Source organism: Podarcis melisellensis (genome assembly GCF_964234715.1).
Source record: "Podarcis melisellensis genome assembly, chromosome: 2".
In the NCBI taxonomy this organism is placed as follows: Eukaryota; Metazoa; Chordata; class Lepidosauria; order Squamata; family Lacertidae; genus Podarcis; species Podarcis melisellensis.
The window spans coordinates 1,691,573-1,763,132 of NC_138529.1; the positions used below are offsets into that span (position 1 = coordinate 1,691,573).

The 71,560-nt window shown below is 45.7% G+C and overlaps 2 protein-coding genes across 2 annotated transcripts in view; both read right to left on the reverse strand.

Moving 5' to 3' along the window:
* Positions 1-25,225: 25,225 nt before the first annotated feature.
* Positions 25,226-59,306, reverse strand: COLGALT1 (collagen beta(1-O)galactosyltransferase 1). The gene is made up of 12 exons (XM_081898131.1): positions 58,947-59,306; positions 55,819-55,929; positions 54,632-54,749; positions 47,623-47,757; positions 46,310-46,514; positions 43,046-43,165; positions 32,892-32,968; positions 32,056-32,162; positions 31,207-31,339; positions 28,712-28,839; positions 27,940-28,146; positions 25,226-25,991 (listed from the first exon to the last, which is right to left on the reverse strand). Exons 1-12 carry the CDS (start codon positions 59,183-59,185, stop codon positions 25,724-25,726), a joined length of 1,848 nt encoding a protein of 615 aa, XP_081754257.1. The 5' UTR covers positions 59,186-59,306; the 3' UTR covers positions 25,226-25,723.
* Positions 59,307-66,137: 6,831 nt separating this feature from the next.
* PGLS (6-phosphogluconolactonase) overlaps positions 66,138-71,560 on the reverse strand; it is a 9,778-nt gene continuing 4,355 nt past the window's right edge. Inside the window, exons 4-5 of the mRNA XM_081898184.1 lie at positions 68,090-68,230; positions 66,138-66,646 (exon numbers count right to left, since the gene is read on the reverse strand). Coding sequence (XP_081754310.1) covers positions 66,509-66,646; positions 68,090-68,230 — 279 coding nt within the window. The 3' untranslated portion in view covers positions 66,138-66,508. The remainder of the gene's footprint in view (positions 66,647-68,089; positions 68,231-71,560) is intronic.

The window sequence follows — 71,560 nt, forward strand, 5'->3', positions numbered from 1 at the left end:
GGAACCTCTGATCGTCCTGGTCCCAAATCCTTCCTGTCAGTTTGGCTAACTCTGCAAAACTCATCATTTTCATCTGCCACTCCGCAATAGTGGGAATTTCTTGCAGGTTCCAATTTTGGGCGAGCATGTTTCTTGCTGCTGCTGTGGCATACATAAAGAGTCTTTGTTCCGCTTTCTTAATTTCCTTCCCCATCAAACCCAACAAAAAGGCTTCTGGTTTTTTGGGAAAGGTATATTTAAATATTTTCTTAAGTTCATTGTAAATTAACTCCCAAAAGTACAGTGGTGCCTCCCAAGACGAAATTAATTCGTTCCGCAAGTCTTTTCGTCTTGCGAGTTTTTCGTCTTGCGAAGCACGGTTTCCCATAGGAATGCATTAAAAATCAATTAATGCGTTCCTATGGAAACCGCCTTCAGACCAGGTCCGGGGACAGTCTGTCCCCCGACCTCTTCTGAAGGCCGGCGGGGGGCGAAAGTCTTTGCTTTCCCCCCCCCCCGCCTGCCTTCCTGGGAGAGCGGAGAAATGCAGCAGGACCTCTTCCGAAGGCGGGCGGGGGGCAAAAGTCTTTGTCCCCCCCTGCCTGCCTTCCCGGGGGCTTTTAAATTGCCCTGGGACTGTCCCGGAGTGATTTAAAAGCCTCCAGACAGCTTTTGAAGGCAGGCGGGGGGGAGCAAAGACTTTTGCCCCCCGCCGGCCTTCAGAAGAGGTCCAGGACCTCTTCTGAAGGCAGGCGGGGGGCAAAAGTCTTTGCTCCCCCCTGCCTGCCTGCCTTCAAAAGCCCTCCGGGACAGCGGAGAAACGCACTGCGGGAAGGCAGGCGGGGGGAGCAAAGACTTCATACCATGAATCTGTAGCCTCCATATGTATGACAGATCATATTTGTCCGTCATATCAAAAAAAAACCTTTGGAAGTCTGTCAACATTCTGATATTTTTGTTTCTTGTGACTTATCCATAAATGTTGAAACTACTCCATTCAGGTCCCCCATTAAAATTAATTTGTAATCCAAATAGTCATTAAGTTTTAAATCCAAGTTCTTTAAAAAATCCACTTTTCCATCATTTGGTGCATAAATTCCCAATAAAAGAAATTTGTCGCCTTATGCTGTAATTTTAACAGCAATGTATCTCCCTCGTCCTTAAACAACAACTTGGGATTCCATTTTTCTTTAACATAAAAAACCACACCTCTTTTTTTTTTACCTTGTCCAATGAAATAAATTCCTGTCCAAGTTTTTTGTTCTGTAAAATTTTTCTATGAAATCTAATAACGTGTTTCTTGTAAACAAATTATATCCAAATTATGTCTTGCTATGATAAACTTGGTTCCTTTTTTCTGAGAATTCAAGCCATTTACATTCCAGGAGTAAATTTTTATGGACATCCTGATTTTTTAGGGGCCTACTGCCCCTGCCCCCAATGAAGAGGGACTTTCCAAGCCAAGCTCCTTTGCGTTTTTTCTCTTTCTCTCCAACAGTTCTAATTCTTGAATTCTCTCTCTTGAAATTTAAGAGAGGGACCCTCTGGGAACTCCCACCTGAAAAAGACACTTTCCCCCCCTTAAAGCAGTCACCAAATCTGTTTAATTATTTCTCAAAGCCAAGATATCTGGGAACCTCTTTGAATAAAATTACCCCCTTCCCATCTATCTTTAAGCTTTTTTTATAGTGATGTCCTAAAATAATATCTCTTTGATCTTTTGTTTTAAAGATCACCATACAGTCATGTGTGATTTTGGAGTCCTTTTTTTGGTCCAAATCTATATGCCTTGTCAACCCACAAATTTAATTCTTCTTTTGAGAGATCCCAATAGGCTGCAAATTCGTCAATAAGCCAGCCCTTTAAATTATCCTGCTCCTTCTGGGGTGCTCCTCTCAATCTCAAATGGGTCTCCCTCTCTTTCATTTGAAGAAACGCGATTGAATTCTCAGGTTCCTGCTGAATTGTTTCCAATTGTGACAGTATTGCTTCATGTGCAGTTACATCTGTCTTAACCACTTTCAAATCTTGCTTTAATTCAACAAAGTCATTTTTTAAATCCTGAATAGTTTTGATTACCTCTTACTTCTGCTTTGATCTCCTGAAGAAGTTGCATCACAGACTCCTGAAATGTTGGTGACCTAGAGTCCCTTCTTGCTTTAATTTTTGCTTTCTCTGGTCTTTCTGCCTTTTCTCCTTTGTCTCCCCCATCCATGCTTTTTTATTTTTTATTTTCCCAGGGTCAACCTCAGTCACAAGGGGGAGATAGTGAAGCAAACAAATTCTCTTCCCAGCTTCTCCAAAAGTCCCCACAACAAAATAGCAGTCTCTCCTTTCCTCAATCTTTTGTTCTGTTAATCCTTTCTTTTTACTCCTCTAAGTTCCCAAGAGTTTAGTTTTAAAGTTATAATTTAATAATGATTTTTAGAGTTCTGGCTGCTGGAATTACTTTGTTTTTCCCAAAGGGGAAAACAAAAGTTGAAAGTATCCGATTCCTTTATGACGTCACAATAGAGTCTAGCCTTCCCCCACCGGGTGGTCCGCTTCCACAAAGAAGATACAACAGTTCAAACATTCTTCTGCAGGGAAATTAATTTTTAGTCTTTTTACCCCCTTCCCCCTACTAGAAGGGGGGGTCTAAGTTTACTTGAAAGTTTTCTAAAAGCAAAGAGTTTAAGGTTGCGGCTTTTGGTTACATTAGCTGCTTTCATTTTTCATTCAGCGGAAGGGATTGACCTCCTTCCAAATTGACAGAGCCACTTCCAAGCTTGGGAAGAGGTGGGGTTGCGGGCCCACCCCCTCCCACACCCGCGGGGGCTGGCCTTTAGCCCCCTTGAGAACGAGGGAATCCCCAGGCATGCCTGCGACCCTGCCCGCCAATCGGCGGGCTGGGGAGGCATGGCCAAGCCCATTTAAGGCCAGGTGCACCCGGAGACTTCCCTCTCCTGTTCCAGCTGCCCGGTTTTCCCATCCCACCCACCCTTTAGGATTAGCTAGCTTTGACCTTGCTATGGACTCCAGTTGGTTGCCGCAAGGGGCCTGGTAGGAATTTTTCCACTTAGTGCACTTCCAGCCATTTGGTTTTTTTGCCTACCTCGTAGCAAACGTTACAACTTCCTCGGTATTGGCGGTTAGGCATTGGTAGGGGTAATTGTTATGCAAATGAAGGGGGAAGGAAACACCATCACCTTCCACCAATGGAAAAGGGTAGTCCGGTAAAGGACTCCAGGGGGCGTTGCCTTGTCCGAAACCTAGGGAGGTGAGGGCCTCCGGCATGCCCCCGAACAGTGACACCCGTGGGATCCTAGTTGGCGTACTTCAACAGGACTCCCACGGCTGGTGGATAACCCTTCCCGGTCTCCATGCCGGGTAGTTTATTGGCCTAAGGCCAATACCTTCTAATTCCTGTAATCAATAAAGTTGTGGCCTTTTATGCCCATTAACCTTAAATAATGTGTCCAGTGTTTTCATTTCACATGGAGGGAGGGGCCTTGCCACGCAAATCAAATCTGTATCCTTTTACTCATGAGTTTCGAATCAAATTTTCCTTGGAGCTTTTGGCCACTCACGATTGCCGGACTCAGAGCTTTGTGCATTGAAGGAAGCAAGTCAATTCCCAAGTGCCACTGTCTCCAACCCCGCTTACCGGGGAGCGGGGGAGCCGTTCCAGGCACCCACAGGAACACCAGGTCCTCAGAATGCTCAATCTGAGGGTTTTTCGGGGTACCGCAGCGCTCTAGCGGTTCTCCCCTGCCTTCATAGCACCAGCGCTCCTGTCCGCCATGATCGGGCGAGCCAACCGGAAGTCTCCTAAATTCAAGAATAATTTTATTGTAATTAAGCGGTTTTAAAATTTGGAAATAAGATGATAATTTGCTGGACAAAATTTTTTAATGATGTAAATGGGAGTGGGAGGCGTGAGGAAGTTCAAAGAGGATATGAAATTTTGTTAAACAAAGTAATATTGTATACTGTTATTGGATGTTTTCTTTTTTTTTCTGTAAAAACCCTAATAAATATTTTTTTTTAAAAAAAAGGAAGTCTCCTAAATTCAAAGAGGCAGATGGAGACTTTTATCACAAGTGGTGGACCTGTGATAATGTTAATCCAGTTTTATTAAATCTCTGATAAAACCATAGTCCAATGCTTAACTGCATTCCATTCCTAGTAATAATTTTTATTATTTACAATGATTTTTTAGGTAAATTACATATTTTCCCAATTCTTTATTGAAATTTTGGTCTTCCTGATTCCTAATTCTTCCGGTCAGTTTTGTCATTTATGCATAGTCCATTGGTTTAATCTGCCATTCTTCTTTGGTAGGGACTGTGCTTTCTTTCCATCTCTGAGCTAATAGTTTCTGGGCAGCAGTAGTCGCATATATGAAAAGTCTCTTCTGGTCACTTGGAATTTTGACACCTACAATTCCTAAAAGAAAAGCTTCTGGTTTCTTAGAAAAGGTTATTTTAAACATTTTTTTCCAATTCATTGTATATTATCTCCCAAAATTATTTTACTACTTTACAAGTCCACCACATATGATGGAAGGTGCCCTCTTTTTCCTTACATTTCCAGCATGTATTTGATCTTGCTTTATACATTTTAGCTAATTTGCTAGGGGTTAAATACCAGCAGTACATAATTTTCATATAATTTTCTTTCAAAGTACAGTGGTACCTTAATTCGTTCCGGAGGTCCGTTCTTAACCTGAAGCTGTTCTTAACCTGAAGCACCACTTTAGCTAGTGGCAGCCTCCCGCTGCCGCCATGCCACCGGAGCACAATTTCTGTTCTCCTCCTGAAGCAAAGTTCTTAACCTGAGGTACTATTTCTGGGTTAGCAGAGTCTGTAACCTGAAGCATCTGTAACCCGAGGTACCACTGTATAGCATGTTGTAAACTTTAAGTCTCATAACCTCTCTCATGTTGCTAATTGTATGTTATATCCCTAACCCAGTGTATCATTACTGATTTGACCTTTCATATGCCATTCTAACAATAATACATTTTTGAAAGTAATTTAGTCTTGTTTTCTAACAGCTCATTAAAGAAACCTTTCTTTTGGTCCATCTTAAATATATCATTGAGTTGATGGTATTGTAATTAATCAGTTAGTAATCCCCTTATATCTTCAAACCTTTTTAATTTCAACTCATGATATACTTCTATTAATACTGTAGTTCTTTATAAGATACCCAGTCATTTCTCATTGTTTGTTTTTAAGAGATATCACCTCCAGTGGAGAGAGCCACCATGGTGTTTTTTGTTCTAATAAATATTTATATTTTTCCCATACTTCATAAACCACTTTCCTTACTCCATGGTTTAGGAAAGCTCTGTGTACTTTAACCTTCGCATACCACAGATACCGTATGTGTGCCAGCCATATCTATTGTCATGACCTTCAAGATCTAAACCATCAGAATTTTTAAATGATATTCATTCCTTTAGCCAGCAAAACATGATGCCTCGTAATATGGTCTTAAGTCCAGCAGGTCTAAATTGGTCTAAATTGACTGGCAGAGGCTCTCCAGGGTTCCAGGCAGGAGCCGTACCTGAAGATGCCAGGGATTGAACCTGGGATGTTTTGCATGCAAAAAAGGCCTTCTTTCTCTTGTCACAGGATTGCATTTGCCCAGGCACAAATAGAGATGGGTATAGACTGAGTAGACATTTAGGCTGAGTATAATTAAAGGGTTGTCTCTACATTATCTTTCCTTCAGAACATGACCATTGCGAACTTAAATTAAAAGCTAATAAATGGCTAAGCCTGCTCTTACTCATCAGATGCTTCATGGCTTTCTTCACATCCTTGTTCCTCAAGATGTAGATCAATGGATTGAACATGGGGATGACAAGTGTATAAAACATGGAGACCAATTTGTCTTGGTCTTGAGATCCATCCTTGGTCCAGGTCTGGGCATACATGAATATGGCAGTGCTGTAGAAGAGACCAAGTGTGGTGAGGTGGGAAGTGCAAGTAGACAAGGCTTTTTGCTGCCATTGGCTGGAATGGACCCTGAGGACATTCCAAAGGAGCTGGAAGTCACTGCTAGTCTGGATGATGGAGCCCATTAGGCTGCATGCATAAAGCTCCCAGGCTAGGAACTAGTCGTACGCCATGGCTGCCAGGAGGAAACACTCTGCAGTCACCAGTGTGGAGAAGCAGAACATCTGAGCAGCACAAGCTGACAGGGAGATGGAAGCTCTGCCACACTGCAGCTGGACGTCCAGGGCCTTGTGTGCAATGACTGAGGAATAGTAAAGATCTAGAAGAGAGAGGTTACTGAGGAGGAAATATGTGGGGTATGTAGACACTGATCCATTCCGATCAAGGTGACCATCCAGGGATTGCCTAACACTGTGAACACATAGAGAAGGAAGATACCAGAGAAGAGTGGGCCTAGTTTAGGGTTCTCAGTAAAGCCCAGGAGGATGAATGTTTTCACTATGGTCACATTATGATCCTCTGTAGAGTCAGGGCTGGTGGATCTGTGGATGAAACCACAGACATGGGTGCATTGCAATGGACACACACACTCAAGGTTAGAAGTAGGTGCCAGAAAAACAAGACATAAACTATGGATTTAAAAAGACCTTGCAGAGGAGGAGATGGGAGGAAAGCAGCCAATGTTCCTTGACTTAATAAATACATTTTAATGTAAGCTTGTGCAAAATTTATCACCGAGGCGAGAATGCATGCAAACAAATAAAAATGCAAAACCAGAGGCCCAATCCCTTCCCCCATCCTTGGATGCAGCTTTCCAGCAAAAGGGAGTCCGTATATAGATGCTCAATTAAAGCCTCTTCCATTAGGACCCCATGGTTGGCCCTGAGGTGCCATTTTGCATCATCTATACTCTTAATGCGAAGCCTATGTTTCTTTGAGGATCAGGCATAACTTAGTGGAAGGGCAGAAGGTCCCAGGTTCAACCCCCAGCACCTCCAGGTACAGCTGGCAAAGACCCCTCTCAGAAACCCATGGCAGCCGTTGCCCCTCAGTAGACCATATTGAGCTGGATGGACCAAGCTGAAGGCATTCTTCAATTCATCAAGGGATTACTCCTTGCCTTTCTCAGGGCAGCAAGCATCCTGAGAACAATTGTAATTCACAATTGTAATTCATAAGAGCCTCACACTTTGCAGCAATAACACATGACATCAAGCTTGCAGTGACTGAGAGAGAGAGGTTTCAGAAGGAGACAGGATTAACATTGGTTAAGAAAGTGAAATACCTGGGGGTTAATATGACTGCCAAGAATGTGAACTTATTCAAAGATAATTATGAAAAATGTTGGATGGAAGTGAAAAAGGATTTCGAAATATGGTCAAATTTGAAGCTTTCACTGCTAGGCCGTATTGCTGTGATAAAAATGAATGTATTGCCAAGAATGTTGTTTTTGTTCCAAACACTGCAAATTTTGGATAAAATGGACTGTTTCAAGAAGTGGCAGAGAGATATTTCTAGATTCGTCTGGCAGAGCAAGAAGCCCAGAATAAAATTTAAAATACTTACTGATGCAAAAGAAAGAGGTGGATTTGCCCTGCCAGACTTTAAACTTTACTACGAATCAGCCGCATTTTGCTGGCTGAGAGAATGGCTGCTTCTTGAAAACACAGACATTTTGGACTTAGAAGGTTTCAATAATGTATTTGGGTTGCATGCATATTTGTGGTATGATAAGGTCAAAGCACATAAAGCGTTTAAAAACCATATTGTCAGGAAAGCATTGTTTAATGTCTGGACAAGATATAAGGACCTACTTGAAAATAAAACCCCAAGGTGGTTGTCACCGATGGAAGCGAAGGCTCAGAAAAAGCTCAATATGGCCGAAATATTGGGAGATTTTGGAACAAGAGGGAGGTAAATTAAAATTGCAGAGCTTTGAAAAACTAAAAAACAAAGTGTGAGATTGGCTTCATTATTATCAAATAATGGAGGCATACAATTTGGACAAGAAAATTGGCTTCCAGGTGGAAAAATCAAAATTGGAAACAGAACTGTTAGATCCCAAAACTAAGACCCTGTCAAGGATGTATAACCTGCTGCTGAAATGGAATACTCAGGATGAAACGGTGAAATCTGCTATGATTAAATGGGCACAAGATGTTGGACACAATATTATGTTGGCTGACTGGGAACAGTTATGGATCACAGGTATGAAGTTTACAGCATGTAATGCCTTAAGAGAGAATATTATGAAAATGATATACAGGTGGTACATGACACCAGTCAAGCTTGCAAAAATATATCACTTGCCTGATAATAAATGCTGGAAATGTAAAGAGACTGAAGGTACATTCTTTCACCTTTGGTGGACGTGCCCAAGGATTAGGCTTTCTGGGAGATGATCTACAATGAAATGAAAAAGGTATTTAAATATACCTTTTTGAAGAAACCAGAGGCCTTTCTCCTGGGCATGGTCGGCCAATTGGTGTTAAAGAAGGATAGAATTTTTTTTATGTATGCTACAGCAGCAGCAAGAATACTCATCACAAAGTATTGGAAGACACAAGATCTACCCACCCGGGAAGAATGGCAGATGAAGGTGATGGATTACATGCAATTGGGGGAAAGGACTGGCAGAATCCGAGGCCATTGTAGAAACATTGTAAAATTAAGGAATGTTAGAAGGATGCTGGAATGAAGTTATGTGGTCTTAGCAGTAATGTTGTAAAAATGGATTGTTAACAGGTAAGAATGTAAAGTTACAATATATTAAGATAAATTATTAAGATTAAAAACAAAGATGGAAAGGATTTGCTGAATTAACTAACTGAACTGGAATACAAAAAAGGGAGGTGTGAGGAGGTCAAGGAAACAAGCAAATGAAAGATAAGATATGGAAAAATTGATTTGTTTTTTATTGTTTCTATTTTTCTGTATTTTGTATTTTTTGTTTTATTCTTTTTTATTTTTGTAATTTTGTTGAAACTTCAATAAATATTATTTTTTTAAAAATAGAAGCCTCTGAAATAGAGGACACTCAGAACATTAGAAACTGCTGTGCAGATGTGGTTAAAACAGACAATTAAAACAATGTACAACACTAAATTTAGCAACAATGTACAACAATAAACTGTCCCAGGGAGTTGACTCAGAATCACCCATGGATCCGTGTTTGGGGCTTTCCATGCCGGACTATTTTGAGTTGGGCGATGGTCTGCGCCTACAGATCTGTACATAGAATCTGGCGACCATCTAGGTCATCTTCTGATCTTTGCCTAACAGCAAAAGGTCAAATTTTTGCTTTCGCGGGAGGTTGGCGAGCCTCACCAGTAGGGGATCCAAGATCTTACTACGTGCCTCTTCATAAAATTGACATGTAAAGAACAAGTGTTCTTGGCTTCCTATCTCTCCCAATGGGCAGGTGCAAAGTCTCTGAGCATACGGGACCCTTCTAAAGGCTCCATCCAGGACCAGCGAGGGAAGAGCCAAGCTTCTGGTGAGTGTAAAGGCCCTTCTTGCATCCCTAGATACGAGAAAGAAGAGATATACTGCCAGTATATCTCTCTCGATTTCTCCAATTCTAAAGTCGGGGCACCTTGCACAGTCCTGCTGACTCTCGGTGTCTAATATTATTTGCCTGACCGTAGCTTTTGCCTGGCCCAAGCCCCGACTTAGAAGGGCTTGAGGGGCAAAACCCAGTTTCTGGAGGGTGTTCAGGACTGCAGTCTGCCTTCCCAACTGGAATTGGTCACAGAGGATCAGTGGGGCTATCCCTCGGGGGGAGCAGGTTCAATGTCAGCCATTTGTTGATTGATGTTAGGCAGATGCTAGCCTCCACTCTCATCATCCCCGTTTCCAATCTAACCCATGCGTTTGAGACACATCTGGGGACTTGGAGGAGAGCTCTAAGAAATCTAGATTGAACTCTCTCAAGTGGGGAGAAAGCAGAGGAAGGCGGGCCCAAAAAGGAGCCATAGAGGAGTTGTGCCAAAGTTTTGGCCTTGTATAATTTTAGAGCTGCGGGGATGAAGAAGCCCCCTTGTGCTCTGAAGAATTTGAGGATACAATTTGCGTTTTCCCCCGCTGAACTCCCGATGGAGTTTATTTGTGGTTTGTTGGTTCCTGAGGCCTGTACCACCATTCCTAGATACTTGTAGTTTGTGACTTGTTCTAATTTATGGCCTTGGAGTTCCCAGCTTCTAAGCTTTGGTTTTTTCCCAAAGGCAAGTATCTAGGTCTTTTGATAGTTGATTTTGAGACATTCAGATTCACAGTATGTTGCGAGCTTTCTTAGTGCTCTTTTGAGTCCAATGGGGGTTCTAGATAGAATTACCGCATCATCGGCATATAGCAGGACTGAAATATGCTGATTTGCAAGCTTCGGCGGGTGGAGCTCTGAGTCATTGAGTGCAGATACTAAGTTATTTAGATAGAAATTAAATAGTAGAGGGGCCAATAGGCACCCTTGCCTGACTCCTTTGAAGGTTTTAATAGGGTCTGTTAGGTGTCCTAGGCGGCTGCACCTGACTCTAAGAGCCGTGTTTGCATGCAGTGCCTGAATTAAGAGCAGGAGCCTTCTATCTATATTGGTACCCTGTAGTCTGTCCCAGAGTCTGGTTCTGGAGACTGTATCAAAAGCTGCTTTTAGATCGACAAAGGCAGCATATAGTGAGGCCTGCCCTCCAGATTTGTATTTGTCAATGAGATGTTGTAGCGTTAGGCAGTGATCTGTCGTGGACCTTCCGGGTCTAAAGCCTGCTTGTTCTATTGCCAGAATATCTTCATTCTCTAGCCATTCTGTAAACTTATTAAGGAGGTGCTTTGAGTAGAGTTTACTAATCACACTTAATAAGCTAATCGGCCTATAATTCATTGGGTCCCCTCTGTTGCCCTTTTTATAGATTGGGACTATTATGGCTGTTCCCCATTCCCTTGGGATGCAGCCAGTGTCATCTATGTATGTGCAGAGGGTGGCTAAGAAAGGTGCCCACCAATCCGCCTGTGCTTTTATCATTTTTGGCGTAATGCCGTCTGAGCCTGGGGCTTTGGCTGTTTTCAGTTGGTTTATATATGCTTTCACTTCAGTTACTGAAACAGACGGCCATTTAGCCAGTTCTATATTATAATTCCGTAGTGGAGGTTCAGCGTCCTCAAATATTGGAAGAATGAGACCCACAGGCTAGGGGGAATTTGTGAGGTTAAGGGGGAAATAGCTTTATGGGTGCCAGAAGTTACCAGTTTCTAGAATAGTGTCTGATCTTTTGCTTTTGCCGCACTAATTAATTCTAGCCAACATTTTCTGGTATAGGCATTCTTTTGGTGGCGTATTAGGTCTTTATACTCTTTTTTTAGGGCATGGACGGCAAGATAGGCTTGGTGTCTGACAGAATTTTCGGCTGTCAGGGCGGCTTTGTAAGTATTTTGCAGGGCTTTCTTTGCCTCAGAGCAGGTGTGATCAAACCAGGGTTTGTTTGATGTTATTGGTTTACTTGGAAACCGGGTCCTCAGGCCTAGGATTATTCCCAAAGCCAGTTAAAATTGTACGTTTTTCAGAGGTTACAATCTTCTTCAGTTTGGGGTCAAGTGCAGGGGTCCATTTGACTCGGCAACCAGGTCGCTCTAATGCAGTGATCTCTGCAGGGTATACTGTTCTCAGGAAGGGTGGCTCGTTTAACGGAGACACCTGGAGGTGCAAAGGGAAATGGTCCCCCTCTATGAATGGGAGCACTTTTAAATTCACTCTTTTTGTTAGCAATTCACTGTCCGCCAACATATAATCAATTGTGCTGGATCTTACCCCAGACATGAATGTATATTCCCCAGGGATGTCGCCCCTGATGCGACCATTTAGGATATGAAGACTATCTGCCTAGAGAATTTGAGGAGGCAGGCTCCAGCAAAATTTGAATGTTGATCCTTTGACTGCCTCGGTAGTTGCAAGGCCTCCATGCCAAAGTCATCAGGGTACCCTATTTTTGGCCTGTATTTGATATCTAAACTGGGGTCGTCAGGACCTAACCTTGCGTTTAGGTCGCCCACCAACAGGACCTTTGCTCCCGGATAGTCTGTTAGCAGTAACCTGACATAAGAGTCCAGTCTATTCCAGATGCCCTCAATATCGGGGGGGGGGGTTGGTTTTTGTTTGTTTGTTTGTTTTGTTTTTGCTTTTTGGGGGGATATAAGCGTTGATAATTAGTAAACTGCAGTTTCCCCAGGATATGAGTAGGGCCATTGCTAGATGCTCTAGGGGGGACAGTTTCTTACAGGTGGCGTTTAGGCAGAGTGAGATTAGGATACATAACCCTCGCTTGAGCCTCCTTGGTCCTCTGCCTGCAACTGCTCTCACTGCATATGTATAGTATCCTTCCAGTGATGGATTTTCAGCCGCCCACGTCTCCTGGAGAGCAATAATATTAAAAGTTTTGACGGTAGAAGGGAATGTCTGTAGAATGAATGGGAGAGGCATCTGGACCAGCCGGCAACATTCCAGGACATGATGTTTAGGGCAGTAGTTGATTCTTGGGTTTTTAGATTCCAGGCACTCATAGCTGTTTTCTGCCGCTGATTCCTTGGGTCCTTTGAGTTTGGCTTGATTGAGCCGCGATGCGGAGGAATGGGGGAGCCTTTTGAGGGAAAGACTAATTTGGGGGTATTAATTTGTCTGTCCAGGCAGTCACCCGCTAAGACCTTATTTCATTCCTCTGCATGAATAGCTTCTAGGATTCCCCGGCAGTCCATGATGATTGAGCCAATTCCCGGCGCTGGCACTACTAGTTCGACTTGTTGCGATTTGGACTGGGCTGTTGGTGGGGGTGTAGGAAGGCCCATTTCTTCTGGAGACAGATATCGACAAGTTGTCCATTCCTCGTTGGTTAAAGGCTTTGATTTACAATTAAATTCCATGGGAGGAGGCGGGGCTAGAGGTGGAAGGGAGTTCCTTATGGTCGATAGTCTTTCAATTAGTGCATCCTGGGAAAGTAGAATCTGCTCGAGGTGGGTTGTTAGGAGTTGTTCATCCTTTGAGGAGAAAACCTTTTCTAGATTATTTGGTGAGGGCGGGGTTTTGTACAGCCTGCCAGATTGTTTAAGATTGCCAGCCTCTGGGTAGAGCAGCTTACCGTTTCCGGCACTGTTGGATTCTGCAGTGCTGGTTTGGGTTTTTGGTCTGGCTGGCCTATGTGCTCCTAGAAGTGGTAAAGGGTCTTCGATGTTTTCAAAGAAACGGTGCACAAGCAAGCCAGCTCTCAGGAAATTGTCTTTATTAGAAAGGGTCTGCTTAGTTGAGAGCCCGTCCTTAAAAGTCACTATAGCCCTATTTTGGGCCGTATCATGAGGGACAAATTTTACCTTGATGATATTTTCTGCTGTCACGAGGCCCCTGGTGACTATTCCGATTTTTTCGGGAATATTTACTTTTCTTTGAGCATATGATGGATGACATCTGTTTGTGGGAAGTATTGTGAAGGCAAATTTGTGTTTGTTTAGCGTTAGCTTCCAACAAGTCTGTGTTGTTTCATCTTGATCCTTTTTTGTTATATTAGGGTACACAGGATTTATTTGCGATGTCAAGAGAAGGGTTGGTTGCTTGGGAGCTGAAATTTCCTTTGGTTTTCCTATTTCCCCACTAGAGGGCGGTGTGTGATCTGCTGGGGCGTGGGGCTTTTCCTCAGAGTGCTTTATTGGAATGCATGAGTTTGTGATTTTCTTTTGGGTTGTAGAAGCAGAGTTCTTTGTTGTTATATTCTCCAGCACCCTAAAGAGCTTCTGGAAATTCATTTTTTTAGTCCGGCAGGTCGGCGCTCCTTTTTGGCCTCTCAATTTGATGTTTTTGGTCTTCTTCATTTTTTGTGTTGAGCATTTTCTCTTTAAGGTCGGTTTCTTGGGAGCAAGGGACCCTCCCTCCTGCACTGAATTGTTTCTGTTTGTTTTTTTGTAATCAAGTCCTGGCTTGGTTTCACCTCCATTAGTCCTAGTCCCAGATGTCATGTGAGGGAAAGCGACCTCATGGTTCTTAATCAATTCAGTTAGGGTGGTAAGCAGGTTCAAGCTTTCTGAAAGGAAATTTTTAATTGGCTCAAGTTCTTTGCTTATCTGTGTGAAATGAGTTTTGAGTAACTCTTCAAACATCCCTGACAAGTAGAAGATAAAGTTGTCCGGGTACTGTAACCTTAAGCTGTTTGGCCATTTGTCTGTCTCAATCGGTTCAGTCGGGGAAGGGCACCTTAAATTCTCTCCTGATAGGGAGGAGAGGGGAGGCTCATTTAACATGGCTTCTGGGTTTTCCAGGAATAGCTCCTGTTCTAAACTTGCTTCAGGTCCCTCTTTGGCTAGCTCAGCTTGTTTTAGTTCTGTTGCCAGGTCCACTCCCTCACCTCCAACGTTAGTTTTTTCCTCCCTTCTAATCCAGGTGTGGTCAATAGACCACTCATGAGAATGGAGATTTCCTGGATTATTTGCTTCATCAGCCTTGGGATGGAAATAGGTTGAAATTTGGGCCTGTTTTTTCTTTGGGGGAGTTGTTGCAGGTTGTAAAGGTGAAATCCCCAGTTCTTTGCAACATTGTCTTGTAAGTACCATCTTCGTACTCGGAGATAAATAGGGCTATTTTATCCAGCCCACAGCTTTATGGGCTTTTCAATGGAGGCAGTTCAAAGTTTATTTAAGTAGCTTTGGGGGGGTTAAAAGTTCACCCGACAGCTCCCAGTCTTTTACTGAGTCTTTTTACTGTTGTGGGTCCACACCATTTGGTAAGCAGAGCTATGTTGCCTCTAAAGACAGAGGTTCTGTTCTTAGGTGTGGGTATTAGCCATTACAGATCTTCTCCAGCAATGCACTGCAACATTTTGAGTATCTTCCTTGAGGTGTCTTCTAAACTGATTACCAACCAGCTGTCATTATATGCTGTAATGGGTGGTATTCATCAGTGGAGTCCTCGCGCAAGGTCTTTTTATCCCCCTCCTCCCCAAAGTGTCTTCTGCACCCAAAATTGGCGGGGGGGGGGACAGCTTGCAGGGGGAGCAGAGGGCAGATCATTCTGTCTGACATGCTGAAATGCTTGTGCTGACAGAACAATCAACTTTGCACAGCACTGAATTATCTCCAGTATCTCTCAGACTTGCTATGATGGTGAGTTCCTAATGCCACATTTAATCATTCATATTCAGTTCTACTGTGGATGGGGTTCTAAAATACTTTATACTTTGTACTCTGTTTAATAGTCCGTTGACCCTAGTAAATACTTGATTGATTGAACTTCTCTAATCTAACACTTCCTTCCACCATCACACAGTGCCATGATTGCAGTTTGTAGGATGTATTCTTGGCAACATCCTGTTCATTGGGCAAACAGGTTGGCATATGTGTGCCTCGGGAGACAATGGAGGAGTGCGCCTTTGGCAATGAAGTCAAGCCTTGAAGTGTTACAGTGCCTGCTGTGGCTGTAGAGACCGTTACGGGAAAGAAACATATTTTGTTGCAGCTGGGGCAGATGAAGGCAGCTGGTTTTGCTGCTACAGATGCCCCATGGTGTTTCTTCTCTCTGCGCCCCCCCCCCCAGTGGTCATTCTTCCACTGTTGTGAATATACAACCTGACTGTCTCTAGGAACTGTGGACATTGGCAAGGGATTCCCACATGGCAGTCTTCATGTCTTACTTGCAGACATCTTTGTAAGACAGAGTTGGTCTGCCAATGGGCCTGGTGCCTGAAGCCAGCTCCCTATAGAGCAGATCCTTGAGTGAACACACTAACTGTTTTCAGTGAAGCCAAATAATCATGCAACAATGTTGGTGTCCAATAGCCACGGGTAGGCTCCAGATTTTAGTGTGTTCCTGAGAAAGAGGCCCTTGGAGGCTGCCTCCCCAAGCAGTCCCACCTCCATGTCCATGTCATCACTGTCACTCTGCTTTTATGCCCACTTGACACCCGATTGGCACCGTTATCCAGGGAGAAGGAAGGTGAAAAGGCAGCCAAAGCAAATAGGAGCAAGAGCAGGGCCAGGAGGCTGTGCAGTTAGCCCCCTGCTGGACCATGGGCCTTTAAAGTGCCAGACGCTACTAAGTCCTGATGTTGACCCTACCAGTTCCTCACCCATGGCACCACTATCTGAGGTGGTTTTATGTGAAGTGTCCCTTAGTAAAAGACATCAGGGAGCTGTGGCTTTAGAGCAGGGATGGAGAACCAGATGTTGTTGGTTTACAACTCCCATCAGCTCCAGCCAGAATAGCCCATGGTGATGCGAGTTGTAGTCCAGCAACATCTGGAGGGCCACAGGTTCCCCATTCCTGCCAATGTGTTGCTCTCCAGATGTTTTGGACCACAACTCCCATCTGCCCCAACCACTGTGGTCATCGGCTGGAGGGCAGTACATTGACTGCTCTTGGTTTATTCAGTCATAACTCTCCAACCAGCTCCATCAGAAAGCAGTAGAGTGTGGAAGTTTCTTGCACTTCATAACAAAAATAATTGCCTATCTAGGGTATTGCCGTTTGCAAAGTTTGCTAATGAGAAGTTGCTTTAAAAAATATACTTTGCACAACAGCATATAGGGGCCTTATTAAAAGTCTGCAAAAGTTTATAATGCAGTGGGGACAGGGAGGAACCTATTTGCCAACTTATTTGTAGACTCCCTTACTGCAACGGAAGCTCGCGGGAGAGAGATGTGTTTTGGAAATAGGCAGCCAAGCCCCACAGGACACTAGAGAGGAGGCTAATTTAATGAGCTGGAAGAGTCACAATCCAAGAAACTTTTCTTTTTAGTAACAAAGATCTCTCATTTGCATTGACAAGAATGCAATTGCAAATAAACGAAACCAGTTCTCAAATTGGCACCCCAATCTGAAGTATCAAATTTCACTGATCTGCAGGTTAATAGGTTCCCAAAGAGCAACCACCTCCGGTTACTACTAACTCTATTAAACTGTAAAATTTTATTTGGTCCAGTATATATATATATATATATATATATATATATATATATATATATATATATATATGCAGGTTTTGGTGTCCTCGGGTGTCTTCCCGTGTAAAAGTTGGGGTGTCTAGGCGACGTTTATTATATATTAATAGGGAGTCTAATGCTGATATATTTGGAAAACACTGAGAATTAATTTCTTTCATGGGAAGCAATCCCAATGGTTAATTCCCTTCCCCATTCCACACAGAGAGTTCATTTTATTTGTATTTTTTTAAGAAACCCCACTGCCCTCTGGGTGTATGTCTAATTGTAAGACATGAGAGGAGCATGATGGAAAGGAAGCAGCAGTCACTGGTAATCTTATTGTCTTGCCTTCTTCCTACTACAGATAGGTAGCAGTGTTCTTCCTACTGTTAGTCATAGAATCATAGAATCATAGAGTTGGAAGAGACCACAAGGGCCATCGAGTCCAACCCCCTGCCAAGCAGAAAACACCATCAGAGCACTCCTGACATATGGTTGTCAAGCCTCTGCTTAAAGACCTCCAAAGAAGGAGACTCCACCACACTCCTTGGCAGCAAATTCCACTGTCGAACAGCTCTTACTGTCAGGAAGTTCTTCCTAATGTTTAGGTGGAATCTTCTTTCTTGTAGTTTGGATCCATTGCTCCGTGTCCGCTTCTCTGGAGCAGCAGAAAACAACCTTTCTCCCTCCTCTATGTGACATCCTTTTATATATTTGAACATGGCTATCATATCACCCCTTAACCTCCTCTTCTCCAGGCTAAACATGCCCAGCTCCCTTAGCCATTCCTCATAAGGCATCGTTTCCAGGCCTTTGACCATTTTGGTTGCCCTCCTCTGGACACGTTCCAGTTTGCCAGTGTCCTTCTTGAACTGTGGTGCCCAGAACGGGACACAGTACTCCAGGTGAGGTCTGACCAGAGCAGAAGACAGTGGCACTATTACTTCCCTTGATCTAGATGCTATACTCCTATTGATGCAGCCCAGAATTGCATTGGCTTTTTTAGCTGCCGCGTCACACTGTTGGCTCATGTCAAGTTTGTGGTCAACCAAGACTCCTAGATCCTTTTCACATGTACTGCTCTCAAGCCAGGTGCCACCCATCTTGTATTTGTGCCTCTCATTTTTTTTGCCCAAGTGCAATACTTTACATTTCTCCCTGTTAAAATTCATCTTGTTTGTTTTGGCCCAGTTCTCTAATCTGTCAAGCTCGTTTTGAAGTGTGATCCTGTCCTCTGGGGTGCTAGCCACCCCTCCCAGTTTGGTGTCATCTGCAAATTTGATCAGGATGCCCTTGAGTCCATCATCCAGATCGTTGATAAAGATGTTGAATAAGACCGGGCCCAAGACAGAACCCTGTGGCACCCCACTAGTCACTCTTCTCCAGGATGAAGAGGAATCATTGATGAGCACCCTTTGGGTTCGGTCAGTCAGCCAATTACAAATCCACTGAGTGGTAGCATAGTCAAGACCACATTTTACCAGCTTCTTTACAAGAATATCATGGGGCACGTTGTCAAAAGCCTTGCTGAAATCAAGGTATGAAGCAGCTGTTTCTTTATCATTTCCATCATGCTTTCTCCTTTGTTACAGTTAATCATAAATGAGCCAAGTCTTGGCCCCCCATAATGAAGCCCTTGCTCCAGGACTATACTAGAAAGCTATTACACATCATGGGATGTGGGTGGCGCTGTGGGTTAAATCACAGAGCCCAGGGCATGCTGATCAGAAGGTCGGCGGTTCGAATCCCTGCAACGGGGTGAGCTCCCGTTGCTCGGTCCCAACTCCTGCCAACCTAGCAGTTTGAAGCACGCCAAAGTACAAGTAGATAAATAGGTACCGCTCTGGCGGGAAGGTAAATGGCATTTCCGTGTGCTGCTCTGGTTCACCAGAAGAGGCTTAGTCATGCTGGCCACATGACCCGGAAGCTGTACGCTGGCTTCCTCAGCCAATAAAACAAGATGAGTGCCGCAACCCCAGAGTCGGTCACGACTGGACCTAATGGTCAGGGGTCCCTTTACCTTTACTTCTATTGTCTCACTTCATTCAGGAGGGATGGTGGGGCAGTGAGGAATTATGCTCCAGTGTCCAAGGAGGAGAAACTCAAGCATCTCCTGCCCCTCTGCCACCATTTACCATGATAATAGTTTGGATTTGATATCCTGCTTTATCACTATCCTAAGGAGTCTCAAAGCGGCTAACATTCTTTCCCTTTCTCCCCCACAACAAACTCTCTGTGAGGTAAGTGAGGCTGAGAGACTTCAGAGAAGTGTGACTAGCCCAAGGTCACCCAGCAGCTGCATGTGTAGGAGCGGGGAAGTGAACCCGGTTCACCAGATTATGAATCTACCGCTCTTAACCACTACAGCACACTGCCTCTAATGAGCTGTTGGCATCAGGACACATAATACTGATAGCAAAATCCTTGAAAGGATAAATACAAATCTGCCTCTCACCATTCTATAATCCTTCTCCATTATTATTATAAACATTTAACTACAATACTAAGAATGATAGAACTTCTTTCTTCTTTGGTGATCACTCATAGCCGAATAAGATTGTCTTCCATAAACACGGTTTTAACAGTGAGTCCGTGAGTGACTGTGGAGGCCAATTCTGGATCCACACGTCCTTCCACAGTGGGGACATTGGTTTCCAGGTGGGAGTTGATCAGGGTGAGGGTTTGCCAAGCGTGCCTTCCACTTGTGTCCTGAGTTTGAGCGTCTTCAAAGTTTGAGTGTCATGACACCTTTGGTAAAGGCTGTTCTTCAACTGGGGCGCTCGCAAGCCAATGTTTCCCAGTTGTCAGTTTTAGATTTTTTTAGATTTCCCTTGAGACAGTCTTTAAACCTCTTTTGTTGACCACCAGCATGACGCTTTCCATTTTTAAGTTCAGAATAGAGTAGTTGCTTTGGAAGACGATCATCAGGCATGACCAGTCCAGCAAAGTTGATGTTGAAGAATCATTGCTTCAACACTGGTGATCTTTGCTTCTTCCAGTACACTGATATTAGTTCATCTGTCTTCCCAAGTGATGTGTAAAATTTTTCGGAGACACCGTTGATGGAATCTTTCAAGGAGTTGGAGATGGCATTTATATGTGGTCCACGTTTCACAAGCATATAGTAAGGTTGGCAGTACAATAGCTTTGTAAACAAGCATTTTGGTTTCCCTGTGAATCCCTCAAACACTCTGCACTTCAATTGGGAGAAAGCTGCACTTGCACAGCTCAGGTGATGTTGGATTTCGGCATCAAAGTTGGCCCTTGTGGAAAGATAACTGCCCAGGTAGGAGAAGTGATCTACATTTTCCAACGTTACACCATTGAGTTGGATTTGTGGTGCTGCAGAGGGGTTGTTTTGTACTTGTTGGTGCAGCACTTTGGTTTTTTGGATGTTGAGTGATAGGCCAAGCTTTTCGTAAGCCTCTGGCAAAGATATTTAGGATGGTTTGGAGGTCATCCTCTGAGCGTGCACACACTACGTTGTGTGTTCTATGAAGTTCTATGACGGAAGTTACGGTAACTGTACACTTTGCTTTCGGCCTGCTCAGATTGAAGAGCTTTCCATCTGTTTGATATATGATTTCTACTCCGATGGGGAGTTTGCCTTTGACAAAGTGTAGGATCATGGCAATGAAAATAATGAATAGAGTTGGGGCAATAACACAACCCTGTTTAACACCTGATCCCACTGTGAATGGTTCACTTTGAGAGCTATTGTTATCTGCAATGTTGCTGTCATGTTATCATGGAGGAGCCGAATGATGTTTACAAATTTAACTACATTTAACAACAATACTAAGAATGATAGAATTTACTATAAGAAGGGGTAAACTTAGTGTGTGCTTGACTAGGACTAGGGGGAGATGGCTTTGAAATCACACACAGCCATAAGTTTCACTGATGTGACTCAGTAACACAAACTCTCTCTACCTCAGCCTTGTAAGGATGTTATGGGGAAGCGAGGAAAAACCATGCAGAGCACCATGAGTTTCTTGGAAGAAAGAATATTAATTAAGATTAGAAAACAGAGTGTCAAAAAGTTGCTTATATATTCTCAAATTACACCCTCTAACAAAAAACATTTAATGTTGTACAATTTTCAGTCTCCTGAAAACAAAACATTACAAATCTCACTGAGTTTTTGAAGCACCAAAAAGGCTTTCTTTTAGATTGTCTTAAGAGCTTCAACTTTGATCGCTTCTCGGCCTTTTGGCTAAGATCAAGTGTAGTATAAGAGCTTAAACTTTGGGGAAGCTTGATTAATACAGATTTTCTGAATGACAATTACCAAAACAAAACTAAGAATTAATGGACATGAATCAGGCTGTATCAAATGGGGAAGAAGTACCAGCCAGCCCCTTGTCACTTCCGAAATCTGCTTTGGGACTGGACCTTTTAGGCATTTTATGAGGCAAAATAGCAAGACACAAGATTTATGAATTAAGGAACAATGTTGCAAAATTAGTTGGTGTGTAGATGAAATAGTCATATATGAGCTGGAAAGCTTATGGAGCTTTAGGGAGACATGAAAGAGAAGCCATGAGAATAAATATGATGGAAAGAAAAGCAGCTGGTAGGAAACAGGTCAAGCATGCATATACCCTGGCTCCCAATTTCCCTCTCCCAGTTGCTGTTCCTAAGGGAAGCAGCCACCATCGTGTTTGTTATCTCCATTTGTGCTGAAAATGCAGAAAAGTTCTGACTCAGCACCCAAAAAGAAGCAGCCTCAGGGGGTGGAGTGTGCAAAACAGGAAAGGGATGTATAAACTGCTCTGCACCAACACGTTATGAAAAGTTCGTGACACACATTTCTGCTCTAAACCAGCAGGGATTTATATTTGTGTAATAAATTTAGACACCCTCCCCATCCGTAGCAGGAGTGACTCATAAGATGGCTATCTGCAGATTTTTTGAAACGTGGGCTTATTTTTCACTTCCTTTTCTTTTTTGACTCTCTCAGCATGACAGTGGAACAGACTTCTTCAGAAGGTGGTGGACTCTCCTTCGTTGGAGGTTTTTAAGCAGAGGTTGGACGGCCATCTCTCATGGATGCTTTAGTTGAGACTCCTGCATTGCAGGGGGTTGGACTGGATGACCCTTGGGGTCCCTTCCCGCTCTACGATTCTATGAAAGAGCTTTCCATACTTTCCATGTTAATGACACACTTTTTAGACATGCATCATTTCACAACACAGTAATTCAGTTTTACTAGCTAACTGGAGGTAAACTAACCCTTTTCCAGTCCCAGGAGTGCAGGGAGTGTTTTTACAACACACCTGCATACTGCAACCAACACGCTAACATGTTGCAACACAGAGTTTGGAAAGCTCTGTTTTATGATATATGCTTAGCTCATGCAACAGACCAGCTTTCAATAATCTAGTGCTTTCCAGATACTTTGGACTAAAACTCTCCATCAGCCCCAGGCAGCATGGCCTGTGATCAGGGATGATAGGAGCTGAATTCCAGCCACATCTGGATTGCACCAGACTGGGAAAGGGCTTCAACACATGGTGGAGGCAGAGGTGACAATATTGAAATCCTTGCCTCTACATATGGGAAAGTGGGGCTGGCAAAGAGCTCAGCCTGAAACCTAGGAGAGTCTCTGTTAACTGGGACTGCTCAAGCCACTGATCACTGTATGGCCCTTCTTCTTTCTAATGCAGCTAATAATGTAGCATCAAAGGCAAAAATGAAAAACATAGGTCATGACATGCATGCATCTAATACAGCATTTTCAAACCTTTTACCTTCAATTAACTCTTTCCAAATTCCATTGTTTGTGAACCGAAACTAAGCCAACGACAGGGAACCTATGGCCCTCCAGACACCACAGTCAGCCTGGTCAATGGTCAAGGATGGGCACTGTAGTCCAGCAACATCCAGAAGGCCACTAGTCCTCATCCCTGCTCTAGGCAAACACTTCATTCATGCTGAGCAATGCTGATGCACCTCACTGGTGCCATGAACTAAGAATGCACCCTAAAACATATCCAATACTTTCCTGTGGCAACAGAATGCTAGAGAAGACCAATGATGCTGGACAAACTGACTTTCAAATCAGTATATAATGACACCCCCCAAAAAAAAAATCTCATCACCATCACACACATATAATGGAGAAAAGGCAGATAGGGACTACACAACAGCCCAATCATTTTAGTGTATTGATTGCTCAAAGGAGATGAAACAAATAACATACAGCTCTATTTTAGTTGTATTAATACAACTTGTGCATCATTTAATGGTCACAAAAATAAAACCCTAATGTGTTAGTTCTTTTGCTTCAAGGTTCTGCACCTCAAACATGAGAACTTGAAAAAAAGCTTTGGTCTACAGGTGTCATTAAGATGAACAGCAAAATGGAAGCAATGATTTATTTACTTATGCCTATTTTTCTACCCTCATAAGTGTGTTGGTACAATCCAATTTGCAAACCCACCTCAGCCGTCATTGGCTGAGGTGGGTTTGCAAATTCACCCAGAAGTTCACCCAGGAAAGCTGATTCTAATAAGGCTGATTCTAATAATTCTAATTCTAAACAGGTACCAACAATATTGATCACTCTGGGCTGGTGCTGCTCTTGGACCTGTAGGAACTGGGTTCAAATCTCTGCTTAGCCAGCTTCATTTCCGCTGTTGCTTAACAGACATAATAGTCACTTGCATCTTTGAGGGTTTATTACTATTATTTAAGGCAGTGTTTCCCAACCTTGGGCCTCCAGCTGTTTTTGAACTACAATTCCCATCATCCCTGACCACTGGTCTTGCTAGCTAGGGATGATGGGAGTTGTAGTCCAAAAACAGCTGGAGGCCCAAGGTTGGGAAACACTGATTTAAGGGTACCATCTACTGTATTGCTAATCTTCTGTTTAAGCCCTACTGAAATTAATGGGAGCTTCAAACAAGCTTATGGCCCACTTGCTGGTGGATGGCAACCCAATTGTGCATCCAGAAAGGGGGGGGGTGCTTTCTCACTGCATTTGATCCCCACAAACCACATTCTACCTCTGGGCTGGTTCCATTTTTTGGCCTCCCTGTGCAACAGGGACAAGGGTGAGGTCAGCACATACTGCCCCATCCAAAATGACTCAAGAGGAAAGATCAGTATGAGGTTCTTCTCCACTCCATCACTGCCTTCCTCTCGAAGCAACATCTGTAGCATTTTGCCACACACCACATCCTAAATTATGTGTATCCTATATGCAACATCACTCCAATCAGCAGAAGAAATGTGTAGTCCAAGGTTGTTCCAAGTACCATGTGCTGAAGAATATACACCTCTGAAAGAGTATCAGATGCAAAATGTCTGCTGAGAAGTGGAGGGTGCAGTGAGAGAATGCAGCTAACTATAGGGCTGTGCAGGAAATTCTCATGTAGTATAATCTCATGTAGCAAGAAGTAGCAAGGCACTTGATTTTGTGAATTGTTTTGATTTTGTGCATCTTGTAAGTAAGTGAATACACAGAGGTCTGGGGGCAGAACTTCCACAGTCTCGCCAGCTCTGCTGGGGATCTCCCATCCCATCCAGCTGCAACCCTTCCACCTGGTGACATGATGCATCACACACCATCTGCTTCAGAGTTGGATGATGCTTGCTAGCATGCCACAACCATGCTTTCTGAGGCACCTCTGCTGTCACCAGAAGGGGCATCATGGTGGTATGTCCTTCCAGGATGGGTGAAACTGCAACAAGGCTGACATTGAGCTGTGTCTTTTAGAACCTTCCAATGTTCCTTACAGGATCGCTAACACTACCTTGCAAGCCTCTCCCTCCTCTCCCCTTTCTTCACCCCATTGAACTGTTCCAATGTTTCTCCAAACTTCAGGAGCCTTTGGACTAATAGTCTTCAGCATGCAGATCTGGGGCCCACCTTTTTAACTCTGATCTGCAACATGAGGCTCATTTTAATTAACTATATCTTACCCTCTCTTCCCCAGCCCCACATTTTTTATTTTGAAAACGAACAAAAATAATAATAATGGTGGAGTGCTGCAGGCGCAACCCGCCTTGAAATGCTGTCCCACAAGTTGAAGGGCAATGCTTTATATTTGCTTGTCACAATGTATGAAGGGAAATGTGGCTCCAACTATGCCTCCCACGATGGATGGCACCTCCCACCATGCATCTCTGACCACTGGGGAGTGAAAGCTACAACCTACCAAGGCACTTTGTGTCTCTACAGAGCAAATCAAGAGACATGGTAGGAAAAACATTCATCAGCCCAAGGGAAACAAGGACATTTCTGACTTTCCACATCAAAACTGGGCATTGCAATCTCAGCACAGACAAGGCACACAGAAAGGGGAGGGGAGGGGAATCAGGATTCCACAAAAATGAGATCTGAAACTGTCACCAGTAAAAAAATTATATAAAAATAACTGGAAAGGTTTGAAACGTACACCAAGATAAATGGTTTGTCTGACACAGAGAATCATTGTGCTGTAGTCTGCAAGTCTGGCCTGCATTTTTTCAAGGACTAACCACTCTTGCTTCTTCCAGAACATATAGGGCTCCCTGTAGGAGCCAGTACCAATTCTTCAAAGAATAAAACTTCTCTTACACAACTGAGTATGGAAAGATCTCACCCACACCACTTCCAAAACAGAGGGTGGGAGAGGTGGGGGATGGCACAGCTATGTAAACCAAACGATTTCTGTTGCAGGCTCTGCATGGCAGAGGGAGTGGAGCTTGCCATTATTGCTTTGCCACAAGGTGTGATGAAAGATGTGGATCCCACAGTGAAAAGCGAGGGAAGCAACCCATAAACCCTGAGAAAGGGAAAAGCCCTCCCTGCCTCATGCCACACCATGCCCTCCTGCTCAGCCCCCTTCATCTGTGCCCCAGCAGGGTCATAGTTCATCACGGGCTGTGCTGTCCAGAGGGGACTGGAGCACATTAGAGTTCTTGGCTTCACTGCTCAGCTCCTGCTGCTCCTTCATCTTCTGGGACTTGGCCCGGTCCCAGTCAGTTTTGATGTTCTCATTGTTCCACACCACAGAGGTTTCCGTGTCGCTGATGTAACCATCGTCTCCTGTGTAGTGCGTTGGGAAGACTAGCAGCGGTTCTACAGAGAAGGCCAGCAAGTTCCGGTTCTCAAAGTGCTCCATATACTCAGAACTGTAGGAGAACAAACATCACATGAAAAGAGCTGCTTCTGGAGATACATCTCTGCCACACGTGTAGGTCAAACAACTAACTGCACAAAAGTATGACTCCTGGAGTTACATGAGGCAAACCATGAACCCCCTTTGAAGAGAAGGAATGCCTTCTCCTCACTAGCTAAGTTTGTCTTAGTTTTCTGACGCGCTAGAAAGATGAAACTTCATAATTTCACTTCTCGGTAAATACAAGGGTCTACTGTACAAATATCTTCTGCTAATATAACTTTCTCTACTCATCTTGCTTATTTGGACCAGGTTTCCTCAGTGTTAGATATTTTTTCACATTCTTGTCTTCCTGTGAGAGAATCAGCTCCTTGGGCAGCTGTTATGTTCTAGAACACTCTTGATTCTTCCAGCAGAAACATATTAGAAGCTGTGATATGAAAGCTAAGAGCTAAATTGCACCTTAAAGGTTGGTTATGGGCACAACAACGGAATGTCTAGGTGTGCTTTTTTATAACAAGAATACATAGCTGAAAATGAATGAACTGCAACTGAAATATTATGTTCATTTTTTACATGGTCTAGTCCTTCCCCTGCCCGCCCCCCCCCCCCCAATATTCTTAAGAGGGTCTCTTCACCAGTGTTCAGAGAGTAGCTGGAAAGAGGGAGGCAGGAAAAGGTCCTCCTTTCCTTCCACTCTACAGTTCTAATCTGAAATCTTAGGTGCAGTACTGTGCCCAGAGCTCAGAAACTGCTTGTGCTGATCAAATTGTGTATCTCAAAATGTGCCTAGAACAATGGGAGTTTTGAACATTGTTTAGAAGAGTGAACCCTACCTAGAGTGAAGGCTACCTAGGCAAAAGCTACATAAGATTCCACAGAGAATTGATTCCTACCTTCTCAAAGAGTACAATCATCTAGCCCAGGAGTTGCTAATGCAGTTGCTCTTCAGATGCTTGGACTCTGGCTCCCATCAGCCCCAGCTAGCCTGGCCAACAGTCAGGGATGATGGAAGTTGCAGTCCAGCAACCTCTTGAACTGGCTACCCCTGATCTAAGCACACTGAGGGAAATCCACTTCAGCTGTCAAGTGTTCTTGGCTTCAGATAGATGGCATGGCCAAAGAAGATAGAAACCAACTTGGAACAAGGCAAGGGAGCAAGAGAGCAAAAACCATTTTCCAAGCAAGAAATACATGCCAGGACAGAACCTACAGATGAGACAAAAGCAAAGGTGTCCATGCCAAACTAAAGAGGAGGTGTGCGACAGGACTGTGGAAGGAAGCTCAGACAGGCCATCCTTCTGGCCCAACAGGCTGCCACTTAAAATCCTTCTGTAAATCAGGAGGGCCTACAACTATTACCTGCTGCCTTGTGATACATATTTGGGAGAAGAAAAGGCTCAGGAGTAAACCCTACACAAATCTGGAGTGGAGTGTACTAGATGGCGCCTTGTATGCCTCCTTCCAGCAACTACTGCAGTCCAGCTGGTGCCAAACGTCTTGATCTGCTTTCCTTTGAACCACATCAGCGAGGCCAAGAGGTCTTGTTGCCTGGGCATCCCAGGTCCTTCATACACACTGCCCAGGTGTGTCCCAGGAAGGTCACTTCGATGCTGCTAATATAGCAAAAGCAATGCAGGAGGCAGCAGTTACAAGTCACAAGACTCTGCAGCTGGAGCAGGCCCTGGCCATTTGACTTCCATTGTCTTGAGACAGATGAATGCCAACAACTTCTATCCAACAGAACAAAAAAAATTCCTTCCAGTAGCACCTTAAAGACCAACTAAGTTAGTTTTTGGTATGAGCTTTCGTGTGCATGCACACTTCTTTCTGTTATCCAACAGAAAACAGCAAAGGACTCCTCTCTATCTCCCTCTTTTAAGAAGCTACATCTCATGTGCACCCTGCTCCTTCCTGCCCAAGGCCACAGGCCCCTCTTCCCCTCCCAGCCCCAACCTTACACAGGGTGTTTGTCAAACATGACAGGTAGGAACTCGTCCACAGGCAGCATCTTGGAGAGGGGCTGGGCGTCCAGGAGCTTCTGGGCCCCCTGGAGGGAGATGACGTAGGCCAGGGTCCAGTAGGAGTAGTCCGCTTCCACCAGATTACGGACGTGGGGCACGGCTTTCTCAGGATGCTCCACTTGCATGCGCTTCCGGCCAATGTAACTAAAGGCAAGCAGAGATTGAGATCATGACACTTCTTCCCTTTGAATCATATGGGGGCAGCCTGCAGGCAGACCTCCACTGCTCTCCATGCAGCCCACCAAGCCCCAGGGCGCCCCCCCCCCCGGCTGCTCAGCCACCAGCCATCAGCAGGGAAAAGGTTGCTGTCCCTGCACTGCTAATGGGGTTCCTGGCAGACAGTGCTGCAGAGATTAAAGTGTGAGTGTGTAAGGCAGGTAAACAGGAGTGAAAGGCATGGGGGAAACTAGGTGCCTATGAGTGTGAATGGCAGGGCAGATATCATAGAATCTTAGAGTTGGAGAGGACCCTGAGGGACCAACCCCCTGCAATGCAGGAACCTCAACTTAAGTATCCATGACATATGGCCACCCAACTCGTGTAAATGTGAAAGGGAGCAGGGAGGATGTTGGTCCCTTAACTCCCCGCTCCTGCCCACATGAATCCCCCAGAAGCAAAAATGTTGCCCAACTCTGCCATACAAGATTCCCCACTGACGGATGCTTTTGCCAAGACTTCCCGCTGCCTGAGTCAGCACTTCCGTACTTACATCAAATCCCAGTCCAGGCCCTCCTCTTCTAAGTCATAGATGAGGTTCATCATGCGTCGCTTAAAAAAGATCTCGAAGCGCAGGTCATCCTCAAACACCACCGACTTCTCCAGGCCTCTCTCAACAACCTAGCAAAAATCAGCACACGTCACTGTTTATTGATTCATTTATTTCATGAAAATATTCCCATCGTGTTTTCCCACTAAGGTGCTCAAGGGGTTAAATCTGCTCTTTCTTGGACCAAGTTATTTTTGGCTGCTTGGCTTGAGTTTGATGGTCACAGAGAGGGGCAAGAAGTCATGCAGGGGACTGATGATTTTGAGTGGCAAATATCCCCTAAAGGTCCCTTTCCTTTCTAGATCATCACACCATGAATGTTTTCCATATTCTAGCTGATGTAATAATCCAATGTGCCCAAGAGGTGGCAGCACATACTAAAAATGCAGTGGAATCCGGTTCTAAGGGATTCCTTCCTGCTGCTTTGGAAGACTGCAAGCAAGCAAGGCCACACAGCAGACCCCAAGTCTGGCTCTTGTGCCAAAATAAGGCCAGCATCCCACTTGTGCCAGCACAACAGGGACCGCTCTGGAATTCTGTGTAACACTAAAGCCCCCATGTTTCTCCACTGATGGAAATTGGTCCAATGCATATTGCTTCATCTCCTTTTATATCTGTATCTTGGGCCAATAATACAATTGTTGCCTAAACTGAACCATTTTCACCCATTTCAAAAAGGATGAGGAGACCAATGGAAGGTTGCAGATCTGCATCTGTAGAAAGGCATTTCTGTTTCCAGATCTTAGTCACTTCCAGAATGCTAATCTGCAGCATTCAATAGGCTCCACACAGAAGGTAGCCACTTACGTGAGCTCTTCAGTATGCAAGAAGGCCAGAGAAGGCACTGTGTTTACCAACTACCATTTTAAAACATCCACTCACTGAAATCCCGTGCCACATTAACCCACATTCTGCAACACAAAATGCTAAATTCTGCAACCTGCGTGAATTATGTAAATTAGGCATGGAATGGTACACAAGCCCCACACACTTTCTGGAAATCTTATAGTGGGGATGGGAAACCTGTGGCCCTCCAGATTCCCAGCAGTCCCAGTCAACACGAGGAAATGGATTATGGAACTTGTAGCCCATCATCACCCCAGAGCCACATGTTCCTCATCCCTGTCCTACAGAGAGATCTGTCAACCCCATGGGCCACAAACTTTGAAGCCTAGCTAGGAGGATTGGAAGCTTGCCTACTCCCCCAATGAAAGGGGAGATTCTTTGGGAACTGGATTCTGTGCCAAGTACTGTGTCTTGCAGTCCTTAACTGCTTGTGCAGAACCACACATATACACCCGTTTTGAAAGTTTCATGGTTGGGAACAGATGACCTAATCTCCTGAAAAGACAGACTATGCCTTGCTGTTTGACATAAACATAATTTTTGGATTTGGTTTGTGGTATTCAAGAGTTCAGTTCCAACTAAGTCGATCTCATAAATGTCGTTTGGAACGCTAGGCACCTTTCCAGTTAGGAGTTTGATCTGGCCTTCCACAAACTGTCATGCAGATCTTTTTTGGTTGGAAGATTAAATAAGAAGAGTTTGTTTTAAGAACCTCTGCGCATTCTATGTCGAGCTTAGTTCTTGTTGCCATTTCACTTTGGTACTTTGGTGTTCTGTTAGTGCCTGCTTGTTATTAACTGATAAGCTGTGGACCTCTTTGGATAATTGGGTTATTTGAGAGGCAATACCTCTAATTTGTTGCAAGATATGCTCAACCGTTCTTGAATTTGGAGTTAATTGGGTGCTCTCCCTACTTGTTATTCCTTCCTCTCTTAGAGGCACAGGGTCAACTTGTCCCATTGTTGGATCCAGTATTCTCTCCATATTCATAATCATCTTTAAGGAGAGAAAATCGTTTTTTTGTTGGAACTGTAAAAGCAGATTTATTTTAAAAAGTCCTCCATTTTAGATTGTTTGGAATCTAATTAGATTGGTGAGAGAGCTGCTTCCTCTGGGTCCCTGTAGCGTTTACTAGCAGGCATAGTGTTGCGGTGGGGAGTAAACAAGGAGAGGTTTCCTTAACCGAAGAAGAGAGAAAAAATAGAAAGTGCTCAGTTTGTTCAATTTAAGAGCTTCTCTGTGAGGTGACTGCCAGGAGTTCCAGGAACAAAGTATTAAAGGGAGCTGGCGGTTAATAGCTAGCAGCTGGCGGCCTGCCCAGGATGCTTCACAGAACTTGCCCAAGGTGTTTCTCATAGCATAGATAAGAGGGTGCTGATAGAATCCCAATAGGTTGGTAAGTTTAAAAGTAGAGAAGTAAAAAAGAAAAGAAAAAAGGAAATATTACTTCCCTGGGTAGCAACCAGCGCTAATTACAGTCCTGTTATCTGCGGAGCTTCGAAGCCTGCTTGCCAAGCCGTTGCCATCTTGGAACCGCGCCTGAATAAATAATTTAAAAATGGCCGCTGTTTGACATGATGAGCATCACTTACCTCTTGCCAAACCTTATAGTGGCTGAGGAAGCAACCCAATTCCCCCTTGGTGAGTGGACGCCCATGGTATGGGTCCTTGTAACCTGGCAACATCTTAATGCCCAAGTCTTCCACCTGGCTGGTGTTCATTGCTCTGAGGACAGATGGAATGAAAGAATAAAGGACAGTCAGTAGAATACAAGCTATTCATGAAGAAAGCGGCAAAGATACATGCCAAAGATATATGGCTGTGTGATCTAGGGTGAAAAATAATGCAGAAAGAAAACAATTCTCTTTCCCTAGATCAACTTCTGTTGGTGCAGAAGCTTCCAGCCAGCGCAGAGTTCTTCACTGAACAGAACAGAAAAGCAGTCAAGCCCAAGAAGCAGGGTTGTGTGCCACTCAAAAGCTTGCCTACTTCTTTCTACAGCCGCTGAAGTTTCTCCAACACAAGATTTCACTTCCCCTGTTATTTCTGTGAGCAATTTAGCAGCAACATCTTTTGCTCCGTGCAAGCGAAGATTAAACAAGGAAGATAAAGAGCACAGGGTGTTGTCTTTGGGCAGATTAGTTTCTGCTTTGGCCACGACTGGCCGGAGATCTTGGGGGTCCCAGGCAGAAGACCCTTCATGTCAAACCTGTTGCCCTAGAGCCTTTTTCACTGCAGATCCAAGACCTTCTGCAGGTTGCAAAGCAGGGGCTCCAACCCCAAGCTACAGCCCCTCCTTTTAGATATGGTGAGTGTGAGCCCATTCCACTACAACACCATTGGGCCCCTAAGTACACAGGATATTGGCATGGCTAAGGTCAAGCACCCTATTCCACCCTGGACACTCGCCCTTTTTGTCTTTGTCCCAGGCGGGCACTCACTTGCCATCCACAGCTTCAACCACTTTGCAGTCTATCTCCTGCTCATAAAGCGCCCGCAGCATCCGCTCCCGCCGGTCGGTCCGACGCTTCAGGTTAATCATGAAGACCTGGGAAAGGAAGCATTGCGGCGTCAAGAATGCAGAGCGATGGCCCACTGTGGCAGAAAGGCAGAGGAGGGAGCAAAGCAGCGCCCCAGGCTTTGCCATAGCTATGCAGGCAACCGAAGGACATAGCGGAGCTTTGAGGAGAGAGTCAGAATGGACTCTGCATTACTTCAGAATGTAGGCAGAAGATGCTGAGCTCCCTGCAAATGGCCAAGGAGCAAAGCAGGAAATAAGCTGGGCTGCAACCTTTTTGCTTGCAGGAAGTTTTCTTTTATGCAGGGGGCATTATAAAAGGGGATCTTCCTCTCCACACTTGCAACACACACCTGTAGTCTGAAGTGGTACAGTCCACTCTCATCCCCTTGGGATTCTGGCACCAGCTCTCTCATGTCTAGACATTTCCCCTATGGCACTACACTCTAAGATCTATCTGCAGAGCTGAACAAAGAAGGCTCCAGAAGTCAAAGAACCAGGGAAGCCTGCAACTTGGCTTTCAGAAGGCAGGATGACTGAAGGCAGCAGCATCACAGCCCACCAATGAAAAAGTCCCTCAAACTGCCCTCTACTAGGGCAAACCCAAAGGAAATCGCCCAGACCCCATGGAAGCAGATGTACATGATGGTGGAGATGACGACAATCAAGGGTCAGTCAAATTCTGTTCTCTGCTTAAATCCTGTGACTTAGATTATGCCATTCAAGCACATTCACACAGGTCTGCTTGTTTTTCCTCACCTCATCAAATCCCATCTTGTCGGGGATTTTAGGAGGCACAGATAGGTATCGAGAAGATTCCACTGGAGGGTTTTTAACTGTAGGGAAAGACAAAACTGGGTCATGCAGTGGGTCACGTGACCTGTCACCAGGTTTTCATTTAAGAAAAAGAAGAGCAGAGATGCATTTTATGACAAGCTCCCCCCAGATTCTTGGCCTCGTGTCAGATGCTAGGAAGGGCCATTGTTCGGCGGCAGAGCTTCTGGAAGATCCCAGGTTCAGTCCCTGCCATCTCCAAGTAGGGCTGGAAAAGACTCCCAGTCTGAATCCCCCAAGAGCCGCCTCTGGTCCGTGAAGACATTTCTAAGCCACATTAATAAATCTGCACCCTAAATTTTGATGTGGAGGCACATACATGAATTGTTCCCCATGAATGCCCAGTGCACCACGTAGTCCTGCAGCACTGGGTCTCCCAAACTTTCAGGGGGGAAATTGCTCACACCACACTGGTTTTTATATTGATAAGAAATACATTGGAAAACAAAAAGTGCTTGATTATAACATAGAACACAACTACTTTATAATATGATCAGGCAGGATCTAGAAAAGATAAAACAATGCAGCCACATAAGAACACAAATCATTCCCAAAATATTATAAGTATGGATACAAACTCAAAGAGAGGTGTGAACTTGCTTTTGCCTGGTAAACTTATTTATATTGGATCTTATTTGATACAAACAAACTCTTATCTCCTCGTCAGCACAAAGAAGCCTTTCTCTTTTCTGATCTTTCATATTTGTCAGAGCTGACAATCCCTGTTCACAACAATATGTTGCGGAGAACTGTAGAAAAACAAAACCAAAAAAAATCCTTCCAGTAGCACCTTAAAGACCAACTAAGTTAGTTCTTGGTATGAGCTTTCGTGTGCATGCACACTTCTGAAAGGATTTTTTTTTGTTTTGACTATGGCAGACCAACACGGCTACCTATCTGTAGCTGTAGAAAAACAGCTATACTCTTGAAGAGGGGCACGGATAGATATAACAAATATTTTAATACTATACTATACTGAAATGTTTAACTCTTTCTTTGTTTGTCCTTGAATCTTCCTGCCACACTTGCCTTCCTCTCTGCCACACCCTCTGAGAACCACTAAGAGGTGTCTAGGTGGATTTTTAAAATGGATTTTCTTCTTAGCCCAAGGATGGGGATCTTGTGGCCCTCCAGATGTGGCCGGGCTAGAACCCCCTTCATCCCTGACCCCTGGCAGTGCTGGTAGGGGCTGAGGGGAATTGTAGTTCAGCAACATCTGGAGGGCCAGTCTAGCCTTAGCAAAATGCAATTTTGACTTCTCATGAGCCCTAGGAAGACAGTTCACTCCCTCTGAGTTTACACTAACTTTGTAAATAGATCTCCAGGAAACCAGGCAAGGACATTTCAGAAAGTCCCTGCCCCTTGCCCTCTGGCTGCAAATGACAAGCATATGGGGGTGGGGGGAGACTAAAGTCCTTTTAAATTTATTTCCTTACATTTCATGGTTTTCTTTTCTCATCCCCTGGCCAATATTTTATCACTGTAGCTTGGGTTCAAGATTACCCCAAATATCTTCTAGTCAGATTCAAGGCTAAGTTGAAATGTGCCCTTGGCCGTTTCCTAGAGGGCGGGTGAGGGGATTTGGGCACAAGGCTGGCTCTCAGTGTGGGCTAGAAGCTTCGATGACATATCTTCCTCTAACTCCAAGTTCTCCCTTTAAAAAAAAAAAAGAAAAATCTTCCTCCACACAACCTTTTTCAACCACTATTTTCAACAGACTTTACTGTCCCACTCCTCACAGATACATTCCACAAGGCTGAAAGTGTGCCTGACAGCAAAGGCAAGGTCTTCTTCTTCTTACATGAATGTGCTTTTGCACATTTGCATTCCATGGAAGCACAGAAGACGAGGTCCTGTCCTGCCAAAGGAAAAGATCTGAAGGAGCAGCTGGGTGGGAGTTGGGGGGCAGGAATGTCTCTTTACCCTCCAAAGTCTTGTTTTTAGAAGGCTTCTATATTCAGACACCAGGCACTGCTATTTTGCCCATGAAATGACCAGTGCTGTGTTTTGCCAAACAAAAAACAAAAATCAACCCCCATTGTTTCAACACAAAGAGGATGCAACTTTAAAGAACCAAAACCAGTTGTCCATAGCAGCAGAAACATGCCTGAAACAAACCCCACTCCACTGGTAAAGGCAAATGTTGAGAAACTAAACGTTTTCTCCCCAACACAGTACCTTTCCACATGCAGAAAGGTTTTTGGCATGGCAGCCAAGCCATGTACATTCTGAGGCGGCACAGTCCACCTCAAAAGCAGCACCCTTGAATGGGCTCTTGGGGCCCACAAGCCATCTGCTACTTACAGAAGTTTTGCCTTCGAAGAAATCTCCCAAGGGAAGGTCAGCACAGAGAATGCCCCTTTCGGTTAGCGGAAAAACAAGCCGTTATTAATGAAAAGAGGGTGCACACGGAACTCTCCTACCTTCCACCTCAGTCACCTTCTCAAAGAGGTGACCATTTTGCCTTTAAGGGCAGTCAAATTTAGTGAAAGGACCTTTGTGTAGCTGCAGCCCTGTAGAAAGAGCGACTGTGAATCATCCCCAAGGGACGGAGTCTAGCAAACTCCTCCAGAACCCAAAGGAGGGGCGACTGCTACACACAAGCACCATTGATGGCAGAGGCTGCTCTGAGAGGCTTCACACAGGCCATGCGGGGCTGGTCAGGCTGCCTTGAACTGGAGAAGCAGAAAGCATGAGCCAGGGAAGAAAGGCTCTGGTCCAGTGTCCTGCAATTTCAGTGGCACTTTTGCAGCATGGTCCTATGCATCCCTATGAGTGTAGGGACGCAGGTGGCGCTGTGGGTTAAAGCCTCAGCGCCTAGGACTTGCCGATCGAAAGGTCGGCGGTTCGAATCCCTGCGGCGGGGTGCGCTCCCGCTGCTCGGTCCCAGCGCCTGCCAACCTAGCAGTTCGAAAGCACCCCCGGGTGCAAGTAGATAAATAGGGACCGCTTTCTAGCGGGAAGGTAAACGGCGTTTCCGTGTGCGGCGCTGGCTCGCCAGAGCAGCGATGTCACGCTGGCCACGTGACCCGGAAGTGTCTCCGGACAGCGCTGGTCCCTGGGCACACAACCCCAGAGTCTGTCAAGACTGGCCCGTACGGGCAGGGGTGCCTTTACCTTTACCTTTACCTATGCATCCCTATGAGCCATGTTGATTATCATTGGAGGCCCTTCTTCATGTGCTCCTCTGCAAGAGGATGGTGGCCACATAAGAACAGGGTCTTTTCTGCAGTGGCTCCCCATTTGAGGAAGGCTGCCCCGGGGAGGTTTGCCTGGCACATTCGTTGCATATCTTTAGGCAACAAGTAAACTGTTCATCTATAACCAGGTTTTAGACAGATTAAACAATTTGTGGCCTTTCAAACTTTGTGTCTGAGCTGAGGTTGTTTTGTCTGTTACACTTTTATTTTTTCTGTTTTTATACTGTAAACTGCCCTGTGATGCTCAGATGAAGGGCAGAATATAACTTTAATTAATAATAATAATAATAATAATAGATTGATGATTTAGTGAGGTTTACTCCCAGCTATAGAACCTTAACCTTAAGTTCCTTTTGTACCTTTATATGCTGTCTTCACAGCGCCAGACTTAAGGTTGTATTATGAAGCCGCAGCTTTCTGCTGGCTAAAGGATTGGCTACTTCTTGAGGACACTGATGTGCTAGATCTTGAAGGTTACAACAATGCTTTTGGTTGGCATGCATATTTGTGGTATGATAAAGTTAAGATCAATAAGGCCTTTAAGAACCATATTGTCAGAAAAGCAGTGTTTAATGTCTGGATTAAATATAAAGACTTACTGGAAAATAAAACACCAAGGTGGCTTTCACCTTTGGAAGCTAAGGCCCGAAAAGGAACCAATATGGAAGCCTACTGGCCAAAATATTGGGAACTGTTAGAAAAAGACGGAGATAATTGGAAATTGCAGAGTACGGAGAAAATGAAGGACAAAGTGCGAGACTGGTTACACTACGCTCAGATTAAGGAAACTTTTAAAAGTGACAAAAAGTTAGGATTCCAGGTGGAGAAATCGAAGTTGGAAACAGAACTGTTAGAACCTAAGACCAAGGTACTTTCAAGAATGTATAACTTGCTGTTGAAATGGAATACACAAGACGAAATGGTTAAGTCGGCTATGATAAAATGGGCACAGGATATTGGGCATAATATTATGTTTGAGGACTGGGAAAGGTTGTGGACCACTGGGCTGAACTTTACTGCATGTAATGCCTTGAAAGAAAATGTAATGAAAATGATATACAGATGGTACATGACCCCAGTTAAACTTGCTAAAATATACCATTCGTCAGATAACAAATGTTGGAAATGTAAGGAAAATGAAGGAACATTCTACCACCTCTGGTGGACTTGCCCTAAGGTGAAGGCCTTCTGGGAAATGATATATAATGAGTTGAAAAAGGTATTTAAGTATACCTTCACCAAGAAACCAGAGGCCTTTCTTCTGGGCATTGTTGACCAGAAGGTGCTAAAAAAAGATAGAACATTCTTTATGTATGCGACAACAGCAGCAAGGATACTACTCGCTAAGAATTGGAAAATTCAAGATCTACCCACACTGGAAGAATGGCAGATGCAACTGATGGACTATATGCAACTGGCGGAGATGACTGGCAGAATCCGAGACCTGGGAGAAGAAAGGATGGAAGAAGATTGGAAGAAATTTAAGATTTATTTACAAAAACATTATGAATTATTGGAATGTTAAAAAAGATGCTTAGTTATAAATAATTGGCCATCACTAAAATAGATTAGGAACTGATGACAAGAGAGATTAAGAAAAACAAATTTGCAGGAGAACAATTTTATTGTAACTAAATAAGCGGTTTTAAAATTTGGAAATAAGATGATAATTTGCTGGACAAGATTTATTAATGATGCAAATGGGAGTGGGAGGCGTGAGGAAGTTCAAAGAGGATATGAAATTTTGTCAAACAAAGTAATACTGTTATTGTTATTGGATGCTTTTTTTTTCTTTTTTGTAAAAACCTTAATAAATATTTATTAAAATATATATATATATATATATATATATGCTGTCTTCACAGCGACCCCTGGGAGGTAGGCCAAATACATTTCCCCTTTGACGGCCAGGAAACACAGGCTGAGAAGCAAAGCTTTGCCCAAGGCAGCATCAGGAAGTACAGAGAGCCGGCTGGATCAGGCCAACAATGTCTAGTCCAGCATCCTGGTCTCACAGCAGCCAACCAGATACCCATTGAGGGAAACCAGGAAGCAGAACATGAGCTCAACTGCTATTTGGAAGCCTTGCTGCCTCCAGAATGGCCATCCTGGCTAGGAGCCATCAACAGCCCTCTCCCTCCCCTCCATGAATGGGCCTAATCCTCTTTCAAAGCCATCCAAGTCGGTGATATGGCTGTCTCTGGGAGTAGCAAGTTTGACAGTGTGTTATGGGAAGAAGGACTTTCTTTTAGTTGCCCTAAACCTTCCAACATTCAGCTTCAACTTTCCTCTCTCCACGATAGGAGACTCACCTTTTCTCTAAAATAGGCATCCTCAAACTTTTTAGACAGTTCACTGTCCCTCAGACTGTTGGGGGCCGGACTATAGTTTGGAAAAAATGGTGCCTTCATTATACACCTTTAGGCGCCAGGCAAAAACGTTTCATTTTAGCCAGGCTTTGGGTTGATTTGATTGACATCCTATGCCCTTTTTAAATGTGGTTCTTTTTTGGGGGGGGGGGATGTTATTGGGTTGTTTCTATTTTGCTTATATATATATAATTATGGTTTTTTAAATTATGTTCTGTGAACCGCCCTGAGACCTCTGAGTATAGGGCAGTATATAAAGTCAATAAATAAATAAAACCTCAGTGGCAGTCCCAAATTCAACCCCTGGCATCCCCAGATGGCGTTGGGAGAGCCTCCTGCATGAAACCCTGGAGTGCTGCTGCCAGCCAGGGTAGGCAATACTGAGCAATGTTCTGGCTCGGTATAAGGTCTCTTTCTCCTCCTCCTCCTGTTGCAAGAGCTGGCTGCTTGTTGGGAGAGGCTGCCCATTCGCTCCGGCTTCGCCTGGGGCCTCCGCCTCCAGCCCATGGAATCCTGCCCTGGGGGAGGAGAGCGCTCTCAAGCTAACATGGCGACCCAGGCACCATGCGGCCCCCCGCCTCTCCGCAAGGGGGCTCTGAGGACTAAGCAGCGTGGCTGCACCTGCGAAACGGAGAGTCCAGAGCCAGAGGGTCCGCAGTACCATTCCCCGGCTGGCGCCTCTGCCTTAGCGGGGAGTGGGCAACTATAGGAAGGCGGAGGGGTCAGGAGCAAAGTTCCGCAGAACGCTTGAAATGCAGGAGACTACGAATCCCAGCATGCAATGCAGCCAGAGAGTATGATTAGGCCGAGCACGGAGTTGTAGCCAAATGCTTTCGTTGCGTTCAGTCAGAACGCTTTGCCGCCGCTTTGCTGCTCGCTGTAGGCCGCCTCCCCCCATCCCCCTTTGTTTGCCCCTGCTAGGCAGGCTGAGTTCAGGACCCTGGCAGGCCGGATCTGGCCCTCGGACCATAGTTTGAGGACCCCTGCTCTAAAACATCCCCAATGCTGCAACCTTTCTTCCTCGGGGAGTTGCTCCATCCTGTGGATCACGTTGGCAGCTCTTTTCTGAATCTTTTCCAACTCTACAACATCCTTTTTGAGGTGATTCTGCAGAATAATTCTGCGTCAGAAGAGAGTTTCAGAAGAGCTCTTGCGTATGGCACTGAGGCCCATCAAGTCCAGGACTCCCAGCAACCTGCATCCAGCAATCGCCAGACAGACACCTCTAGAAAGTCCCTGTCCCACGGCCAGTGCCCACTTCCCCCAGCAGTCTCTGTCTCTGAACCCGGAGGGTCCGCTTAGCTACCAGACATAAGGAGGAAAAGGTAGTGGCACCCGCCCTGTGGAACGCCCTCCCATCAGATGTCAAAGAGACAAACAACTACCTGACATTCAGAAGACATCTTAAGGCAGCCCTGTTCAGGGATGTTTTTAATATGTAACGCTGTACTGTTTTTAACACTTGATTGGGAACCGCCCAGAGTGGCTGGGGAAACTCAGCCAGATGGGCAGGGTATAAATAAATTATTATTATTATTATTATTATTATTATTATTATTATTATTATTATGCCAGGCTCTTAAACTGCAAGTTGGTTTTGTACTCCCCACAAATGGATAATGGATGACATCACGCCCAGGTTTCATTATGCATCTACATAAACTTTCCTCTACTCTTAGAAATGTGCACAACAGATCAGATGACCAAACCAAATAGCCACATGGCTTAGGAGCTGAGGGTCCTGTTCAGCCCTTCAGTCTCTCCGTGATTGTCCAAGGCAGAATTGCAAAACAGGAAAAAGCATGCCACTTTGCTCAAAGTGCATACATGTATCTGGGTCACATAACTTTGCCTTTATCAGCCCACAACCAGGGATTGCCCAGGTGCCAAAATTACAGTGGTGCCCCGCAAGACGAATGCCTCGCAAGACGGAAAACACGCAAGACGAAAGGGTTTTCTGTTTGCGAGTTGCTTCGCAAGACGAATTTCCCTATGGGCTTGCTTCGCAAGAAGAAAGCCCATAGGGAAATCTCCGGGGACCTCTTTTAAATGCTGGCGGTGGGGAGCAAAGCCTTTCGCCCCCCTCCGGCCTTCAGAAGAGGTCCAGGAAGGCCGGCGGGGGCCAAAAGGCTTTGCTCCCCACCGCCAGCATTTTAAAAGCGGTCCGGGATAGCAGGGAAGCGCTTCCCCTCTGTCCCCAGAGATTGCGGGGCAGGCAACGGGGAGAAGCAATCTTCTCCCTGCCACCCCTTGCTTTAAACAGGTCCGGGGACAGAGGGGAAGGTGCGCGGCGCTTCCCCTCTGTCCCCGGATGGTCTCCATAGGAACGCATTGATTGATTTTCAATGCATTCCTATGGGAAACCGTGCTTCGCAAGACGAAAAACTCGCAAGAAGAAAAAACTTGCGGAACGAATTAATTTCGTCTTGCGAGGCACCACTGTAATTGATTAACTGATTGCCCAGAAGCATGCGGAGCCCTTCCTATAGCAAACCACCAGTGAAGATGTCAAAAGCTCTGCCAAAAGTAAGCCATCCTCGCTCTCCCCTAAGGAGGGCTGGGTGATATCTGGTTTTCAACATCACAATATATCACCAGCTAAATATCACAATATCTCAATATATCTGCGGTGGCAGAGGGCCTTGCTGGGGGGCCCCGGAACAGTGGAGGGTGCACTTCACTTCCCCCACAGCCGCCGAGGGCCTTGAGGGTCCCAGCAGCGGTGGAGGGCCTTAAAATGCAAGGAAGTAGTAGATGAAAATATGAAATAAACTTCCATATAATATATTTAATATATTTTCAACCAATTTAAAGAGTAGTTTGTGATTTATTAGTCAAGTTGCATCTGCTTTTCCCACTCAGAGGTCTAAGTGGAATATTTGCATGCTTAAGCCCCACTAAATTCAACTAAACTTACTTTTCCTTTCCTGGGAGTAAGCCTCTTGAATTCAGTAGGACTTATTTGCGAGTAGACACACATTTGCTTGCACTGCTTACCAACAAACACCCTTAGCATCATGCTCACATAGTACCCAACCTCCCATTTCAGCATAAGGTAGCCAGCTAAATCTTCTCCCCTCCACCCCTCCAGAAGGCCCCCCCAAAAGCCCTCAGCCCACCAATCTCTCTCTCTTTTTATCAAAGGCAGAGAGGGAGGGCAAACAAGCAAAAAGATAGTCTCCTTTAAAACAAAAAAAAACCCTTCCTTTTTAATATGGTGGAAAGCTATTTAGGGGGAACCAACAACATAAACACCCCCAGAAAATAAAAACAAAAACTCTTCCCCCTCTTTTTTACCACAGGTGGGGGTGAGTATGAGGAAGAAAGAAGAGCTTTCCAGTGCTTTATTTATATTCTTTGTATATTTTGCCACTGAATCACTGGAAAGACTCCAGTGAAGCCGACAGAGTTCCTAAGCTCAACAATTCCAGTGGTTTCCTTAAAAAAAAAAAAAAGCTCAGAGACTTTTGGGGTGTCCTGGTCTTTGCTTTTTGAAATATGGTAACCCTAAGGTGACAGACTTCATGGGACTAGCAGAGATGACCGGCAGAATCCGAGACCAGGGGAAAGAGACAGTGGAAGAGGACTGGAAGAAATTCAAAACATATCTTAAAAACTGTTGTAAAATTGAGGAGTGTTAAGATGTCAAGGGGTAAGAAGTAGAGAATTACAGCTGTAACTAATAAGTTTAAGGAAATCTAATGAAAGGGAACTAATAGATAAATTGACTAAAGGGTTGCTAAAGAATTGTGGAATAAGGATGCAGTGAAAGGGAGGTATGGGGAAGTCGGTATATGTTCAATGTTGTGTATGTTTTTGTTTTGTGTTGTGTTTGAAAAATGAATAAAAAATTTTTTTAAAAAAAATGAAATATGGTAACCCTAGATCTAGGGGACGCGGGTGGTGCTGTGGGTAAAAGCCTCAGCGCCTAGGGCTTGCCGATCGAAAGGTCAGCGGTTTGAATCCCCGCGGCGAGGTGCGCTTCCATTGCTCGGTCCCAGCGCCTGCCAACCTAGCAGTTCGAAAGCACCCCCGGGTGCAAGTAGATAAATAGGGACCGCTTACTAGCGGGAAGGTAAACGGCGTTTCCGTGTGCGGCTCTGGCTTGCCAGAGCAGCTTCGTCACGCTAGCCACGTGACCCGGAAGTGTCTCCGGACAGCGCTGGCCCCTGGCCTCTTAAGTGAGATGGGCGCACAACCCCAGAGTCTGTAAAGACTGGCCCGTACGGGCAGGGGTACCTTTATCTTTTACCTTTTAACCCTAGATCTGCTTAGGAGGGAGGAGGGAGAGAGTAAACAAAGCAGGAAACACAGCGCCTTGCTGAAACTCTTATCATGATGTATTCAATGATATGCACAGCCCCCACCTCCAGGGTAGTTTTCTAACCCTCCTCCTAACTCTTACACAAGGTAAAATCTGGTATCTGTTTATAAAAATTTCCTCTTTGGTTTAAAACAACAACTTGCAAAGTCCTTGCTAACTTTTGGCCAAGAGTCACATAGAACTCACCCATCACCTCCAACTGCACGTGCATGAAACTCTCCACCTCGTCGCGGAGGGTGCTGTGGGATCGCAGAGGCACGGGAAGGAAGCCATACACCTCTTTGTTGCACACGTACATCTGAACTTCTAAACAAAGCGGGGAGGAACCACAAAAGGGAGCACATAAAATCAAGATGTCATTGGGCAGCAGAAGACAGACCCCTCTCTGTATCCTTTCCAAGTCAAGGAGTCATGGCCATTGTTATGTTTCACCTCCATATGCATGAAGTTGGGCTAATTGGTGATTAAAATAAATTCTGATGGTACACTTGGCAGCCTACAAAATGCTCCAGTACCCTGTTCAAAGATTTAAAACTAGGTGGAGAACCAGCCCAAGGAATCTGCACTATTTGGGCTACATGCAATTCTACAGGAGCTCAAAATGTAGGAAGGGGTGCTGAAGTCAGCTTCCCAGGACTCTCGGGAAGCTTTTCTTCTTTTTCAAAGCTTCTAGCCTTTATGTTAATTCTCAATAGCAAAAGAGGTGCCTGAACGAAATTTTCTGTGGTTGGGGCACAGCTTCAGCACCCTTGCCTCTCCCATGACCAACAAACCCAGAGCAAAAAATTCAAAATATTAAAACACAGAAGAACAAAGTATGCAAAATAAGACCAATTTATGATTCCACCCCTCCACCCCTCAAGATGCACCATTTATATAGCTTGCAGAAATCCACATCTATTTTTTGTTTTTTGTTGTTGCTAGCAAGGAAAACATATAGCCCTAGTTACGGTGAGGAGCAAAGATCAAAGTAGAACTGGTTGTGCCTGGAAATCCCAAGAATGCCTCCTTGGATTCATGGATTTGTGTTTCTGTTTTGAAGGCACTTGCCTCAGCTGAACTGAACTGGCCCCAAGCAAGCAGGCAGGTAGCAAAGTAGATCTGCTTCTCCTTGCCCATGCAGCCACCTGATTGCCCATTCCATGGCAGCACTATCCCAGGTGCAGCAATATTTAAAGCGGAAATGGGGAACCTGTGGTCCTCCAGATGTTGTGGGAGTACAATTCCCATCCATTCCATCATGACAGCCAACAGTCCGGGATGAAGGGAACTGGAGTCCAGCACAATTCCCACCCCTCCTGTTTTGAGTCCCACGTGCAGGCAATGGGCCTTTTGGAAACAGAAGCTGCTTGGGAGAGACAGCACCTAGAAAGGAATGCTGTGATCACCAATAGTCAGCATGGATTTCTGAAAAATAAGTCATGTCAGACTAACCTGATCTCGTTTTTTGACAGAATTACAACCTGGTAGATGAAGGGAACGCAGTGGATGTAGCCTACCTTGATTTCAGCAAGGCATTTGACAAGGTGCCCCATGATATTCTTGTAAAGAAGCTGGTAAAATGCGGTCTTGACTATGCTACCACTCAGTGGATTTGTAACTGGCTGACTGACCGAACCCAAAGGGTGCTCATCAATGGTTCCTCTTCATCCTGGAGAAGAGTGACTAGTGGGGTGCCACAGGGTTCTGTCTTGGGCCCGGTCTTATTCAACATCTTTATCAACGACTTGGATGATGGACTCAAGGGCATCCTGATCAAATTTGCAGATGACACCAAACTGGGAGGGGTGGCTAACACCCCAGAGGACAGAATCACACTTCAAAACAACCTTGACAGATTAGAGAACTGGGCCAAAACAAACAAGAGGAATTTTAACAGGGAGAAATGTAAAGTATTGCACTTGGGCAAAAAAAATGAGAGGCACAAATTACAAGATGGGTGACACCTGGCTTGAGTGCAGTACATGTGAAAAGGATCTAGGAGTCTTGGTTGACCACAAACTTGACATGAGCCAAAAGTGTGAGGCGGCAGCTAAAAATGCCAATGCAATTCTGGGCTGCATCAATAGGAGTATAGCATCTAGATCAAGGGAAGTAATAGTGCCACTGTCTTCTGCTCTGGTCAGACCTCACCTGGAGTACTGTGTCCAGTTCTGGGCACCACAGTTCAAGGACACTGACAAACTGGAACGTGTCCAGAGGAGGACAACCAAAATGGTCAAAGGCCTGGAAACGATGCCTTATGAGGAACGGCTAAGGGAGCTGGGCATGTTTAGCCTGCAGAAGAGGAGGTTAAGGGGTGATATGATAGCCATGTTCAAATATATAAAAGGATGTCACATAAAGGAGGGAGAAAGGTTGTTTTCTGCTGCTCCAGAGAAGCGGACACGGAGCAATGGTTCCAAACTACAAGAAAGAAGATTCCACCTAAACATTAGGAAGAACTTCCTGACAGTAAGAGCTGTTCGACAGTGGAATTTGCTGCCAAGGAGTGTGGTGGAGTCTCCTTCTTTGGAGGTCTTTAAGCAGAGGCTTGACAACCATATGTCAGGAGTGCTCTGATGGTGTTTCCTGCTTGGCAGGGGGTTGGATTCGATGGCCCTTGTGGTCTCTTCCAACTCTATAATTCTATTCTATGATTCCCTTGAACTCCACACTCTTGTCCCTTGCCACGAGTGATGCCAGCTGATTGATCAGAGGGTGTGGTTGGGGGGGAAATGGCCTCATGGGCCAAACTGCATCCCCAGGGAAGGTAAGACTGACCCCCTGGCCAGATGTTCGCCACCTCTGGAGTAACAGAATCAGAGAATCATAGAGTTGAAAGAGACCACAAGGGCCATCGAGTCCAACCCCCTGCCAATAATTGCCACAGAATGCTATTTCCTAACAGCAGGGAGCAGCATGGGGCTATCCAATCTTCTTCTCCTGGCTTCAAAGAGCAGCAGTTGTATGTGATGAGAATGGAGTGTTTCTAGCAGGCAACAAGTTGGGGACTGAAGAAATACTGTGGCTCAATGGTGGAGGATGTGTCTTGCAAGCAAAAACCCTGAGGTCCAATCCTAGGCAGGGCTACGAGGGACTTTTGCCTGAAACCTCGGAGAGCTGTAGCCAGTCACTATTGATAATGCTGAATTAGACTGGCGAATAGTTTCATAGAATCATAGAGATGCAATGTTGGGAGGGACCACAAGGACAATCTGCTCCAACCTCCTGCAATGATGAAATCACAGTATGACTAGGCATATGGCAGCTTCCTGTGCCCCTATTTTCCAAGGCAAAATAAGGGAAAGTGTGCAGCTATGCTGAAGAATTGTCTGCAAGGCAGCTCAAAAAAGAAAAACCATCTCAATTAATCTTGTTGATCCTCACAAACAGATGCCTCTGCAAGGCCAACACACACAAACCAAGACGGCATCCTTCTCTGTGAGCAAAGATAGGGCTTTGACTCACCTGCCTGCCTGCAGGCAAAGGCAAAGACGATGATGTCATCGAATGCCCAGGTGTAATCCGGATGGGGTGGGTAGAAGACAAGGCTCCGAGTGGCCTCTTTCTGCAGGTTGATAAGAAAGGTGGAGTGCACCATGGGAACAGCAAAGCAGCCCTGGCGGTCTCGCTTCCTGATGGGGATGTAAGCAGGCGTGCGCTTGTAATAGCCCTAGGAGAAGCAGAATGGAAATTCCACATGAGATTTCCTGCAAAGAGAAGCAGGAATAGAGCCCAGCCTAGGAAAACACTTCAGCATCATGTGCAAAATGAGTCTTTGTGCTGAATTATATGAACAGTAAGACAGGAGAAACGGGGTTTCCGTGTGCTGCTCTGGTTCGCCAGAAGTGACTTAGTCATGCTGGCCACATGACCCAGAAGCTCTCTGCGGACAAACGCCGGCTCCCTCAGCCTATAGAGCAAGATAAGCACCACAAGCCCAGAGTTGTCTGCAACTGGACTTAACGGTCAGGGGTCCCTTTACCTTTAAGGCAGGAGCATAAAAAAACAGTCTCATACATGATGACAGCACTTAAGAGCTCTAGCTGCACGGTTTTTAAAAGACTTGCCTCAATAGTTAAACTAACTCATTATTTTAGAGAAAACACATTGTATTAGATCTAAAGAAAAAAGATAGCAAAATTAATTCAGAAGATATTGGTTCTCTTTTACCATGTACTGTAAAAAGAAGCCACTGTTTCCAAAAACACACCATAGACACACAATGTTTTGATATCAATTGATGTTTACACTTTTCCAATAGGGTCAAGTTAGAACTTGCTTTCTTGGTTCATGTCATAGCTGTTGCAACAAAATGCATAACCTCATTATCTTGCATATCTATAGCAAAGAATATTTCAAGGAAATGTGCAGGCATGGATTTAATTTTAACTTGTGTTTAAATACCTCATTATCTTTTTATGGCTCTAGGTGCTTGATTCTTAATTTGAAGAACATATCATTTTCTTAAATAAACATTTTTTCAATGAATGAGTGCAGATGCTCATCATCCTTGATCCACACACAAAGAGAGATTCTGAAAAAGTGAGAACTGTATTGGCTAGGAGGCAAGGAAGTTGCAGAGAATATGCCTGGTAGATATTTCTCTGTGTTGAATTTGTTGAAGGACAGAAGATCGTTGAGGTCATGTCAGCTGACAATGTGCTTAGCCATGGATATACCAAGTCCTTCATGCCTACTGCCTCAATCATAGTCTTTGGCTGTGGTCTCAAGCACACATGGCAAGAACAGAGTTAAACCAGAGGCTGGGATCCACCTACCTGAGAGGTCATTCCACACCAAAAGTTTGAATAGGCTGCCCGTGAGTCCAGCATCGGAGCCACCACAGTCTTGTTCTCAGCTATCAAAAGGCCCAGAGTGTCAGGGTTCGTCAGGAGATTGTCTGCATCCACAAACTGCAGAATTATGCAGCAAGAAAAAGAAGAGAAAAGTCAGTTCTACAGCAGCTGTTCCAGTTTAAATGTTGTGAATCCCCAAGGTCCAAGGTTGCTGGTGAGTAAGAAACCTTAGCCAACAAATTACTGTCTTAGGACCTCAACTTCTAACCTATGCTTATGATACGCCAACATTTTAAAACTGGCAGCTGCTGGGCCAAATCTGGACCCAGGAGATTTTGGTCCAGCAGATGCAGCCTTGAGATCCAATTGCCAGAAAAATAACTTTTCAGAAAGGAAGGACAGGTAAGAAAATGAGAGGCGACAGCTGTGATATCAGTGAAAGAGAAAAATAAGGATGGCGAGGAGTCAGCCATCTGCTTGGCAAAGGAAAGACATGTTGCCCCCCCCACCTTTCTTATTGCCCCCTATACCTTCTCAGAAGGAAGGGGACCCCAAACTTGGATGGCAGCTGCTTTTCCAAGGGGCATTATATGTACCTTCTCATGGTCACTATTTAGTAGGGACCAAGGCTTTGATATTCTGGTACCTGTTCCTGGTAAATTCTTGTCCGTATTTTGCTTGCAAGGGCAGCTTTGGGGATAACCACCATTGTAGCACAAGAAGCTAGAACATTCAAGCTACTAGTCATTCCTATGCAGGAGGCAGAGACGTGAATGTGTGAGCAAAGAGCACTAAGGCTCCGTGGAATTCACAGCCTGCCATTTTCCAGCTGGCAATATTTATTTTGGTCTGCAGTGCGAGGCACCCGTTTGCTTTTCCTTTTAACTAAAAGCACCAGCACCATCTTAGCTTCTAAAACAGCATAGGACAGTATATTGTGAGGCCAATAAAATACAGAAAGTGGAGGAGGCCCTTTTCTGCACATGTAACACAAGGAGGACGCCACTCAGATTGCTGTAAAAACAAATGGCAGAGTGTGTCCCTTTTTTCATCTGTGAAACAGAAGGAGGTATGCTTGGCTTGGAGGACAACTACAAGAAAAGCCAGCTGAAGCATGCGAGGACACTCCTTCCATAAGAAATCCTTTGAGGAACTGTGCAGGAACTGAGGCCCATTGTGGGCTTATCTCCTAAGAGCCAAGGTACTGCTAGGATTAAAAGAAACTTGATGACATCTCCACAAACAAACAGGTGCCTCTGCTTTTCATGAGCAGATCAGCTCCCTTCAGCCCTAGCAAGAAACACAGAGACACACAAATCACTCCCTGCCAGCAATTCTGGGCTGCAGGCCAGCACCTAATTCCAGAACAGAAGTACAAGGCATGACAAGCCAAGGGGGCTGGCTCCCAGTGAGAACAGCTGGACTTCTACCACTCCATCCCAAAATCCCACCCCAGTTGTGCTTGCCCAGGACTGAAAAGCACCAAGGGAAAGAGCAGCCCACATAAGAATGTCGGCTGCGCCCCCAGCGAGGCGAGGCTGAGGAGGTCAGGGGGCACAAAGGGGCATTGGAGACAGGGAAGTGGCATCATCGCCCCCAGAGATATTCCACTGTGTACTAGAAGAATCAGGTGAGGCAAGGCAGGGCATCACCTGCTGTGATCTGCATTGGATAGTTTCCTTTTAATGCCAGATTTGGCAGTATTTGCAGAACAGCAAAGTGGCAGAAGAAGAGAGCTGGATAAGATCAATGGACAAGGCACTGCCGAGGCAAAGCCAGTCTCACCCCAGAAATGAAGGGCCAGCCATGAGCTCTCATCTTCTGTTACTTTTGTCCTCAACCAAAATCTTATTACAAGGAATTGAGGGTTCTGACCAAATACCACATTTGGTTTTGAGAAGAGGTCTTTCCCCACTGGAGGGCTGGGGGGGGCAGAAAGGCTGCCTTTCCCTATGGAGAGTCCAAGGGCTGAGACTTGAGATCTCTAATGGAGGGACCACCAAGCTTTTCGGCCAGTGGTCACAGCAACTGTTCCCCCACCCCCCTCACTTCACTTAGAATCATAGAATCATAGAGTTGGAAGAGACCACAAGGGCCATCGAGTCCAACCCCCTGCCAAGCAGGAAACACCATCAGAGCACTCCTGACATATGGTTGTCAAGCCTCTGCTTAAAGACCTCCAAAGAAGGAGACTCCACCACACTCCTTGGCAGCAAATTCCACTGTCAAACAGCTCTTACTGTCAGGAAGTTCTTCCTAATGTTTAGGGGGAATCTTCTTTCTTGTAGTTTGGATCCATTGCTCCGTGTCCGCTTCTCTGGAGCAGCAGAAAACAACCTTTCTCCCTCCTCTATGTGACATCCTTTTATATATTTGAACATGGCTATCATATCACCCCTTAACCTCCTCTTCTCCAGGCTAAACATGCCCAGCTCCCTTAGCCGTTCCTCATAAGGCATCGTTTCCAGGCCTTTGACCATTTTGGTTGCCCTCCTCTGGACACGTTCCAGTTTGTCAGTGTCCTTCTTGAACTGTGGTGCCCAGAACTGGACACATTACTCCAGGTGAGGTCTGACCAGAGCAGAATACAGTGACACTATTACTTCCCTTGCTCTAGATGCTATACTCCTATTGATGCAGCCCAGAATTGCATTGGCTTTTTTAGCTGCCGCATCACACTGTTGGCTCATGTCAAGTTTGTGGTTAACCAAGACTCCTAGATCCTTTTCACATGTACTGCTCTCAAGCCAGGTGTCACCCATCTTGTATTTGTGCCTCTCATTTTTTTTTGCCCAAGTGCAATACTTTACATTTCTCCCTTTTAAAGTTCATCTTGTTTGTTTTGGCCCAGTTCTCTACTCTGTCAAGGTCGTTTTGAAGTGTGATCCTGTCCACTGGGGTGTTAGCCACCCCTCCCAGTTTGGTGTCATATTTGGGTTCGGTCAGTCAGCCAGTTACAAATCCACTGAGTGGTAGCATAGTCGAGACCGCATTTTACCAGCTTCTTTACAAGAATATCATGGGGCACCTTGCCAAATGCCTTGCTGAAATCAAGGTAGGCTACATCCACTGTGTTCCCTTCATCTACCAGGCTTGTAATTCTGTCAAAAAACGAGATCAGGTTAGTCTGACATGACTTATTTTTCAGAAATCCATGCTGACTATTGGTGATCACAGCATTCCTTTCTAGGTGCTCACAGACTGTTTGCTTAATGATCTGCTCCAGAATCTTCCCTGGTATTGATGTCAGACTGACTGGGCGGTAATTATTTGGGTCCTCTCTTTTCCCCTTTTTGAAAATAGGGACAACATTTGCCTTCCTCCAGTCTGCCAGGACTTTGCCTGTTCTCCAGGAACTCTCAAAGATGACTGCCAGTGGTTCTGAGATCACATCTGCCAGTTCTTTTAATACTCTTGGATCAGTTCATCTGGCCCTGGAGACTTGAATACATCTAAACTAGCCAAGTATTCTTGTACTATCTCCTTAGTTATTCTGGGCTGTGTTTCCTCTGCTGAATCATTTGCTTCAAATTCTTCAGGTCAGGCATTGTTTTCTTTATCGGAGAAGACTGAGGCAAAGAAGGCATTGAGGAGTTCAGCCCTTTCTGTGTCCCCTGTTTGCATTTCACCATCTTCTCCTCTGAGTGACCCCATTGTTTCTTTGTTCTTCCTTTTGCTACGAACATACCCATAAAAGCCTTTTTTGTTGCTTTTAACCTCTCTAGCAAGCCTGAGTTCATTCTGTGCTTTAGCTTTTCTGACTTTGTGTCTACATGTGCTGGCTATTTGTTTGAATTCCTCTTTGGTGGTTTCCCACCTTTTCCATTTTTTGTACACATCCTTTTTTATTCTTAACTCAGTTAAAAGTTCTTTAGATAGCCACCCTGGCTTCTTTAGGCACCTTCCATGTTTCCGTCTCATTGGTGTTGCCTGAAGTTGTGCTTTTACTATCTCCCTCTTAACAAACTCCCAGCCATCATGAACTCCCTTTCCTTTTAGTATTACTGTCCATGGGATCTCACCCAGCACTTCCCTAAGTTTTATGAAGTCGGCTTTCTTAAAGTCAAGAAATTGAGTCCTAGTATGCTTGGCTGCTCCTTTCCGCTATATAGTAAACTTCAGAAGAGCACGATCACTTGCGCCTAATGATCCTTCCACTTCTACCCCACTAACCAGGTCATCAACATTGGTTAGGACCAGATCTAAAATGGTTGTTCCTCTTGTTGCTTCTCCCACTTTCTGGACCATGAAGTTGTCTGCAAGGCCAGTGAGGAATCTGTTTGACCTTATGCTCTTGGCTGAGTTTGACATCCAACAAATATCCAGGTAATTGAAGTCCCCCATTACTACTATCTCCCTTCCTTTTGCATGCTTGGCCATCTGTTCCAGGAAGGCATCATCTATGTCCTCCGTTTGGCTTGGGGATCTATAGTAAACTCCCACAATGAGGTCACTGTTATTCTTCTCTCCCTTAATTTTGACCCAAATGCTCTCACTTTGGCTTTGAGGTTCTAAATCTTGAATCTCTTCACAGGTATACACATCCCTGACATATAACGCCACTCCTCCTCCTTTCTTGTCTGGTCTGTTTCTCTGAAATAGATTGTATCCCTCCATTATTACATTCCAATCGTGGGACTTATCCCACCAGGTTTCAGTGATGCCTATTATGTCATATTTAGTTTGCTGTACCAAGAGCTCAAGCTCATCTTGTTTATTTCCCATGCTTTGTGCATTAGTGTACAGACATTGAAGTCCATTAATCATTCCCCCATGTCTCTTATTTAAGGATTTTTTCCTCCCACCACTAGGTCTGCGTGCTGTTTGCTCCATTTGGTCTATGACATTTGGATGATCATCTTCATCAATTGATAGACTCCTACCTTCAGGAGCACTGTCTCCCTCCCCCACATTAGTCAGTTTAAAGCCCTCCTGATGAGGTTTCTGAGATTTTTGGCAAAAACATTCCTCCCAACCGTTGTGAGGTGCAGCCCATCGCTTGCCAGAAGTCCATCTTCAAGAAACTGCAGTCCGTGATCTAAGAATCCAAGCCGTTCCTGTTTACACCATTTGCGAAGCCAGCTGTTCACTTCCACTATTTTTCCCTCTCTCCCTGGGCCACGTCGTTCAACTGGGAGGACAGATGAGATGACAATTTGTGCATTTAATTGCTTCAATTTCCTGCCCAGAGCCTCGTAGTCTCTTTTGATCTTCTGGAGGCTATTGCTTGCAGTGTCATTGGTTCCCACATGAACCAAGAGGAAAGGGTATTTGTCAGTGGGTTTTATGATTCCTTGCAGTCGTTCAGTTACATCTTGGATCTTAGCCCCGGGGAGACAGCACACTTCCCGAGACATCTTGTCAGGCCCACAGATCACTGCTTCTGTTCCCCTCAGTAGGGAATCCCCTATCACCACTACATGCCTCCTCTTAAGTTTGGTCGGGGTTCTTCCGTGAGCTGTCCGTTCCAAGGTCGCCTGCACATTCCCTGAGGACTGACTTTGCTGCTCGTCTTCATATACCTGATCGACTGTAATGAGGGAGAGATCCTCAAATGGAGTCTGCTCTTCGTCTTCCATGCTAGGGGAGAGGACCTCAAAGCGATTGTGTATTTCTAAACAATCAGAGCGAACCCTGGGCCTCCTACTTCTTTGAGTCACGTTTCTCCATATATCTGGCTCCTGTGTTGGTGAACTAGCCTCCTTCTCAGGGGAGTCCCCTGTCTCCTCCTTGGTGGAGACGGTGTGCTCTGTTGCTTCCAAGAAGAGCTCCAGCTCTCTAATTCTTTGGAGCGTAGCTACACGTTCCTCCAGTTGCTGGACTTTGTCTTCTAAGAGGGCAATCAACATACAATTGCTGCAGGTAAAGCTGCCTGCAACCTTTGGCAAGAAAGGTTTTCTTTCCCCAGGGAAAGGAAGAGAGAAAAGTGTAAACATACATGCTTCACTTTCCCAAGGGATCTGGTTAAAAGTCAGATCCAGCAGGATTATCCAGAGGTTTGGGAGGCCGTCAGGGCTGAAAGAGGAAATGAAGTAAAGTGTTGCTCCACCAACTTCTGCTTTCAGTTCTATGTACTTTTCTGAGGAGAGACGGGTAACCTCATCACTTCATGACTCAGGAGGAAGACCACGGGTGGGGGGCTCAGAGGCTTGGTAGGAACAGGGGAAATGCCGTGAGGGCACCTTTGCACCCACAGGCGTCATCTTAGCAACCTCTGCCCTAGGGCCCTTGGTGGCACACGCATCCTTCCCTTCTCTGTGCAACGTCAGGGGCCCTTGGCTTGGCCAAAGCTACTTCCCAGGTCAAAGGGGAGGCCCTGGTTCAGAATGCATTGAAAGCTTGTAAACAAGTCTGCTCACTTCTCCCCAATTTCCTTGGGAGGTAGGGGATGTAACAAAAACAATCCTCAGCGCTTAGGCAAATTATTCACAAAGAGCTTCACATCATTCTCTGTAATCCCTACAACAACCCTATAAAGCTAAGTCAGAATTATCATCCTCAGATTTCCGCTTTGCCTGGGGTGGGGTGAAGAGGGATTATCACGGCAAAGGTGTTTTATTACCTGAAGTCCAAAATCCAAAAACATCCTTCCCACCTACAATTAACGCAGGGAATGAACCACAGGGAAAGGAACAGCTGCACAATCTGACAAAAGCAAAAAGTGGGGCTGGTTTGAAAGGAGGCATTCCCAGCCCAAACACTGTAACCATTAAATGACACAGTTGTTTACTGAAGTATCCCTAGAAAAGTCAGGCTTGTTTCCCAGCCATGGGAATTAAAACTGCGCAGCCCACACTGGTCTCCAGATTATCTCTCAGCTGTGCGGCTGAGCAGGGCACTAGCATGCGCTGAAAGCCCTCCTGGATGTGCAGACTGCTGGGCTGCCACACAGCATACAGTGATGCCCTCAATCAAGGTCCCTGGAAGTCAGTCATCAGATCTTAGAAATGCAGCTCCCGCACCCTGGCTTCCCTCCCAAGCCTCTCCTTACCAGGATGTAGTCAGCCCACATGTCCCGGGCAGACTGCAGCGCTGCCTGGCGAAGCTTCATGACATGTTCATAACGGGAATTGGACCAGTGCTTGGGACCTTCCTCATCCAGATAGGACCTGCCAGGGACAGCGAGGCTCAGGGTGAGGTCACATAAAGAAATCACCTTCTTCCCCACCCTACCTGCCCCAACAGAGGAATCTAGATGTGCTAAATGCCAACGGATGGGGGATACCCAACAAAGTGCTTCAGCCAGCACAAGGTTTTCTACAGAACGTCTCCCTCTCCCATTCCCATGCATCCCCATGCCCTCTCCAGATCTGCTCTGGAGGGTTGAGAGAGCCCCCCAGAACAGATGGGGGGAGTGCCATTGCACTAGTGGAAGCGTTTTGCTACCCCAAGGGATTTTGTGACCTTCATCAGTTGGCTCTTATCCTTATGACACAGATAAGCTTGAAAAACACGGAGAGTAGGTGCTGAAAGCAGAAGAGGCTGCTAAGGTCCTTTACAGACTTACCTGTGAGCAAGTGCCATGGAATCTGGTAGGACTTATTTCTGAGTAGACGTAGACTGGATTACAGTGTAAAGGTTTCCAGTGTCTTGGCACTGCAAAGAATCTTGCCTTTCCTCCCAACTAGTAAAATAGATTTAGTTCAAATTGCAGAATTGTGTAAAACAAGAGGAAACTACACAACTCTGTTCATTTTGCATAGTTTATACTAGAACCAGAAGCTGCTTTTCCTTGCACAGAATTTGAATTCATTTTATTTTTAAGTGCAGAGTAAACACAGCCTGGCCACAGGGTATCATTCGCCAGAAGCCTCGTTTGGGCCATTCATCCGTGGCCACAATGTGCAGTTTTGATGTGCCTGTGGTGCAGTGTCCGAGGTGCATGCCCTGCCTTGCTGAACAGAGCCATCCAGGGGAACGGGGTGGTGGTGGGGCTACCCAAGTTGACTCGCTTATGCAATCCACCCACCCTTTTCTACAAGCTGCCCATCAACAAGGCTATGTCTGCAAAACATAAGGCAAAAAAACAAGTTTGTGGAACTCAGCCACAGAGCAGTCTCTGTGTTGGATCCCTCTTCAAATCAAGTTTTTGTTTTCTTTTCCCTTCTCTTCACCTCTCCCCACAAATACTGGAGCCCCTTTTCTCTCCTCCCTTCCCCACAATGCTGGTTTGCTCACCTGGGTTGCTCCATGGGCCGCCACTCCACCGAGTGATACATGTTCTGTACATTCATCAGCCATTCCCGAAGCACAGCTGTCGTGTTGTCCACGTTGTGATCAGTTGCCACCCTAAAAGACACGCAAGGCAATGGATTTGGAAGCTTCATTCCTCCCCACCTCACACTTCCAGGCTACCCAAAATGTAGGACACCAGTATTTTAGCATCTGCACAGGTTTCTAACTGGGCACAAATTTCATTTGAAAGTGTATACCCCACACTTTGAATAATTTCTTCCAGAGCACGGCTTACACTCTGCAAGAAAAACCAACCCCACTTGATGATTAAAAAAATGTACAAAATTACAGTTCAGCTAAAGAAAAAACAAGCATAGAAACAGAACATAAAACAGAAGAAACAGAAACAGAACATAAAACAGGGAAAGAAAAACTCAAGCTGCAGGAACAGAGCTGACGTAACTTGGGAAGGTTTGGGAGAAACACTTTTGACAAATGTAAAAACACAACAAAGTTGGGGTCTGCTTCACTCAGGGGAGGAGGATCTCAGAGAACTGGTGCTGCAACGTCAAAAGCAGATGCTCGAGTCACAGCATGCAGGCATGTGCAGCACCATCAAGAGCCCTTCCTGGCTTAGGAAAGCAATTCCCTTCAGAGAAGAAAAGGCCCACACAAAGGCAAGTTTCCAGAAATGGCTCTCGAGTTCCCACGCCTGGTCCTCTCCCTTCCCCCTGCATCCATTCCCCCACGTGGATTTTATCTGTGGGTCAGCAAATCTGCTGCCTCTTTGGACAGCCCTGTCCTGAAGGCCCAAAGCAGCAATGGGAATCCTGCGGCCCAATAACTGCACTTGGCTCCATGCGGTGGTGGTGGGGGGACAAGAGAACAAAGGATGTCCTGCCCAGCTCCAGCTCCCACCCACCACCCGTGAGTGCCCCAGCTATGATTACCCCACCATATTTTTAAAAGATCAGACAGCACTCCTCATTCCGAGCCAGGATGAGACATCCTAAACCCATAGCATCTGATAGTTTAGAAACTCCTGTCAGCCCCAGTCAGTGTGGAGATCTGTGTGAGCCGATCTCACAGTTCTTCAGGCCATGTATGTTGAGGATCACGTTTCTTGCGGATTAATTTGTTGACTGTAACTAACCTCCTCCCAAACCTTGCTACTTACAATGAGTATGTTTCTTATTCTTATGTGCATCATGATCCTTACATCTCCCTAAACCTGACAAATTGCCACCTATAACTTTGCCTCCATTCTTCATTAGGATGAGCCACCGCCCCATCAGATCAGGGCCTCTTGGGGCTGTCAAACCACTCAGATCCTCCTGGCCAGTTGCCAGAACAGGAGAGGGGGAGACAGAAGGCCGGCCAGTGTTTCCTTTTACCACACTTTCCATAGCTGCAAGATGTTCCAGTAATGAAATGTTGCTGCCTTTGGGGGGGCACTTTGCACATGTTCTGAAGTATCATATTACATATTTTTGAAATGGATTCTGACTTAGGCTGCCAGCCACTATGAAGAGCAATGTTGGTGCCCAAAGGCTTGCAAACCAATTTCACAGTGAACGACGATTTTAGGTCCACTGAACATCAACCAAAAACTAGGCACAGCCTCAAAAACCACAACAAAATTAATATATGATATTAAACGTATCTACTTGCTGGGTGTATCAAAGCAGGCAAGGAAGGGGAAAATTAACCCTGCCCTTCCTTACTGTGATACAGTATCTGTTTGGGTGGAGGGCATTTTGGTGCCAAAGTGACTGTCAGCTTCAGAAGAGGCATTTTATTCAAGACCACCATCAAGGGAGGGATCAATTATCAGCCACTACTGCTGATATAATTCACATTTTTTAAAAGCTGCTTATTAAATCCAAAGAAATACAGTATTTTGATAAATATTGAAAATAAAATGAAAATTCACTTTTGAATTCCAGCCTGCGGATGGAATTGGCTGCAAAACGTCAGCCCAAGCCACTCATGTACAGTAATCTTGGCAAACAGGCAGGCAAACTTTTGTAAACTGTCCTTACTGACATTTCCTCTCCCCTTCCTCCAGCTGGCTACTCTGTGTGCAAACCGTTTTTGCTCTGTTTTTTGAAGACTGGTAATTTTCATGTGCTCATTCCCAAAGCTGCTTTCTAATCTTTCATGGAGTAGACGGGAAGGCGAAGTTCTGCAGCCTCAAGCCACTTTCTGAGTCACAAGCGGGGAGCTGCTCTTGCACCCGAGTTCTGCTTCCACTGGATGCCAGGCTACATGGGCCAAAGCCCGCCAAATGCATGCATGCACAGAGGCATACTGGGTGGTGGCTGGAGGTGGCTGTTTTCTTCCTCGAGTACAGACTCAATCGTCGCAGCAACACGGCTCAAACCAAATTTACTGGGAACTAAAAAAGCAAGGAACATGGGTGGCACTGTGGGTTAAACCACAGAGCCTAGGACTAGCCGATCAGAAGGTTGGCGGTTCGAATCCCTGCGACGGGGTGAGCTCCCGTTGCTCGGTCCCTGCTCCTGCCAACCTAGCAGTTCAAAAGCACGTCAAAGTGCAAGTAGATAAATAGGTACTGCTCCGGCGGGAAGGCAAACGGTGTTTCCGTACGCAGCTCTAGTTCACCAGAAGCGGCTTAATCATGCTGGACACATGACCCGGAAGCTGTACGCCGGCTCCCTCGGCCAATAAAGCGAGATGAGTGCCGCAACCCCAGAGTTGGCCACAACTGGACCTAATGGTCAGGGGTCCCTTTACCCTAAAAAGGGGGGGGGAGTCCCACTTTGTTGAAAGTGGGGTGTGGAGCGTGGACGCCCGGCTCCACAAGTTCTGGATGGCCATTGGCCCTGCTTGCTTGAGCCGAGTTTCCTGCATGGCAGGGGGTTGGTCTAGATGACCCTCGGTGTCCTCCCCCCTCTACACTGCTAGGATTCCGGGCGAAACATGCGCTTGGCAGCCGCGCAGCCATCATCCGGGTGCCGCGGCTCGGAGCGGCCTCCTCGCGAGCAAGCTGCGCGGCGAGCGCGCTGGGCTTTCGGCGGCGGAACTGCGCGATGGGAAGCGGCTTGGGAAGCGGCTCGTGGGACTGGGCCGCCCGGCAAGGCCGGCCCTTCGCTCGCTCGCTCACTCACCAAAGCGCCAGGCGGTCCTTGGGATGGCGCAGCCTCTCCAGGCAGCCGAGCGCGGCGGGCAGCGAGTGCGCCGCGTTGCGCGCCAGCAGGGCCAGCAGGACGCGCGGCGGCCGCGCCGGAGACTCGGGCACCCAGCGCTCCTCCGGGAAGTAGCCGCGCGCCCGCCCGCCGCTCCACGCCAGCAGCGCCGCCAGCGCCAGCCACGCACCCCGGCGCGGCCCCGCCGCCGCCGCCGCCATCGCCTCGCCCGGAGCACCAAGCGCCGCCTTCCCGGCAGGAAGCAGCCGCCCCCGAAGGCGGCCCTCCGACACCAAGGCCAGGCCGGCGGGGCGGCGGCGCGCCTCGCTCCTTTCCGGAGGACGCGCCCGGGCTGCGCGCTCCCAGCAGCATCCTCCGGACGCAGAGGCGCTTCGCAGAAGGGGGCGGCTTTGCTTAGGCGGGCAGGGACGGTTGGGGACAACGGCTTTGGGGTTTTTTGAATACTGGATCTTCCTCCGCAAGGGCAAATCCGGATTACATAGCGGGGGCGGGGCGGTATATTTATAGAGACAGATTTATAAACCACTTAAGCAACTCTCTACAACAGTGCATAAAATTAAAATGTAAATATAAACAACTTAAAGACACCCCCCAAAAAAAAAAATCCCACAAAGGAATGAAGACACTTAAAATTAATTAAAACGCAGATGAAATCAGTACGGCACTCCTGGGTGCTACATATTAAGAAGTACAGCATACAAGGAAGCTGAGAGCAGTAAAGATAGACAGGGATAAGGTGAGAAAGTCCCATGAGAAAGGGATCAAAGGACTGGCGTTGGGGATGCGATGGTGCTCTTCAACTCTCTGCAGGATGGCCACACAGAACCAGTGACATCGTGTGGGTTGCCAGTGCCCAGGGCCACGTGGAGGGAAGGAAACGGAGGGAGTGTGTATGCACATTCAACTAAGAGCACCATCCAAGAGATCCGCAGGTGCAGAGATAAGAAGAATTGTTGCATTATCAGGAGAGGTCACTTCTTGGTTCACATGGAGACACCATTTTCAATGGATCCCTGTGACAGAAGCGCAAAGCTGTATTGAGACAGCACCAAGCATTGAAACTTTGCACCCCCAACAATTTTGCGCCTGCGGCAGCTGCCCTATGGTCCTTCCCACACTACACCACCACACAGTTCAAGGCAAAGACATGTTCTCTGCTGTCCAAGAGGGCAGGACTGGATCTCGTGGGCTGAGGTGACAGGAGTATACAGTATTTCAGTTGATCATTGGGAGAAAGGAGCAACTGGACAATCAACCTAGAGGGGGGTCAGGTGTCTCTCTCTGGCTCTGGGTTGATGAGATTATCTGCAAGGCTCCCACCAACACTATGAAAAAATGTTGACACAGCATCCTCCTATCAGCCATTTTGGATGTCTTCCAGCATCTGGCCTGTCCAGATTTGCCAGCTGGACACTCACAAGATCCAGGTTTGTCTCTTGGAATTATTTAGTGGAGTGGCAGGAAGTGCAGCTGCAGCTCTGTGTCCCAAGATAACCTCCCCACCAGCACAAATGCAGGAAATAGTCTGCAGGAAATAGTCACAGCCAGCTGCATTAGAACATCTGGAGTTGCATCAGAACAAGACTGTGATCCAAGCACACATCTTCTGTCCCCGGGGGGTTGTTTGAACACAACAGTCTCTTTGCTTAACCCAACTGAAAGCCTGCTTTATTCAGTCCCCATAGTGGTGATCCAGGTGTGTTTAAACACACACAACTACCAACAGCTGGAAAGTTTGCTACTGTTTGTCCCAGCAAATAGTGGGTGCTGTTTGTCCCTCTGAATAGTGTGGAAAGGCAGGGGGCTTGCCTTTGTGTGTTTACTTAGAAGTGCTACTCAGTTTTAAGTAGCTTTTGAGTGTGATGTCACTGTTCTATCACTAGTGATAGTTTAAACATTATTGCCATTGTTGGTTTGATGGTATAGTTTGTGTGGTTTGATTTCAGATGATGTGTGTCCATTGCCTTGAAAGGCGATCACTGGATTTAATATTAAACCCATTAAGAATAAGAATTCAGTGGGGCTTACTCCCAAGTAAGTCTGTATAGGAGTGCTGCTGTGCAGCCCAATCCTATGAAAACCCATTCAGCAGTCCCACAGACCTGCTCCAAGATAAGTGCACAGCGTTGCCTCTTCTTTAAGCCAACCTCCTTGGCTCTTGGTTCTGCTCTTTCTCAACAGTGCTGGCAGCAAAGGTAGGTCTCTTGTTCAGAGTTCTCTCCCCAGTCCAACAGGTGACTCCCATGGTGCCGCAGCTGCAGCCAGGTCTGCTGGTGTAGATCAGGGATGCAGCACCTGTGGCCCTTCAGATCTGCTGGACTTCAAATCCTGCAGTGTGACAGCTTGGGGAGATAGAGGTGAGTAGATTGACCAAAAAACCGGTGCAGGAAAAAAGCACGGACTATTTTTATGTTAAGACTTTAATAGTACAAGAAGCAATGTTGTTTGTTTGCATGGCAGCATCAACAGATAAAGGTTCTCCAGTGCATCAACACCTCCCTGAGGGCTTTGGCCCGGCTGGGTCAGGCCTCCGCCTTGCCTGGATGGAGGACAGTGGAGAAGTTTTCCCCCCTGGACAAAGATAAGACTTCAGGCAAGGGGAGGGCGCTGCCTCAGGGGCCAGGAATCACCGGGGAAGCAGATCCTGACAAGTCTTTCCTTCCCGCTTGTTCCTGATGCAGATCTTCCCTCAGCCCTTCTCCCCAGGCAGGGAGAGGGTGCCATCTTGGGGTCTGCCTCAGGTGCCCAGAGGTCTTGGGCTGCCCTCTTCTTCCCCCACATTTGCCTCTCGCTCAGTCCAGAAGGAAAGGGAAAAGGCTTTCCCCCTCTTCACTTGTGTTGCTGAAAGGAAAGGAGGAGGGCAGGAAAAGGGCCAGGAAAAGAAATTCTGTGACCTGTTTGCCCATCCTAAGACGGAGAAGCTTTCTACCTCAAAACAAATCACATTGTGGAATATTGTGCCAAGAGAGATTCAGCAGCTGCTGCCCTCTGCTTCCATGCTGAAATGTTTTCTGTGTGGCCAGGTTTATGCAGGTGATTAGGAAGACATTTTTTTAAAAAATGCTTTTTATTAATGTTATGTAATGTAATGTAATGTAGTAATGTAATGTTACTACAAACATACACAATAAAATCACCAAAATAATGACTACAAACAAAAGAAGATATAGAAATAAAAAAGCAAAAAGAGAGAAAAGAAAAGAAGAAAAAACATACCAAATACCGGTACATACATGCAACAATAAATCCATCAGTCTGGCATATTGACTTATGTCACCATATTCTTTAATCTTCATTCCTTTTCTTCTCAAATAGACTTCCATCTTCCTCTAAACAGGTCTATTTTATCTATTTGTTAAACTGCTCCTATTATCCTTTCTTCATTTCTACTGTTTTCCACATACTGTACTAATAATTCATACTGTGGTTTGCAAAAGTTAATCAAAGCAAATCCAAGGTTTTACTTGGGGACACTGGTTTTTCACATAATCTCTATATATTCCCCATTCCTTTAGGAAGTTTTGGTTAGGTTGTCTCCTAATCGCATCTGTCATTGTTGCCAACTCGAGATATTCAAATAGCTTATCCTGCCATTCCTTTTTTGTTGGTACTTTTTCACTCTTCCAATGCCTAGCTATTAATATTCTACCTGCCGTTGTGGCATATAAGAATATTCTCTTTTTTCATTTGGTATATCCGAGTCCAAAATACTCAACAAGAAAGCTTCTGGGTTTTTTTTATATATATAAAGGTTTGCTTAAACATATTCTTCACAGTTCTTCAGAGGTCTAGAATATGGGAAGTCCGGTTGAAATTTAATAATTCAGATTGTAATTCTTTTTTTTAAAATTTTATTTAATTTGTTATTATTTTGAATTGGATTATGATTTGATTTGTTATAAATTGGAAGTTTAATGAAAAATTATTAAAACAAAACAAAACAAATTCCTCAGCTCCTCTTATATAATATCCCAAAAATCCTTTTTTTTTTCTCAATCCCACCACACCTCCAGCAAGTGTTACGATCTCATTTTATACTTTTTGGAGCCTAGGGCTTGCCGATCAGAAGGTCGTGGTTCGAATCCCCGCAACAGGGTAAGCTCCCGTTGCTCGGTCCCTGCTCCTGCCAACCTAGCAGTTCGAAAGCACGGCAAACTGCAAGTAGATAAATAGGTACCGCTCCGGCGGGAAGGTAAACGGCGTTTCTGTGCACTGCTCTGGTTTGCCAGAAGCGGCTTAGTCATGCTGGCCATATGACCCGGAAGCTGTACGCCGGCTCCCTTGGCCAATAAAGCGAGATGAGCGCCGCAACCCCAGAGTCAGCCACGACTGGACCTAATGGTCAGGGGTCCCTTTACCTAATATATACTAGAATGTCCTACAAGAGCTGCTTTCTCTCTCTCTTTTTGCTGTCGATATGCCTGTACATTCAGCAGCAGCTGAGCTGGTCAACAATGAAGCAGCTGAAGCTAAATGTGGCAAAACGATGGAGAAAAGCTTTGCCAGAGCAGGAAGAACAGGATAAAGGTCAAGGGGGCAAAGCAGGGGGAAAGTCTTGCACACTGTATCTCAGTTAACTGCATAACTCCGGGATTCATGGGATCATAGACTCATGGAATGGTAGAGTTGGAAGGGACCCTGAGGGTCATGTGGTCCAACCCCTGCAATACAGGAATCTCAACTGAAGCAACCATGGCAAATGGCCATCTAGAACTTGTGTGATGCATGGAACTTGCACTTTCCTTTTGGCAGTAGCACCCTCCCTGTGGAACACCATCCCATCAGATGTCAAGGAGATACACTTTTAGAAGACATCTGAAGGCAGCCCTGTAGAGGGAAGCCTTTTAATGTGTAACGTTTATTATGCTTTTATATATGCTGTAACCCGCCCATAGTGGCTTGGGAAACCCAGTCAGATGGGCAGGTAATAATAATAATAATAATAATAATAATAATAATGAAAGCCACATTAAACAGTGGATTTCCCTACCCTCTTCTGAGTAAATAAGGGAAGAATTGCATTGTTGCACACATTGCATCCGTACTCTATGAAAAAATCCAAGAGCATCCCACACCTATCAACCTCTGCTTAAAAACCTCCAAGAAAGGAGAGTCCACAACCTCCCAAGGGAGACCGCTCCACTGTCAAACAGCTCTTACTTGTCAGAAAGTTAGCTGGAATCTCCTTTCTGGCAATTTGAAGCCGTGGGTTCGAGTCCTACCCTCCAGCAGGAGCAAACAAGCTTGCTGCCTCTTCCATGGGACAGATTTCCCTGAAAAGATTTGAAGATGGCTCTCATATCTCCTCTCAGCCTCCTCTTTTCCAGACTAAACACACCAGCTTCTTCAACTATTTCTCATAAGGCTTGGATTGCAGATGCCTGATAATCCTGGTCACCCTTCCCTGCACAAATCTTAAATTGTGGGGTCCAGAACTGGACCCAGGTCTCCAGGCGTGGTCTGACCTAGTTAGAACAGAGTGGGACCAGGACTTGCCTTGCACTGTGAAGTGGGCCTTTTTCTTTTGTATAAAAGTCTGGATTCTTAGGATTCTCTCTCTCACTCACTCATTCCCCCCCCCCCCGGAAAAAACCCTATAAGGCTGGAAAGCACTAGACATAAGGACTCAGGGGATTAAACTACAGTTCCAATAATTCTTTAGGGAAAGCCATGATGGTTAAAGTAGTATAATGCTGCTTTAATAGCAAGGTGCAGCTGCGACCTTAGTTAGGCTAGGTTCAAACAGTGACTGGCCCAGAGGAACTTCATGGCTGATCAGGGATGTGAACCCAGGACTTCCAAGCAATGTACTTACCTGCTATTCCACCTGTTTCACTATTGTATGACTGACACTACAAAGACTGCTGTTCTCTGGGAGATGTAAATAATGGAGCAACAAAACTGCCTGCCTTTCTTTTTTGCTTTTTCTTTCCCTGGGGGTGTCACTGGGAGGCTAACATGATGAGCTCCTGTGCTTCAGAATTTACCTCCTCCCCCTCTTGTACAGGCCATTGGGTTGCTCAGCCTCCTCCCACAGGGAAGGGCTATGGAACATCTTTTCCTTTGACAGCTGTAAGCAGCAGTGCCAGCCAAACGTGGACATGGCTTGCAGTCATCTGGCTGTGCTTTTCTGTTAACCTCTCAAGATGCTCCTGTACATTCTTTATCTCCGTTTAGAAGCTTGTAGACTTAAGATGTCACTGCAAAGCTTTGGTGAGTTGGCTCCGTTGCATTTCACATCCTCTCTACCTCTCCCATCTACCGTATTTTTTCGCTCCATAGGACGCACTTTTTCCCTTCCAAAAATGAAGGGGAAATGTGTGTGCGTCCTATGGGGCGAATGCAGGCGTTCGCTGAAGCCTGGAGAGCCGGAGGCATCGGTGCGCACTGACCCCTCTCGCTCTCCAGGCTTCAGGAAGCTATCCACAAGCCTTGCAAGCCCGGCGGGAGTCCCCGCGGGCTCACAAGGCTTGCGGGCAGCAGCCTGCAGCCCCAGCGAGTGTCCGCAAGCCTTGTGCGCCCAGCGGGAGGTCCCGTCGAGTGCACGAGGCTTAGGGCGGCAGCCTGTTGCCCGAAGCACAGGGAGCCCTCCAGAGTGTCTGCAAGCCTTGCGCGCCCAGTGGGAGGTCCCGCCGGGCGCGCGAGGCTTGGGGCGGCAGCTTGCCACCCGAAGCACGCGGAGCCCTCCGGAGGGCTCCCCGTACTTCGGGCGAGTGTCTGCAAGCCTTGCGCGCCCGGCGGGAGGTCCCGCCCAAAGCATGCAGAGCCCTCCGGAGGGTGCCCCGTGCTTCGGGCAGGCGTGTGCAAGGCTTCGGTCGGCAGCCGCGGCTGGGGGGGAAATATATTTTTTTTATTCATTTCCCCCCCCAAAAAACGAGGTGCGTCCTATGGGCCGGTGCGCCCTATAGTACGAAAAATGCGGTACATCTTTTCAACTGAGTCTTGCCAGCCAAAGTTGACCCCATCTGCCCTGCAAATACACTGCGACCATGGGCGATATAAATTCTGCTAGTACTCTGTATGTTAATATATGGATGCACTGACCCAGCATCCATATATAATGAGTGCCAATGCAGAAGAGACTTCACTCTTGTCCCCATATTAAAGAAGAATCACACAAGGAAGAGAGGAACACACAGTGCCAACATGGAGTGGCTGTACTTTACATCTTTAATTGTGCACTCACTTTACACCACATTAGACTGTTCACATGATAAAAGACTGTAACGCTGTTCCCTGCAACTCTGTTTACAACTAGTAGCTGGACCCAAGCGTCCCCCCACCCCCATTTCACACTTTGTCCTGGCTAAAGAAATAATTATATTGGTTACACAGTGCTCCACAAATGTATCACTTCATTAATTTTTTTAAGAGGAGGAAGGAAGGGGGGGGACAGTGTTAGTTTAGTGCCGCTCCTGAGCGCTACGACCAGATGTGGAGACCGTGACCTGGAATGTTGGCAGGCTGGGCTCTACCCCACAACCTGCATTTGATGGGCTCTCCCCAACCTGAAGCATGAGCTTCTACAAGATGGAGTGCTTCTCAAAGGGAATCGTCAACTCCTTTGCAGCTGGCTCATCCAGAAACCAATACAGCTTCCCAGTGTGGGGTTGGACCAGGGCAGCTGGCAGTGGGTTCTCTTCATCACCTTCCAAAATGCGCTGTCCCAAAAAACAGGATGTTAGAAACTAATCACTTGGAACTTAATGATTAGCACAGTACTCAAAATGTAGACATTACAGAGATTTCCCTCACCACATCTCCAACAAAAGATAAGAATCAGAATTCAAACCCAAAACTACATGATTAGCAGCCTTGATATCTACTGAATCAGACATGCCTTTGGAAACCAGGTAGGTTGGTAGGGTGTAGCAGAGGCAGCAGTTTGAACAAAAGGGGTGTTTTTAAACTCTAAATGCTTCTGGAAAGATAGACACCCAGTGGCGAGGGCTGGACCTCCGGTTCTCTCCATAAGCTCCCTCGGCCCCAAAACTAACAGAAACAGAATTACACAAAATGAATCCAGCCTGCAGAAGTTGATGAATTTGAAAAATCAGAGTGGGGAGAGAGAACATGAAATTGCGGGGCAAAGTATTATTTATTATTTTGTGAATCATTTCCCATGAAAACATCTTAAAGAGATTTACTTTTTTTAAAAAACCATTATAAAATAGAGAGCCATAGCTCAATAATGAAGCACGTGCTTTACATGCAGAAAAGCCCCTCCTTCCATTCCTGGCATCTCCTCGTCCAAATCCCTGGAGAGCTGCTGCAGCCGCTGTATGCTAAGGGTGGGAATCCTGCACCCATCCAGATGTTACTGGCCTCTCAAGTGCCACCAGTCCCAGGCAGCCTGGCTAAGGGTCAGGGATGGTGGGACAGTCCAGCAATGCGGCCGCCAGTTCCCTGCTGCAGGTGTGGACAATACTAACTTGATTACTCCTATCAGGCCACATGCCAGGCTGGCTTAGAACACCTCTTTCAAGCATTTAATGAGGTTGAAGCTGTTCTCCTCTCCCAGACAAAAGCAGCTAATGCTGGAAGAAACAAGCCATTGTTGCTTTAAGAAGAGGCTGCTGCCATGTGGCTCCACTGCAGCTTCTCTAGGAACCCAGAAAAAGCCAAGAGGTGTGTTCCCAACAGCCTCACCATCCTCATGCAATTGCTCTGTCAAGGATGATGTGTATTCTTTTCCTGGGGAATTCTAAGACAGGTAAATTCTAAAACACTCAACATGTTGCATCTTTAGGAGGTTAATGTTTGATTCAGTCAAAAATCTGATTTAACTCTGAAACACTTCTGTTTAACTCCTCCACAGATAAACCAGGGCAGGAGAAGCTGAAGCTCTCCAGACCTTGTTGGGACTCCAAATCCCATCAACCCCAGCTGGAATGGCCAATGTCCAGGGATGCTAGAAGCTGTGATCCAAAAATGGACTCAGGACCACAGGTACCCCACCCCAGGTAAAAACCTACCAGTACTAAGTTTCCTAGCTCTTGGTATTCCTGACCCACCCCCCACAACAAATCCATTCTCTTCTTTCCCAGGGTGGAATCCAGCGCACCTCCAAACCTGCGAGAAAGAAGCCACAGGATGCATGTTACCTTAATCACGGCAGCCTTGCTGTCCCCAGTGGCCACAAACACCACGCTGCGAGCCGCGTTCAACACTGGGAGAGTCAGCGTAATGCGCTCAGGAGGTGGCTTTGGAGAATCGCTAATGGCAGCCACTATTTTCTCCCGCTCCTGCCACAGGAAAGAGGGAGGGAGGAGAGATTAGGAGTGTTCTGTCACAGCCCTGCCTACACCATATTGTGCCAAGCCCATAATTGAAAAGGATCTCCACAGAGCTATTCTCAGGCACATTACTGGCAATCTGTGGCATCAGCCAAGCACCTGTTCTGAAGAGCAAGCCTAGATATTTTAACTGGGCAGACACTGGTATTCAAGCCTCCATGGCATCCATGCAGAGCAACCAGTCTTGAGAGCCAGCCGGCCAGTCATCTTTAAAGAATGTGAAGAATGCATGCAAACTCATATCTTCACCCAGAAATTAAGCAAGGTGGCCGGGTACACAGAAAGGTTGAGTGAGATTTAAACACAAGTGCAAAAGAGGAAATTTGACCTGACTATATATGTAGCCATGAGCACTTAAAAGCAAATGGAAGTCCTGGGAGCACTCCAGACTTGAGAATGCCCTGGAATCTGGTTGCCCATGCACTTAGATAGAGCAACAATTGCAGCTAGGAATTGGGAATATTTGTCAACTTGGGAAAGGGGGGCTGGCACCTAAAAGATTGATACTGATTCCAGCTACGTTTGATATTTTCTTGCTTCTCCAAATACATGCTGTCTGAAATGGGCACAGGAACAAAGGGAGAGGACAGCCAAAAGAGGGGAAGTGCTGCAACAACACTGTGTGTGTGTGTGTGTGGCACATCTGCAGAACAGGCTTAGATGGGGAGTGGCGTGCAGGCTTGATAAATTAAATGAGTGCATCCATAATCCCCGCCCCCAAGAAATCTGCAAGGAAGTGCCCTGGGATGAGCAAGATGGTTTAAACAGCTAGGGGTTTGTTTAATATTGAATTTGGTGAAATGTTTCTGCATATTTTTGAGTCGTTCTTGTTGCAGAAGCTTCTGAAATACTCCAATTGGAAAAGGAGTTACTCAAGCATTTGACTGTTACATACAAGCAATCCTGTTTGACTCGTAGAATCATAGAGTTGGAAGAGACCACAAGGGCCATCGAGTCCAACCCCCTGCCAAGCAGGAAACACCATCAGAGCACTCCTGACATATGGTTGTCAAGCCTCTGCTTAAAGACCTCCAAAGAAGGAGACTCCACCACACTTCTTGGCAGCAAATTCCACTGTCAAACAGCTCTTACTGTCAGGAAGTTCTCCCTAATGTTTAGGTGTAGTTTGGATCCATTGCTCCGTGTCCGCTTCTCTGGAGCAGCAGAAAACAACCTTTCTCCCTCCTCTATGTGACATCCTTTTATATATTTGAACATGGCTATCATATCACCCCTTAACCTCCTCTTCTCCAGGCTAAACATGCCCAGCTCCCTTAGCCGTTCCTCATAAGGCATTGTTTCCAGGCCTTTGACCATTTTGGTTGCCCTCCTCTGGACACGTTCCAGTTTGTCAGTGGCCTTCTTAAACTGTGGTGCCCAGAACTGGACACAGTACTCCAGGTGAGGTCTGACCAGAGCAGAATACAGTGGCACTATTACTTCCCTTGATCTAGATGCTATACTCCTATTGATGCAGCCCAGAATTGCATTGGCTTTTTTAGCTGCCGCATCACACTGTTGGCTCATGTCAAGTTTGTGGTCAACCAAGACTCCTAGATCCTTTTCACATCTAAGCCTCTCAGGGATAGGGCACAGTATAAAACCCAATTAGAGAGAAGAGATTTCTCACCCTTTACTCACATCAGCTTTACTCGCCTGAAGCAGTAGTGCTGTAAGCACTAATATCAACATGCCCTAAATGGGGGAGACGCAAGTGGTCCCAGACCCTGGAAGTGTAATGCTGACACCTCGTCAGACATTATTTCAGGGACATGCAAGGCTGGAACCTAACAGCTCTGGTGCTTCTATCTCTGCTAGGCAAGTGATGCCATCATTTCCCTTTTTAAAACAGGGGTTTCAACAGAAGCAAAAGCAAAATACAGGAAGTGTTTAGAAACCATTCCATTCCATTTTGGAATGTTTCAACTGCCTATGGCTGCCGAAACATATTTTTGAGTTGACTATTTAATGTACTTCAACATTTACAAGGTACATTTAAAACCATATCCAAACTTGCTATTTTCTTACTTCCCCAAACTTCAAAAGGTCGGAAAACAAATGCATCTTTGATGAGATTTCTTTTTTAAAAAATAGGTCAAGATTTTCACAGATACACACACTAGTACACAAACACTAGAACAGCAAGTTTGAACTAGACATTTAAGCAATTAAAACTTAAGCTGATTCAATGTTGGGGGCAATTTTAATCTGAGAGGCTGTGAGTTTGCACTGTTTAATTTCTCAAGTTATTTGGGTTCTTGTGTGTTATTGCAATAAGGAATGAAAAAGAAAATATTATGGCTCTCCCTTCTAATAGCCGACAGGTAGCTCCATTTATTAAACTGAAAAGTCGCCTTGTGGTTTCTTCAATATCTCAAACAGCAACCTCTATTGACGTTTTGGTACAATACAAATGTATTTAAATTTAATTTAATATATTGATCAGTTAGGAGGCAGATGGTTAAATAACTCATCTTTAAATTCATTGATAGTCCCTAAAGATAAGTTTCAAAAAACTTCAAATATCCTAAGGGAATTGTTTGAGTAATTGTTTGAGTCTTAGTTGAATAAGAGGAAAAGGGGTGGAGTCAAGAGTCATCGTCCGATGAAAGCAGATGATGCAAGGCACAGAGAAAGGGGAGGAGAGCAAACACCTGGTCAAAATCTGAGATAACATAACAAGAAAGTGTCCAGAATATTCAGTTTAACCACCTGCCAGATCTGTTCCCCTGGCAATCAGTTTGTCATGCCTTGCAGCCACCTACAGTGGTGGTGGTGGGGAACCTACAGGGGTTGCGGGACCACCTCTCTCAGCTCCCATCTCCACTGGCCACAACCGCTGGAGCTGACGGGAGCTGGAGTCCTCCAACAACATCTGGAGTTAACACAGAGCAGGAATGGGGAACCGAGGGACTAGGTGTCAAGTCACACCCCTCACCAGCCCAGCTCTGCACCCTCTTTGGGTGCTTTTGCCTGGCTAGAATGCCTACTTGAACCCTCATCATGTGTCTTGTGTTCCTGGATGGAGGACACAGAAAGAGGACTTCAACTCAATGAGAACAAGCCTTTCTGCTTGTCTGATGGAACTATCTCCCCTCTCCTCCCCTTGTGTGCTGTTCTGGAGGTTCTCCTGCCCAACCCCCTTAACCAACTGGGGAGTGGGAGAGGAGAAGTGGGGAAAGTCCTTGTGCAGACTTCTGCTAGCGAGATTGGTTAACTAAATTTGGCCCAAAGTGCTTACTGCACAAAAGTAGCATGCACATTTATTACTCAGCCCCC

What these genes read in the sequence shown, in the direction of transcription:
- COLGALT1 (XM_081898131.1), bottom strand. Translation starts at nt 59,185, where the DNA reads ATGGCGGCGGCGGCGGCGGGGCCGCGCCGGGGTGCGTGGCTGGCGCTG. An exon ending in CGTGCAGTTGGAGGTGATGG is followed by an intron (nt 32,969 to 43,045) that starts GTGAGTTCTATG and finishes CTTTCCCTACAG; the next exon opens with TTAAAAACCCTCCAGTGGAA. An exon ending in GTTGAAGCTGTGGATGGCAA is followed by an intron (nt 31,340 to 32,055) that starts GTGAGTGCCCGC and finishes ATCTGTCCTCAG; the next exon opens with AGCAATGAACACCAGCCAGG.